This window comes from Parus major, chromosome 2, assembly GCF_001522545.3.
Source record: "Parus major isolate Abel chromosome 2, Parus_major1.1, whole genome shotgun sequence".
Classification (NCBI taxonomy): Eukaryota; Metazoa; Chordata; class Aves; order Passeriformes; family Paridae; genus Parus; species Parus major.
In genome coordinates, this window is record NC_031769.1 from 128,070,329 (window position 1) to 128,126,719 (window position 56,391).

The following is a 56,391-nucleotide window of genomic DNA, read 5'->3' on the forward strand; positions in this document are numbered from 1 at the left end:
AGAGAGAAAGTGCTGGTACCTGTCTGTCAAGAACTTGTGGCTTTTCAGTTTGCATATTTCTTGCTAACACTGTTTATCCAGGTAGCACAGATGGGGCGTATCATTTGGCAAGCTTACCCCTAAGCTTTTTACAACAAGAATGATAACAGGTGCAAGATAAGGAATACGGACAAAACCAGGAGTTCATTACAAATACATTTGCATCCAAAGCAGCAGTAGAAGGACTTGGAGTTACTTTATCTTAAAAGCATACACTTAGTGAATTCCATTGAAATATTCACTGTATTTGCATTTGATACTGTATGTGTGTCACACCAGACAACAACATGGAACCAAACTGTGTTTGTGTGGGCTTACAATTCTGTGAAAGGGTGGCCAAGTAAGTCATCTCTTCTCAAGGCAGTATGGAAGTTTTATGATGGGTGCTGAAAAACTGGGGACAAAATTCTGAGGAGAGTACATTGTCCCCCATGAGATTTTTGAAGGAACTTGTTAGATTAAGAAGCAAAGGCTTCTTAAGTCTGAAAGTGTTTTGATTCCAAAGTAGAAGCAGAGCAGTTACAATGCACTAAACACTTGAAAACTTGGCCCCAAGTTCTGCACTCATGTGTTTGTGTGTTCAAAGAATGTGGAACAGCTGTGGAGAGTTTCCTGATCAGAAACAGTCAGTAACCTCGAGGAAGGAGAGGGAATAAGTTGATTAGCTGAAGCTATTTCTTATTCTGAACTACTCTCTGTAGAAGTCCAATTTTAATCTGCTATCTGAAAAGACATGAGACTAACCTAACAAAAGATAGCTATCAAAAAGTTGCATGACACTGTTTCACTCACAAGTCTTCATGAAGTCTGAATCAGAAGTAATTGGAAGTCAGTAATATCTGGCCTTTACTTGATGGTGTATGTAAAGTGTGTTGATAGATCCACCCGCTTCATGGGAGTATACCTGAATCCCAGGTAAAACCCCAGGAGGCTTGGGAACATCAAATGAGCAGCCATTCCTACTGAGTGCAATGACATAGGCCCATGGTTGGCAAAGGGGCCAGTGGATAAGGAGGAATTGCTGCTTCCTTTCCCTCTACAGGACAGTCACTCCAGCCCAGTCCCACAACACAAAGCCAAGGAAGCTTGCAGTGGTTCTTGCTCTCTGTACATCATTGAGACCTTTGTGTCCCACTGCTTTTAGCATACTACCTTGTACAACCTGATTTGTGCTTGAAACTGGGAACTGAAAGAGCCAAATAATAACAAGAAATAAACAAAGGTTTACCAGCAATTTGTCTATAGAGAAACATACCAAAAATAAAAAATGCAGCAGTAAACAAAGATAAAACCCTTTCACTGCAATGTCCTTTGGGACAGCTCTTAATTTACTTTGTAATCAAAGACTGAGATGCTTAAAGCATGAAAAAATGGAAAAATGCATTTTAAAGTGACCCAGAATTTATTAGCACACACATTAACGTATTATTCTTTGGTCACGACTGAAGTGACTGCCATTAAACTAATTTTCTCATTGTAGTCCTTAAACAAAGGTTTTTGGTTGAATACTTTGAGTAGTTCAGGTAAAAATAACTGCATATGCCTGTGCACTGTGGCCTGGAACTTGACAGGAAATGCTATTGTTAGTACACGTGGATTTTTCCTTAACTCTGATATTGGAATTAATCCAGGATTATTCAGAAGAGAAAAATGAGAGTGAGGGAGAATATATCCTTGGCAACATGAGTGTAGACCTGTCAGATCACTCTTCGTATTTCTGCTCTTGTTGCTAGAGATGAGGGATCCCAGCGACTGTCCCCCATATCCCAATTGATATCCCAACCTCCAGTCACCGGATGCTCTGTGGGAGATCTCTCTCTTCCCTGCTCTGTTCTCCTCTGCATGAAGACTTTTGTGGTACAAGCACATGACTACATGTAGACTTCCTAAACTTCAGCCTCTGGCCAACGGGGCGGCTGAGGGGTTCTTTTTCTCATTTCTCTGTTGACAAATTGTATCTGGATGTTCTTATAATGAGGGTGGGCTATAATTGATCAGTATTTCCTTGACACAGAACTTGGGGTTTTTTTTTTCCAGAAATGCCAGAGTATTTATATTAGAGTAATAACTGAACTATCTCTGCCTAAACCAGCCATTGCTGTCACTAGCATTGCTGCCCAAGGATTTCAGAGTTTTGTTTGAGGAGTCAGTGGGACAAAATCAGTAAGTCAGAGAGGTGGCCACCTTTCAGTTTCTGAGAGAAATGCTGAAAAAAGTGATGAAATGTGCTTCTCAACACAGTGAGATAATGGGAAAAAAAATTGTGGATGACGCTTACAAAGCTTCAATTTTCATATACGATGCTAAGAACATGTATATGTTAGACAAGTATATGTTAGACATGTATATGTTAATGCTAGAACATTAAGCCAAATTGTTAGTCCCATTGTGCTGGCAGCACAAAAAGCTAAATTACTAGAATCTATGTAGTCTTGAGGAAGCTTTTCAATAATTACACATGAAACTTGAAATATTTGTTTAAAGAAAAAAGAAGTACTTTAATATGAACTATGGTACAGAACAATAAGAAACAAATGTCAGTACACTGAGAACAAGGTCAAGATTAATATTTTATGTAAACAACTGGTTTATTCTTTCCTTACTATGAGTTTAAATCAGTTTAGCACCCTTTTTGTTCCGAGACTAAAAAAAAGTTAATATTTTATAAGATTTATTTATTATACCCTTGAGGTTTAGAGTATGTTTATGTAACCCTTCTGCCAGAAATTGGCAGCAGCTGAAAGAGCTGGATTCGTTTATCTAGGGGTTCTCCCTGAAAACTTAAACAACAGCAGTTTCAGCCTCCACCCAAAGCTAAATGACCTTCTTTGGGTGCCCTGACAAACAATAAATCCTGCTCAAGGCATAGCAAGGATTTAAAACAAGGTTCAGAGTTTCAAGACAGAGAATTCTAGACATGAGAAAAGGGGAAGAAGAAAGGCTCAGAGTAAACCCACAAGGGCCACTAATCAATAAAATAAATACTGTTTAAGTGTGATCCCTAACCTACTTCTCCTCCTCATCTCTGTGACACAAAATAAAGGCTTGATCTGATTTCCAAATAGATGCCTTGTCCCTTGAAAATCACTGCCCAGTCAAAACTCTCCTCATATTTACTGCATGGCTTCACTTTGCAGCTAAGCTAATGAACATATGTATTACTGCCCACAACCCAGGAGAAACCCACCCCCTCCCCAGCCCACAGCCCCTTGCTCAACTGACCACACAGTGAACTAATTCAAGATACCAAGCTGGCAGAAAAGGAACTCAAGAAAAACAAAAGTGAACAGTGGATGGGTCTTTGCTGGTTTAAGTCCCTGTACTATAAAATGAAGGTCAAAGTTGGCACCAGGAAGAGGATAGCATGGCTGGGGATAGAAAGAGCCAGAACGCTGTTGTGCCTCCTCTAGCAAGAGCTAGATTGGGCTAGTTACTAATAGGTTGGGCTGGGGTAATTTTAAGATGAAACTGCTTTTAAGCACAGTGGCATTTTTATTTGCATCTGCTGTATTATCCTTATATAGGCCAAATTTTGAGGAAGCACAGCTGTTCTGTCCATGACCACATGGCTAACAGAGCCATTGTGTCTCTAGAGAAAATCCAGCCAGACTGTACAGTGAGGGACCCCTCTGCCAGTTAAAAGGAGGAAATAGGGCTTCTGCTGCAAACCTTAAACACATTTTGCCAAGATTGGAACCCTGGGGCTAGTTTTGCTGCTTGGGCAAAAGTGCTCTGCCTTTCTCCCTTACACCGTGCACCAGCCTCAGCTTTTTCCCAGTCACATAGCCACTCCTATGCCACACTGCCCAAACAGGGAGGCTTTGACAATTCAGCTTCCTTCAGTTTTTTGGGTACCGGCTATGAAAACTTAATCACAGAATCAATTAGGTTGGAAAAGACCTCTGAGATCATTGAGCCCAATCTGACCAAACACCACATCAACTAGATCGAGGTACTAAGTGCTATATCCAGTCTTTCCTTAAATATCTCCATGGACCACCATCCACCACTTCTCTGGGCATCCCATTCCTATGTCTAATCACCCTTTCTGTGAAGAAATTCTTCCTAATCTCCAACCTAAACTTCCTCTGTCACAGCTTATGCCAATTTTCTCTTGTACTGCCACTTGTTACCTGCGAGGCCAACCCCCACCTGGCTACAGCCTCCTCTCAGGCACTTGCATAGAGCATTAACGTCCCCCAAGCTTCATTTTCTCCAGGCTAAACACCTTCAGTTCCCTCAGCTGCTCCTCACAGGACTTGTGCTCCAGACCTTTCACCAGCTTCATTGCTTTTCTCTGTACCTGCTCCAGCATCTCAATGTCTTTCTTGCAGTGAGGAGCCCAGAACCAGACATAGGATTTGAGGTGTGGCCTCACCAACACTGAGTGCTCCCATTGCCCTGGTCCTGCTGGCCACACTATTGCTGATACAGGCCAGGATGCCGCTGGCTTTCTTTGCCATACCCAGACACACGCTGGCTCATGTTCAGCCAGCTGCCGACCAGCACCCCGAAGTTCTTTTCCGCGGGGCTGCTTTCCATCCCCTGTGCCGGAGGAGCGGAGGGACTGGCCTCAGGAGGCGCTGGAGGCGCGGGCGGCCTGTGCCGGCCGCCATTCACAGCGCACAAAGGGCCGCGCGCGCCCCACAGCGTGGCGGCCGCGGGCGCCCCCTGCCGGCGGCCCGTGCGCGGGGCGGGGCCATGGCCATGGCGGGCAGCATGGCGCGGGCAGTGCAGCGGCGGCGCTGCGGGATCGGCCACTGCCTGCCGCGGCCGCCGGCGCTCGGCGGGAGGGCGGCGGCGGCGGGCTGGAGCGGCCCGGGGGCCGGAGGAGCAGTGCAGTACTGCGCCGAGCTGGTGCGGTGAGTGCCCGCCGCGGGGGGCTGCAGGTGCGGGGCTGCGCGCTCCGTAAAGCGGGGCGGTGAGTCCGGCCCGGGAAAGCTCGGCAGCGCTTCCCACCCGACGGGAACGCTGACGAGTTCCCGGAAAGGATGACTGGGATTGCCCGGGCCGCCCTCGGGCTCTCCTGGCCCCGAAAATAGCCCGTGTGGCCGTCGGCGGTGAACAGGCAGGACCACGCCGTGTCGGGAGCGTGGAAACCAGGCGCGTATTTAGGCCGCGCGGATGATTTTACCTGCACAGAAAATCACTGATGAGGTTGTGTCGGAAGGGACGTTTGGAGGTATCCAGTCCCACCCCCCTCCCAGGCACGGTCACCTAGGGCAGGTTACACAGGAACGTGTCCAGGTGGGTGTTGAATGTGTCCAGAGAGGGACGCTCCACCACCTTCCTGGGCAGCCTCCCACGGGCAATACCCCCCCCTCCTCCCTCCCCTTCATGGCTGCACTTCTTCAGAAATATTGAACGTTTCTGTTTCCTTGTATTGGTGTTTTGGAGAGCGAAATCACCGAAGTGGATGTTTACAAACATCGGCTGTTTTCAGATCTTGGCTACTGAGAAATAGCCATGCTTCTGAGTGCTCCTTGGAGAAACAGGCCAAAGCAGAGGACATCTGACAGCTGGAGCAGCTCAGTACTTTCTCTGTCCTAAACACAAGAGGAGGGCTGTATGTCCAAAATATCCTTTTATTGTTTGTCTAACCCAAAATGCTCCAAGAGGAGCAGGAGTGTAGTCAGACACTTCCAGGTCAGGCCGCTTTTCCTTCTTGGATTCTGGGCTGTAAACAATGTGTAGGGCCCCTTGGCTGCTTTGTAATTCCCAGGAATTCAGTTCTTTGTAAAGGAAGATGTTAAATATCTTAGTAAAGACCTAGGTAATTTCCTTTTGGATACTGTTGTTCCAGATGATTGTCAAAAGCTGGGAGAAGGGTTCCATTCGTGTATAGAAAGAGTGGAATAGGATTATCTTCTCCAAACTGGTGCTTGTAAAAGACAGAAAGGTGTGCGTGGTCTGCAGTAATGCGAGGTAGGAGAACAAAGGGAAAGAAATGGGACAGTCTTAAATGTTCAGCACCAAGAAGCTGTACAGACTGACCAGAATGCACAGCCACGGTGCATTTTTCATGATTTTCAGAATACAGCTTTCTTTTCTTAGTTTTTCTACCCAGGATTTGTTTCCCTGATACTCAGGAGACCAGAGGCTGTGTGTACAGACAATGTAGAGGTAAAGTTAACATCTGCAGGCGAAATGTTTCCAGTAACAAGCAACTGTGAACAGAATAGTTAGGTTCCAATGAGATGATTGAATTAAAACTTGTTTTTAATATGTATTTTTGTTAAATGATAAGAGGACTAATGAGAAGCACACCAGCATTCAAAACAGTAAAATGAAAGGTAGTTAGGCTTTTGGCATCATTTAATTGAAACTGCTGTTCCCTGGAGCACAAATATTGCATGGGAATAATAATAATTATAAAAAATAAGTGGAAGGAATTATTATTCAAACAGAAATAAAACACTTGGGACTATGCAAGTGTCAGCAACTCTGTTCTGAATTTGAGTCTCCAACACGTTAGGAAGTACAACTGAGTTATGCCTTAATAATGTATATTTGTTTTTGCAGTGTGGAAGATGCACTTTCTCTTGAGTCTTCCTTTTTCTGTTAAACATCTAAATTCACTTCAAGCTATTTGACTAGAAATATGTTTCCCTTATAGGTATGTTTTGTGTCTACAATGTCTGCTCTCAAAGACAAGCTTGTGGATTGATAGCTTTATTATAAATTCATTATATGGAAAGTCCAGTTATGACCATTACTATTTTTTCTTCTGTGGGTTCATATGGAAGCTCATACTTATTTGAAAACTATGAAAACACTCAATACCTGGCTTAAGGTCATTCCCTCCTTTCTTAATTCCTTACATTGATACTTGAATAGGGTTAGGGTGGAATGTGGTCTATAGCAATATCAATTTTATTTTACTGAGGCTTAATGGATTTGCTCTACTAAACTTTTAAGTTTGGAATAATTGAAAAAAAACAACCGACCAAAAGTCCATAATGTCAACACCATTACCACAGGGAAGACAATTTTTTTTATTGTGTTGCTGTGTACTTTGTGTAACGTATTTCTTTGTTTACTTTCTGAAAGTAGAGGTGGTTCTGTGTTGTGTGAACAACACAGACTGGAACTGGGGAAATGTGGCTGTAAACCATGCAGCTTTGTCTAGAGTGGGCAATCCTGGGTATTTCTACAACTAATCTTGAAAAAAGTATTAGGTTTTGAGCTGATAACACTTTTCAGAAAATGTCTTAACTGAGGGAGGGTTAATGCATCTCTTCTGTAATATGGTGTCCTCTAAAGCCTACTACAACTTAAAAATGTAATTTTTTTTTTTGTTGATAATTCTAGATTTGCATCAAGCTCTAAAAGAGTTTGACAACAGTTACGGAAGCTAAGCATTTGCTAGTTTTCAGCTGCTGTGTATTGTAGGGTTAAGCATCTCTGTTAAACTTCACTTCATTTTTGTTTGATGCTAAAAGTAGCAACCTTAATAACCCTTGGGTTTAGTTTGGCTTTCTATTTTAAGATCATATTCAAAAGAAATAGGACTACGTGCAAGAACACTTAGTGAAAATGAGTACAAGTGTTTTTCCTTCACAACCTGCTTCTCCACTCCTGCAGGCCAAACTTGGGAGCTTGTCTAGTTCTGAGGAAGAATCAGGTTTCAGGCTTATCAGAAAGTACACAAAAATAATGTTCAAAACAAGCAGTTTAGCTTTTCAGAAGTGGTCAGGTGTTTTTGTTAGCTGGAGTGATTTTGTAGTTTATAATTCTGAGCGCTGTGTCTATAATTTTGTGGCACACCCACGTGGCCAAATGAAGGCACATCACTCCGGCTTGGCAACGACTTACCTGCAGCAAAACTGCCAACTCCCGGAGGTTTTATGCTTTGAATTTACTTGCCAGTAAACAAAGACTTGATGGTTAAGCAAGCACTCTTCTGCCAAGCTCCAAATCACAGTCTTTTAAAGAATTGTGGTTTCATATTTGGAACAGAAATCTGCAAGTTGGACAATCTGGATTCTATTTGCAGTTTTGCCACAGCCTGCCTTCATGCCTTTAGACAGATATCTTGAGATGTGGATTTCAGAGGTGCACTGAGAGTTCAAACAGCCTGTCCTCTCTCTTGGAGTTGGTCTTATTTTAAAACAAGCCTAAAAGCTGCTATGTTTGCAAGTAAACATAGTTATAGCTCAGTTTTGAGCTATAACTTACTGCTACTCTTTCAGGAGTTTAGTGCTAAGGAATAGCACATCCAGTTGTCTTAGAGCTATAAATAACAAGTGTGCTTTTTGTTTCTTCTGTAGGAAGCGTGACTATGAAGGGTTTCTGTGTTCTCTGCTGTTGCCTGCGGAATCTCGAACCTCTGCTTTCGCCTTGAGAGCCTTCAATGTGGAACTGGCTCAGGCAGGTATTAAAATACATTTGTGAACTCTGGAAATTTAAAATAACAATTTCAATATTCTGAATTACACTTGTAAGTACTCCTTCTGTAGTAGGTGGTGTTTTGCCAAGATTAACTTTTATACTGTCAAGGGCAATGAATAAATAGTGCCGTACAACCCTCCAGTTTTGAATGGCCAATGGAAAGTACCCAGCCTGCCCTATTATTTTGTTTATGTGTATAATTTTTACAACTTTTTTGTTTATGCATTTTCAAACTGAATTGTAACAAACAGTCAGTGGATCTTGATTCTGTTATGTGATTGCATCCAAATCCTGGCTTTGTGTGCAGTTAATGGGTAAAGTGCACCTAAATCCTAACTGTAGAAGGGCAGTCAAAAAATGGGATGTTGTCATCAGGACCAAGTCTTGGCAGGAGCGAGGTGATGTAAAGGCTGGAGGAGGGAAGATTGTTGTTAGAGAGCTGTGGGAGAGGAGTGGCTCTAGTCTCTCTCCCCTTTGCTATGTGGCCAGAAACTGCCAGTGCAACCAGGAAAGTTGGCAGTGCTTTCCAGAAAGGAGTGATCCAGGAAATGAGTTGACCAGGCAAAACCTCCAACCAGCTTTCATGGGCTGTGCTTAGACCAATCTGTGGTGTGCCCTCCCTCGCTCCTCTAACTGCTATTTCCTTCAGGGAAGAAAGCTAAGGTGAGGGTTGCTCAGAAATTAATCTCTGTGGGTTTTAAAATCAGGTTTTGGTGAAGATGTCGCATTTACTCTATGTAGTGTTCCTAAACTTTATAAGGAATCAATGTCAATTCTGAACTGAGGTCTTTCCCTGCTGAGTTTGAGTATGTCCTGTGTCTGTCTTTTCAACATAGATAGACCAAGTATCTTAAAGACACTGATTTTCACTCCAGATGTATCCTTTCCAGATTAAAGACTCCATAACTCAGAAGACTACAGGTCTGATGCGGATGCAGTTCTGGAGGGATGCTGTGGAGGACATATACGGCGATAACCCACCACATCAGCCCGTTGCTACAGAGCTGTGGAGGGTAAAATACATCTTTCTTGTCCTAAAATTTGCTTTATTATTACTGTGGGAAGTAATGTCAGTGTTTTGTGTGTGTGCTGTGCTGCATCCGTTCTAAACAACAGCACTGTTGCCAGCACAAATCCAGAACACAGCCCCATAAACGTGGTGTGAAGAAGATTAACTCTATCCCAGCCAAAACCAGTACAGTATTCAGATAAAAGTCATTCAGATTCTGGGATACCAATTGCAATCCTTTCCAATAGCTAAGACTGCCAGTCATACTCCTTTCTCACAAAACAGCAAATTGGTTTTGAAGTGGAAGAAGAATGGTTTTTGATGAGATTTCACCTCATGTATGATTCCTGTAAAGGAAGACCAATATAATACAATCCGAAAAGAACTGCTTGCAAAATAAGATGATGAAACATATTTATTCAGAAAGTATTTTAAAGGAGCTCTGATAGCTCTAAGCACTGCAGAACATTGCAGTTAGTTCACTGGAGTGAACAAACAATTCAATGTGACTTGGTGACTTTTGCAGTCAGTAAGGGATTTTATTTACATATTTCCGCAAATACTCCAAGAGTGACCCATTTGATGCCCCATGACTTCACAAGTGTCCAAGAATGTCACTGCAATTCACAGAAAAAGGATTTGGAAAGACACCTGAACTCACAAGTATTGCAGAGCTGTTAATAGAATTAACATGTCTTTGCACAGCGTATTCTATGTATACTCCTTTGTTGCTGTTGAGTTTATATGAGGACAATGTGATTTTCCAGAATAAATTTAATTTGTGATATTTAAGCATGTTCCTGAAGTTTTCTATATCCAAGAATACCTGCATTTGGGTTCCAAATTTTTATGCACTAGTAAAGTAGATAAATAGCCTTTAATATTATTTCTAGAATTATCAATAGCTCAGTTCTTGGTGGCTTTAATATAAACTTACACAGCAACTCTATGATGTGTGATCTTACTTTTCTGTCTGTTTTGAACATATGAAAAGTGAGGTCTAATTCTCTGTTCATTTCTGTGGAAGAAGCCAATTTTTCAAACTTTGGAGAAATAAGAATTCGTGTTTGAATGAAGGTAACTCAAAATGGATAATATGGGTAATTTAGCATTGTTGAGCTGAGTTTGGTCCTTTAAGTTAGTGTTTCAAGGATTTAATTTACAAAATGATACTTGAGGTGAACAAGTGAGAGTCAAAACTGACATTTGTAGTCACATAACTTAAAATTTGCCTTTTCATATACCAAGTGTCTTAAGCAGAATTTATTGAATCAACAAGATCTGGTCTTGTCAAACTTTGAAAAAATATTTACTAATATGATGGATGTAAAGAAGTTGAAAGTGAGCTATAAGGACTAAATTGTGAGAAAACTGCTCTGTAAATTTTGTTTATAGATGTTTTAACGTGTGATTGTAGCCTTTCTGACAACATGTTCTGAAAAATTCAAAATGTGAAATTAAGAAGATTGAAGGTAAGTCAATAGAATGAAGTTGCACAGGAAGGAAGTCAAATAAAAGACAAGAACCAAAAGCAGAATGCCTGAGTATGAGATGCTGTGAGATATGCTTTTAAACAAACACATAATATTAATTGTATTGCTTTGTTACCATGCTGTCTATACAGTACGTATTAGTATGTTGTGCTGACATTTTCTTGAGGATTTACAGAGTAAATATTTTTATTGCTGGACTCTGGAGGAAACTGTTCTTTTTGGAAAGTGAACATAGTTATCTGCAAATATTTTGTGAGAACATATGACTCCAAGAATAAATTAATTTCAAAGACATTTTTAAAGAAATGCTTTTAGTTAGCTGGCTTGATGTCTGGTATTTCTTTTACTGTGTGCAGCAACTTGCAGTAAATGCCAGCTGAGAATTTTTTGTATTTGAAGAAGATTCTCATTTTGCACTGACATGCCACTTTGACTTAATCCAGTGAATATATTTCTTGTTTTAAATAGGTAAATGTATTTCAGCCTTCAGAATGCACTACTACCATCACTTCGTATACGTTAACATGGAGGTTTTATTTGATAATTTTCAGGCTGTCAAGAGGCATAACTTGACTAAAATGTGGTTCATGAAGATCATAGATGAAAGAGTAAGTACTTAATCTTAAGAGTATCATTCTGGCTTTAGTCATATTTCCTTATTTTTATATGTTTGTGTGTAAAACAAAGGCTTATATGATTTTCCAGACACTAGCAGTTCTCTTTTAAAATGATACTGCTAGATTTTTTTAATGCTTCCTTGATGCTATTCTCCATAGTTTGTGTTTTCTGCCAGAATGCCTAATAGAATCCTTTGTTTATTTTTGTCTTAAATTGGTATAGTTTGTGAGTTCACATGGATATAAAATCTCAAAAATTAAATTACCTATCTGTACACTTCTGCCACACTTTCAAGCTACTCGTTATCATGACTGGAGTTTTCTCTAAGCAGTGGTGTAAACTGGAGTATTCAGATCACATGGAGTTTAAAATAGCCACCTTTTTTCCTGGGAAAAAAACAAGATTAAAAGTATCACTGGTACAGTAATGTTGCTACAAACACTGACACAAGGACAAGAATGAAAAGCAGAGTGCAGGAATCTCCTAAGCTAATTTTGCAGTTAAAGTAAGTGTCTGGTGAAGCTATAAATTGAGCAAATTGATGGTCAGTTACTTGCAGAGGGTCATTGCTATGAAAGACTTCAGACTTTCTTAATGTTAAGACTGCTTTTTAGTCTTAAGAGTGGTATGTTTCAACCACAGAAACTGCTAGGACAGGAGGAATGCTGGAGGATGTTATAGTTTGGGGTATATTTTATTATTTTGCGTGTGTTATTCATTAGTGCCAATAAGTTGTTCAGGGGGCTGGAACACCTCTCTTGTGAAGACAGGCTGAGAGATTTGAGGCTGTTGATTCTGGAGAAGAGAAGGCTCTGGGGAGACCTTAGAGCACCTTCTAGTATCTAGAAGGAGCTTACAAGAGCTGGAGAGGGACTTTTGATAAGGGCATGTAGTGATAGGACAAGGGAGAATGGCTTTGAGGTGAAGAAGGGTAGGTTTAGATTAGATCTGAGAAAGAAATTGCTTACTGTGGGGGTGGTGAGGCACTGGAACAGAGAGGTTATAGGCTCTCTGTGAGCTGTTCAGAGGTTGGGTGGACCTCTGAGCAACCTGGACTGGTACAAGGTTTCCATGTCTGTGGCAGGGAACTTGGAGCTAGATGATCTTTAAAGCCCCTTCCAACCCAAACCACTCTATGATTCTATGAATCTATGGTTTTTTACATGACTTTAACACTTGTGTGCATTTAGTAGACTTATTTTATGCTTTTAAAAAATACATTCCTATTTATCTAAATTTCTTTTTCAGATGCAAATTAAATATTAAAATTGACAACCCTATACTGTAGGAATACCATATGATGTTTTGTTTTGGCTGTTTCTTTTTTTATGGAGAATTCTGATTTCATATTATTGCAGAAAGTTGTATTTGCTCCTATAAGCAGACTTACTTGGCTGCAGTTGAGTATAGTTATTTGTTCAGCTTGCTATAAGCTTTAATGACTGCTTCTATCTGAGTTTATACGCTCTCTGTCTCAATTTTGTCCTTTTTTCTGTTTTTGGTAGTGCATTGGGTTGACATGACTGTAGTAATAAGCCTGTACAAACAGCATTTATGTTTGTGTTCTGCTGAAGCTCCGTGTTTATATTCCAGGAGAAGAATTTGGATGATAGGGCGTACCGTAACATCCAGGAGCTCGAAACATACGCTGAGAACACTCAGAGTGCTCTCTTGTACCTCACCTTGGAAACTCTGGGTAGGTGTTTTCCCCTTTCTAGGTTTTGCTGATAACTCATTAGTGCAAGTTCAATATTTACTGGTATTTCAAAAAGTTTTTCTTTCCCACTGGAGTTTGATTTCAGTAAAAGTTGTCCTAGGTAGAATTTCAGATATCTTTTGAGTGCTGAACCATAAAGGTGGAATTGTACTGCAGCTGTCCTAGAATTCTGTGCATTCCTTGGAAGCTCCTCAGTGCAGAGCTCATTGAAGTGCAGTTTCCTACTGTTGTTCATTGCTTTGTTTTCTCTGTTCTTGCTCCTCTTAAAGAATGTGGTAAATTCAGCTCTTCACTGTATTTCAATTGTCCTGCTTGTCAGAATACAAAGTGCTGTAGGTATCCTGTATACTGTTCTGTATTGCAGTGATGGACACTGATTATCTTGAAACAGCCAGCTTACCAGCCTATAAACTTCCTTTGGTGATGATGTAAATTTGTGTCTGAATCCTCTCCTCTTCCTAGAAGTAGGATAACTATCAGTAAATGAGGAGGTTGAAAAAAATGCAACAAAGATGATCCCTGTGATCAAGAGCTACTGTCTGTGTCGTGTCTAATGTAAGAACCACAGATTGGGAAAGAACTGTTGAGTTGTAGTGAGGAAAAGGGTAATTTTCATTAAGGCGTCTGTTGCATTATGGAAGTATTCCAAATACGAGCTCGGATGTGAAGAATAGGTGACAATTATTATTATTATTATTATTACTATTACTATGTTATTATTATTATTGAGTATAATAGTAGCAATATTTTCCTCCTTCTTATCAGACTAATCTGATGAAAGGCAAATACTGATGTTAAAAGAGTTTAAAAAAAATAGAAAAAAGAGAAGTAAAAAGAGCAAGATGGTGAGTACATTCTTTGGAAGAATTGAGGAACTTATTTCTTAACATCTGATGTTTGCTTCCTCTGTAGGAAATCAGTGAAATGTGGCAAGTGTCTTTCTGAATCTCTTAGTGAAGAAATGTAGGAATATGATAAATGCCAGTATCTTCCATTCTGAGAAATCCTGACTAAATTCAATCATGCTTGAATCACTCATTCCTCATACAAATTAGATAAGACTCTTTGAAAATCTGTGTGGAGACTCTGAATATTCTGAGTGTTCTATTGTCGTGTTTAACTCCTTTAAAACACTCTAATTTAACAGAATGTCTAAGCAGAAGTCTCCTTCACTGCATATTAAATAGTTAACTTCTGTGGTTTTTTTTTTTTTCCTGCAAATGGAGAAACTAATCAAATACATCCACTTTCTTGGTGTTGGTCATCAGCAGTGTTTTCTAGATGGGGTGGACATGTTTTCATTCAGGTCATGTTTTTTGTGCTTTTTAGACTTTCCCTGACTAGTCTCCAGTTAGTGTGTATCTCTCCCAGTACTAGTGCTGTTTTATTCTTGATGATTTCAGGTTATTTCTTTTGTCAAGCTCATTTTGACTGGTAATCATGTCGTCCAAAGTCCTAGTATTTCCTCTCAACTCCTGTCATTAAAAAATACTGATGTTTGTGCTCTCTGACTAATTACCTAAGTAGTTAGTAAATAATTCCTCCAAGCCACACTTTGGTTTCTGCTGCCATTGCCAAAATCAGTCCCCATAGTCTGGGTATAGTCACTCTTTCACAGAGGATTCCGAGACCCACTGAAGAGCCAGACAGTGGGTCTGCAGTGAATGTGGTACCCCCAGGGTTATTTCCAGATGGCAGTTAGGCTCATTGATCTGTAATTGCTGTATCCTCATTTCTTTCTTTGTAGGATGCTGCTTCTGTTAGAGGTTTTATAAATTTTAATTTAAATTTTAATTTTATCCCAGCTCAGCTTTATAATCAGTCTAAGGCAAGCTTGTATAGTCTTACTGTGAAGAGCAATGCTGCTCTGCCCCAGTCATCTCCCTCTTCGAGTTCTCACTGTTGTGTGTCTGTGCAGTAACTAACATCAGTTTTCCATTGTTTTGGTGATCTGATTCAGTTTGCCTCATCTCTCCTGACAGCACAAGGGAGGGAGCAGAAATACAGTTTTGGGGGCTGAAGCATAGGATCATTCTCTTTGACTTCACTACACTGATGAATCAGCTGCAGCTAATCATGAAACCAAACTGTAAGCATTAATGCTTGTCAGGAATCTCACACTTGAATTACTTTTTCTGGCAGGAAAAACAGTTCCTGAAATACTGTTATCCTGGGAGAGGATATGCCAATGAAAATGAGTTTGTGTACCAGTGTGTTATATCTGAATAGATGCTGCTCTGCCAAGTATACCCTTTGCAGATACTGCAACAAGAGGCATCTTGCTCCTGGTGTGGAAATGAATGAATTGTCCTCCTGTTTTGCACCTCTGAGATGAGATCTCAAGGCAGTTTATGCACATGGATAGTTCTATAATGGACCAATGCAAAGGATGACTGTGATACTCATCATTTTGCTCCTCAAAAGGCTTGATTGCATGTTTCTAAACATGCTGTTTCTGCAATTTTAGGTGTGAGGGACATCCATGCTGACCATGCAGCCAGTCACATTGGGAAAGCACAAGGCATAGTTACCTGTTTAAGAGCAACTCCGTATCACTGTACAAGACAAAAGGTCTTTCTTCCCATGGACGTTTGTATGTTGGTAAGAGAAGCAAATAGTCTAGAATTGAACAGTATAGTTTTTCTGTGTTTCTCAAGGCTAGATATGAGATCATAATTTATTATGCCAAAAATAAATGGTGTGTTTTTTCTTTATTTTTACTCATTCTGCTGTGGCCTAATAATATGCCATTGTCACGGTTTTATATCTTTTGGGAAGTGAGAGGACTGGTCTTCAAGAAACTCTAGATTTCTCTTTGGGGTTTGTTTGTTTATTGTTTGTTGTTATTAAGTGTATTGGTATTTTAGGTTTCAGGAATTTTTCCAATTATAAAAATGCATATGCAGAGTGGGGCCTGGGGTTTTTGGGGTTGGGTCTGGGGTTTTTTTTTCATTTTTTTTTGCCTTTTCCTATCACCTTAAAGGAAGCACTGTGAGAAATTTTACTTTTGAACAATCTTCTTGTGCTGCTCTTTATTACCTTTTCATAATGTGCTGGTGGTTTGTGGGTTTTATTCTGTTCCATATTTGACAGTTATAGGCCTGTATTCAGTACGTTTCTGTAGGAGATAGTATAGTCCTCCAATTTAAACTGTACATCAAATTTGAATTGGAATTTAGCAGATCTTGCAGTTTAGGTAAAATGGGATTAAAGCTCAGAATTCTTCATTAATGTTCCATGAATTAATCTGTAGGCTGCTCAGCTGTTAGTCCTTCATTTCCAGTCTTTATTTTTAAATGTTAATGCAGTTCTTTTTCAGCTTAACCAAAATTTATGCAGTTAATGGTGATGCCTAAGGTGGTTGTGTTAGTATTTTCTGAATATAATTTTAATACAATTAAAAGTTTGGATTGGAAGTTTAGTAATGTAGGAAGGTGCAAAAAATGTAGATATTAATATCGGTTAGGGTTACAAGCCTGCAGAAAAGAATTGCACTCTGCTTTCAGCCCTTCTGGGACTGCATATTATGGGAGGCCTTCCAAGTTTTAAGCTTTTCAAACATAGCCTGAAAATTCAGTCATTCCTTGCCACGGAAGGTGTTCTGCAGTGAAACTGTAAAAACAGCTTGTATCCCTTCTGTACAGAGAGTCTTGTAAGCATTTCGGCTGCTGGCAAGAACTGTGGAGTTCTCCTGAGTCTGTACCTCCTGTGAAGCATTCCTGCCCACCTTCATACAGCTCTCACATGCCTGAGTGTTGAGAGGAGTGGGCAGCTGGTGCAGTTCTGCATATGCTGTATTCTGTCTTAACATTGGTCACTATAGTCAAAGAATAAGTTTGGAGTTAGCTTTTTGGAGTTTGGAAGGGTTCTTTTCTGGTGGTTCTGGCTTTGGTCGGTTGGTTGGTTTTTGGAGATGGCTTTGATGTTTTATGGGTTGGGGGTTGGTTGGTTTGTTTTTTTGCAAGCCTGGGATGTGCACACCAATGCCAAGATTCAAAAGCCAGCATGGCTTCTGTAGTAGCTGTTAACTGGCTTTCTTCTGCTTGATTCTTGGATTATGGTTTGAAAAATTAGGTATCTAAACTGATCTAAATCCCCCAAACTTTAAAATATGATTTTATTATTTTACTGACCACAAAATTTTAGGAAACAAACTTGTGCAGAGAGTCTATACCAATTGTTCTCTTTGTTCTCTTGATTTTTTTTCCCCAGGTGACTGGCCAAAAGAAAGGGAATGAAAAAATGAGAGAGCAGAGGCAGAACATTTAGGCTGTTTTAGTTTTACTCCTTAGCCTCATTGCTGGGACAGGTTTTTGAGGAGCAAAAATGGTTACTTGATATTTATAGAGGGTTTTTTCTCATTTTTGATTTTGGTTTTCCTCCCTGTGTGTAGCATGGAGTTTCACAAGAAGATTTCATAAGAGGCAAGCAGGAGAAAAATGTGAGAGATGTAATTTATGACATCGCCAGCCAGGCTCATATTCATCTAGAACATGTGAGATTCCTTTTATTTATCTAAATAAATATAACTGATGCTAGTTTTCACAAAGTGTTTGTTGTTAGAAGACTTAAAGCTGCCTACTTACTTAATTTCAAATATTTTACCTTCCATTATTTTGAGAATTTATATTTAAAAAATCCCACCACACAAAAGATTCAAAGATTACAACTACTGTATATTATCTTTGTGCACAGCAGGGAGGGTACTCATGGCCAGGTCCAATTTCATATATAAAAATGCTGCTTAAAAGAAGTATTACTGGTAGAGAAACTTTAAGAAGACTTTTATAAGTGCAGCTATGTGCCAGCATGGGATGAGCACTGCACCATAGAAAACACATCTGCTTACGGTATTTCACAGCACAGTTGAATGGCTACCAGGAAAACAGAGCATGTTGCCTTTAACTGCTGGTTAGTTTGTGTGGGAGGGGGGATTCATTCCCTGGCATGACCAGCCATGCCCAAAGCTATGTTGAGAAAGGTGCTTTCTGTTTATTTCTTTTCTGGCATGCAGCCAAGTCAATTAGGAAAGTCTGGCTGGAACAGTGGATGATGGGCCCTAAAGACCTGCAGAGTCCTATTTTTCCTTTGATGCTTTTATTTTTTCTAGCTACATTCTGAGATGCTTGCTAGTGCACAGTTCAAAAGCAGAAGAATGTTTTATTGGCAATGCTTTGTCAGCCTCTAGCTGGAAAACAAAGTGCTGCAAAGAGTTTCTTACATCTACGAGTGCACGTTCACTGAGAGTATTGCAAAGTCTGGAAAGATACCACTTCAGAGTAAAGAAATGCCAGATTTATCTCTGCATTTGCACCATTAATATAACCCTCAATTACAGCATTACCTGTGATCACAGTATCTTATGCAATCGAAATAGGAGAGCCCTTAATTTTTTTTCTGAAATGGGGCATCCCTGGTTTGTTCAATCAGTGCTTACTGAGCTGATTAACGTTTTTATTTTTTTATGTTAATTATGTGTGCATGTTATAACAGCCCTTCAGTGCCTAAAGGGACCCTACAAGAAAGCCAGAGAGGGACTTTTTACAAGGGCATTAAGGACAAGGGGAAATGGCTTTAAGCTAAAAGAGAGCAGGTTCAGATTATATATTAGAAATTCTTTGCTGTGAGGGAGGGTGGCGAGACACAGGTTTCCCAGAGAAGCTGTGGATGCCCCATCTCTGGATGTGTCCAAGGACATGTTGGGTGGGGCCTTGAGCAACCTGGTGTAGTGGGAAGTGTCCCAGCCCATGGCAGGAGGGTTGGAACCAGATGATCCCTCCCAACCCAAACCATTCTATGATTCTGTGTACCCTTTGGCTTTATTTTTCCTACCCTAATTATAATTTGCATTTAAGGCATTCCTGTTCACGTTGTTTAACCTGATGTTTCAGTTTTTGTGGTCACATGCGCAGGAAAACTGTTTATTCCATTTAGAAGCAGGGAACAGAGACAAGTACAACATCAAAACTCAGTTTTCTTTGTTCAAGCTGAAATATTTTGACTTTTTCTTTTTTTTCTTCTTTTTTTTTTTTTTAATTCACCACCCTTCAACCCATAGTGTACAGTCTATAAAACCCATTGTCTTTAGTTGCAGTTTAGGCTTAGAAAAATGGCAAGTGCATGGCCTGAAATGCTTCATTTCAGGGATGGGAGGCATGGAAAATGAGTAGTGTGTATTTATGGTCCACATACTTAAAATTTGGTTGTTGGTATTGTGTGGAAACTTCGGGACAGAAGCAGGAAGAGAATTTGGTTCTTCAAAACCTTTCAGGTAATTTGATAATTCATAGTGCATTGGCCCCCTGGTTCCCAACATGAGCCACCAACTCCTGAAGAGAACAGGCCTTCTTTCTTCCTGCTTCGTTCCTAGAGCCCTGCCCATGTTATTCACTGGGAGGGTCCTGTGGAAAATATGCAATGTGATCATGTAATTGGAGACTAAAGAGAAAAGTATGAATACAAAGAAATCAGATTAGGGCAGCATTAGCATTTTATTCAACTGAATGTTGATCCTGGCACTCCTCCCATTTTCTCCCTGCTTTTTGTGTTTTTTAATAGATGGGTTATATCATCTTAATTAAAATTTTAAAAAAAAAATAATCTCTGAATACTTCCTTCTAGTCTCCCATCATCAGTGAATAGTTGACAGTGCAGGAACCCTAGAGTGTTCAAACCACTTGAACTGGCCATAACTGGCAGCAGTAACAGAGTATTGGTCTCCTTCATAATCAGATGATCTTTGTTAATGCAAGGACAAGGATACTCTCTGCCTAATGGATAAAATGGGCTTTTGTTGGCAGCATTTGCTGGGTATTTAGGACTTTAGGTGAATGTAATGGGCTGGTGCCTTAAAGTGCATCTATTCTGCTGTATAAAATCACCATTTTGTTTTGCCTGAGGGTCTTTACAGCCACTTATCCTTTGTTTTAGTTGGGATTACTGGGTAGGGTAAAGTTCAAACCTGCAGAAAGGTTTTAGCTATCTCAGCATTTGTTACACAAACCATGTGTTTTAGAGGATGAGGGTAACAATTACCACTCCCATTTCACAGCCAGAATACACATAAATCTGAAATGCTGAATGGAGTCTCAGCCATGTTATGCAAAACATATTGTAGTCATGTGTCCTTTAGTCTTGGGAGGAAAGTTCCTGGATTATGGTCAGGTCTTCCTGACACTGCAACTGCTGACCAGCAGGTGGCAAAATACAATGAAGATTGCAGTTTTCTCTTTTAGGAATGGTATGTTCTATCAGCATAAAAGCATATAACAAAATGTTCTGTCAGTCCCCCAAAGTGTTCCCTTGAAAGCTTACAAATACGTTCACACATTCTCCCTCTTTCTCTTCAGCACCTCTTCCCTGATTCCTTTTGTGGAAAAGGGTCTCCCTTCTGGCTTTTTGCATTTGTCTCAGTTGTGCTATATCATTATGAGACTCAGCTTACCAAGGGAGATAAAATGCTTTCTGAATGATATATGACACATTCTGGGTTGAGAAGGTCAAACACGACTACTTCAGTTTTTTGTCTTGCAATTAATAATGGAAGGGCAGAGGATTAGATCAGGGAAGAATAATTTTCTATTTTAAAAATAGATACACACAAACAGACACAGTTGTTATTATATCTCAAAAGTTTAAAATAATTTGTCTTCTGAAAAGATATATAATTTTTTCCTCCTAAAGTTTCAGGCTCATTTTCTCGGTTGTCTGGAAAGGTCCATGAAAAACTAAACTTAACAAACTCACACATTGCTACTAGTATTTATAGTGAGTTAGTTTGTTTCAGCCTGTAAAAAAGACAAAACGAGGAGGGATTTTGTTTTTAAAGGCATTACAGGAAGACTTGTTCAGCTCTTTTAGATGTACTGACTTGAATATGAGTTTAAATTGCAGATTTGATGCAGCCATGCTTTAGATTTTTAGATGTAGATACTGTGGAACTGAGATCATTTTGATGTCTCAGAAATGTAACCAGAGCATTTACAGCTGGACTCCTGGGACTGATGGCAACATTGAACCAAAAGATGCACACAGAAAAATGCATTTCTGGTCTTCCATTATTTCTGTCTATTGGAAAAAAAAAATAAAAAAAATTAAACCGTATTTACTAAACCAGATACAGCTTGGGACTTTGTTGGAACAAGGCATGCTAATTTACCTTGGTTAATAGTATATAATCTTGAGGTCTGTCAAATCATGGAAGTATTTTAGTAAGCCTCTCCTAGTATTACATACTTTTGTGTAACTGCTTTTGTACACAGCTTTTGTGGAATGAAACATTCCTTACAGTTTCAAGATGTCTAAAAGGGATAACACTGGTAATACAGTTTGTTGCCTCTAAGCATTATATATAGTACTTGATGTTTAATTGGAAATGTTAAATTCTTCTGATAAGTACTTTTTTTTGTGTTTTGTTTTTCCCTCCCACCCCATTTACTTTTAGGCTAGATCTTTAAGTAAGAAAGTTCCCGTGAAGGCGTATCCTGCTTTTTTCTGTACGGTGGGTGTGATATATGCACTCTTTAAATGATGGACTTATTACTGTGCTGATACATTTGTGAAGAGTATCAGATTAAGCATGGTTAACTACTACTTCACATGTCTATTTTGGGAGGATGTAATACCTAAACTAATAGAAATCATAATGTGTGCCTGACTGTAGAACCTTAACAGTTTGATCAAGACTTCTAACTCTTCTATTTTAACTACATCATTCTACACAAGATGTCTCTTTATTCATAGACTGCTGTTCTGATGCAAGAGCCCCAAATCCTGTCTATTTTCATAATTTGGTGTTTGGTCTACTAAAAGATAATGCATCTCTTCTCAAAACTTGACTTTTTTATATGCTTGGAATGTGATGATTACCATTTAATAGCACAGGCAAACTGTCAAGCCTTTTTTGCAGTTTTGCCTTTGGTTTCTTATATTACTTTTTAAACTTAATGCCTAATTACAGGTGTGCACCATACATATTAAGCTTTTTTCTTCTTTTCTAGGTTGCTTTAGATGATTACTTATATAACATGCGAAAAGTGGACTTCAATGTATTTCATCCAAGCTTGCAAAAGAAGAGTACATTATTACCATTGTATTTGTATATTAGATCTTGGAAAAAAACATATTAAAGTTTGTTTGGTTATTTTAATATGGATTCAGAGTGCTGAGTTTTTTCTTCAATGTCTTAACTTGCTAGAATTGTGAAGTGTCTGACTTCACACTTCTGCAAAATGCAGTTCCAGGGAAACAGCAGATGCACATGAAATGTAGCTGTCAGCTTGCTGGCAGTAGCTAAGTTTCTTCTTGGGATATTAGGCCGATATCTCTTTTTCACTTGTCTGCCAAGTCATATGTCTTTGTCTGAGATTGCTTTTCTTGTCTTTCCTGTAATAACAGCAGTATGAGCAGAATTCTTGGACAAACACTGTACTAATGGATACTTCTGACAGTTCTGATTCTTTGCTGAGAAAAGGAAAAAGAAAGAAGACTTCTTTGTTTGTGCCCAAAAGCAGTTACAGTAAATGTCCTATAAATCAGCTAAGTAGTTCTATATAGTGCAAGGAGCAGGCTTCCTGCAAGTAGTGATGATGCTTCAAAGTTGGAAGAATGAGCATGTGTATTTGAATGCAAGAAAACTGTCAGGAAAAGCTTTAGCAGAAATTATTTAACTGTGTGTTGAAATTGAGCATTGAAGTGACTATAGGCAGTGGGAGGATAGCTCTGCAATCAAGTAAGAGAGCCTGTACTTTACTATGTATGGATTAACATGGATAAAACAAAATACATTTTTCATCTCTGGTGTTTTCACTCTGCTCTTGGTTTGGCTGTATCTTCTTCCTGGCCTCATCTCTGTAGTTGTCCACAGCTGTTATTGCACTGTGTGTTCGACTGCCCTTTTGTTCAGTATTCAGCATGTCTCTCAGGACACACTCCTACGTGGCTTCCCTGAATTCCTTTCCTTTGGTCCTGTGAAAACATATTCCTGAACATTTCAGGTAATTTTAGTCTTCTCCCTCTCTCTCTAAAGATACTGGTCTGTGGTTTTTTTGTGGGAAATTACTAGTAGCTTTGTACTCAGCATCTCTTAGGATCAAGGTTAGTATTTCTCTTTGATTTGTTATATGGTAAAATAATGCTTCCTAACATTCAGCTTGATTCAATTGTACAAATCCAGTAGTTTGTTCTGCCCTCATTCTTCTTCTTGTTAATAGCTGCTTTTCCTAGAGATTTCTTTTTTTGCTTAAATCAGGGCTAATCACCCCAGATGCTTGGCTGTATAACAATATCCTGTATTTTTGTGTAAAATGCTACATAATGAATTTCTGCGAACAAGATTTGTGGCTTTTTTTATCACAAACTGTCAGCATGGTAGAAATCTTAGGAACCCAACATTAAGTTCTTCATTTGGTGATTTTGCTTTACATTTTCGAAGTTGGTTTGTGATACAGATCTTGGTTAATCTGCAGTTTTTATTACTAAGACATTTCTCTTCAGATTTGTTCAGCTCAGGATCCTGCTTTCTGTATTACTAAAGGTGGAATAATCAAGGTGATACAAACCAAGGAGAATCAGTATGTACTGGATTGGGAGCATACTGACTGTTTTCTTAATGTGAAATTTTTACAGGCTCTGTCTACTTTCCAGATCAGCTGCAGTATCGTATCACTGGTGTTTCTGAACGTGGCAAAGAAGTCTAGTGAAAAGAAAATGTTTAATTCCTATGCAGGCACTGCAGCTCTTTATGCCAAATGAAGAGCAAAGGCTTAGGCTCTGTTGCTGCTACCAGGCCAGCTGCACATTTGCTCTGTTTATTTTGTCATCTGGAGCAAGCATTACAAAAGCCTCTTTCTGCACTTGGTCATGTTTTATTCCAAATGTGCTGAGTCAGGACAGTTGAGGCAGACCTGTCCTCTCAAAAGGAATCACTCTCCTATAAGGTCTTCTCCCAGGCAACTAGTGACAAGAAGATAAGAGGACACAGCCTCAAGCTATGCCAGGGGAGGTTTAGGCTGGACATCATGAGGAATTTCTTTGGGAAGGGGTTGTTAAACATTGGAACAGGCTGCCCAGGGAAGTGGTAGCATCACCATACCTGGAGGTGTTCAAGAAATGACTGGATGTGGCACTTAGTGCTATGGTTTAGTTTGTAAGGTGGAGATCGGTTAAAGGTTTGACTTGGTCTCAGGTCTTTTCCGACCTAAATGATTCTGTGCTTCTGTAATACTTCCTTTCTCTTCATGGCAGGTAGACAGCAGCCTCCTCTGCCTTGACCATCTTCTAGCTCTTCAACCTAGCAATTTCCCAAATTTTCCTTGTAGCAGTGTTCTCTGAAGGGTGGGTCCTTGAACCTTCTCCAGTCCATGCAAAGCTGTAGCTAGGCTCGTTCTTGACCCTTTCCCCAGCTGTAGCCTAGGATGGCAGCTTCTTTCCTATAGGGAACTGGGTAACCTTACAACACTGCAAGTATTTGTATGCACAATTCTAACACTGAATTTTGAAAGAATTTGAGAAAAGCAAGTATTTTGTCTATTTTGTCCAGGATGAACTTCAGGTTTAAAGTCATCATTGCTGAAAATCAGTCCTTTTCTGGTTCCTATTAAATAAAAATATGCAAACAGCAAACTAAAACAACTCCACCCCAATCCATCATAAAAACTGTTAAGACATTAAGAACCAACATTACTAGGGGGTCGTCAGTGGGCTATTTTGACATGTAGAAAGCCCTTTTACATTAAAAATTAGGAAGAGAAACCAGTCTCCTAAAATTTAGTTCACTAAAAGCAAGAGGAACAGTCTATACCAGCTGTGGAAACAATTCATAGTCCATTACAGGTTGAATTATTTCGCAAGCTAAATATCCCTCCCATAATTGTTTGAATTGGCATTGGTTAACAACCAACTGAATTTGTAACTGTACAAGTATCAAGAAAATGTCCCACTTTAGTATTACAAAATTGAAATCAGACTTACTCTGAACTCAGGGTAATCCAAAAATACTCCCCATGTGTAAATTTTCTTTGCTTTCTCATCACATACTTGTGATTCTCGGTCCACCTGAGAATATCTTTCATGAGCCATAGGGTGTAGCTGCAAATATGCAGTGACACAAATGTCTTTAAGTCAGAATTTCTATTTATTTGGAATACAGTATCTGTGAAGTATCCCATACCTGGAATAGGTATATCTCTGCAATAACAGAGAGAAATGTTACCATTTTTTCACTAGGAAATGCTTGACTTTTACTTTCTGGCAAAAGTCACAGCTCCATAAAAATGAGCAACTTGGATATAAAAAAAAAGCACTAGGGAAAAATGTTGTGTTTCCTTTACAGCACTGTACAGTAGAACTCCCAAGTAATTTAGGTTACGAAAAGTATCTTGCATTGCAAACCTTAGGACATAATTATTCTATTTCACGTGTGACTCTGGGTCCACACTCGAAGAATGGACTTTTTACCTTACACTGTTTATTACTGGAAAGCTACTAATAGAAGAAATTAAAGCCAAGATTTTCATTTTTCAATTAGGTACTGTTTGAAAACCAAACTAGAAGAAATCAAACCAAATCAAGAAACTAGCAACTGCTGAAAAACATGAGTTTGGCCAGCGTAACTAGAGGGGCAGCAGCATTATGCAAGAAACCATGCTGATTTGGGAGAGACACAGCAGAAGTAACAATGGATTCAAGAAAGCTAAAACCTAATAATAATAATAATAATAATAATAATAATAATAATAATAATAATAATGATAGTGTAACTGTTCTTGAGAAGAAAAAAGGAGCTAAAGGTCCAGTTTGACTTTCACTTGCTATTTGAACCTGCATCTTCAGAAGTTTGAGCTCTTTGGCAAGCCAATATTTCACTATCCTTGCTTAGGTGTAACTGTTTAGGAGATGCAATATTCTTATTTCCAGAAGGAGACTTAGCCACAAGGATCACTCTCTCACTTTTTGACCTGTTTTCAGTTGTCTTTGACATTTTAATGCTCAGGAATATACTGATGCAAACTGAACTTTCCTGAGAAAAGAAGGAAGAACACAGGAATCTGAACCACTTATATAGAGCTAAGAAGGAAACTCTGACTTGTTGGGGCAAGTTTACTCTGTAGTTAGTACTCCTGACTCAGCTAACAGCAGGTAATGAACCACTTCTACACCAAGAAGTAGCTCGCAGGAGAAAAAAAATGCAAAAAAATTACAAATTACAGCTTTCACAGTTAAAGCTCCTATCCCACACTGTTTTCTTATGGACAACTTGAGCTCAATAGCCTTTGAAAGAGTTACTGTGGCAAAGCCTTTCATAAAAACTTAGTGTTTCATGAAAAAACAAAAATCCCCTCATTTCAAAATTAGTTTTGTGACCAGCCTCCGAAAGCCCATCTATAACACGTGATGAGGAAAAATCAGAGGTACTTAATGCACAGTCTTAAACAGTAAGACCAGCAACCCTCAGAGTACCCGGCCTACTGAGTGAACAACACAGAAAAACGACCTAGACCACCTTCACCTACACCAGTGAAATCCCCAGACCAGACAGTATTGCTGTATACCAGAAGTTTCTGGCAGTACTGAACATTTATAGCTTCATGCTCTCAATTCCAGACCATATTCACCCCTAATTATAGATGGGGTTTATAGTGGATTTTCACCCACAAACTTCCTTAGTTTGGCTAAAAATGAATTCATCAACAATGATTCTAATTATTGACAGGTATTGGAACAGTGTTCCTCCAATCCAAGGAACACCTCTCTCTGCTGAAAAGAAAAAGGAACCTTTTCAGTGAGTAAATCTGCAGATTGGGAATATATGACACACAAATGCTGAAGTTAAAGTCTTTCTCTTGAGCATCTATAACATTTCTACTCTCAATACTCTGATCAATCAGAGACATTCTCAGTAACACACAGTGCAGTCAGTGAGGACACAGATTTGGACAATAAACATTAACAGTGGGTGTCAGATACCAGTAGAGGCCAGTATACACCAGTTGAAATCCTCAATAGGTCTGGTAGATCATGGGCTAGAAGGGAGTGGAAGCAGACTGACCCAATGCAAATACTTATCTGCTATACTTCTAAGCATTTAAAAGGTCAGTTATTAATACACTCGTGTCTTCAAGTGGGAATGTTAACAGTTCTCAACTTGTTACATTAAACATTTGCTACAGGTTGCAGTGAAATAAAAGGCATGTATACCTTCCATCAAAAGTGAGTTTTCATAACTGAGATCTAATGACCATAGGGAAAAATTTGTAGTAAAATCCTTATCTGAAAACTTAGATTTTTCATCAAATTCTCTGCAATTTAGCAAAATTTCATGGTGACAGTCTTGGTTCATAAAATTTGCTTATCTGCCAATTCATTCAAGGAAAACAGTCCTAGCACTCCATTCTAAATTCTACAGGTACTACCAGTAAAAGTAAGTATAACTTGTACTACTGTCACTCATCCAGAAAATGTCAAATGTCACTTACCCTTATCTCTGATCTTTGCAAGACTTTCTTTGAATTATTTCCTGATTAATTATGGCAGATTTTTAGAATTCTTCCACAGTAGGGAATTGTGTATTAGATCTGTTTCATGGCACCTCATCTTCTGTTCCTGGAAGCATATAAAAACTGGAGTAAAATGTTTGTGCTAAATGTGCTGTTTAGTGCACTTTTACTAGCCTTCAATCTAATAAGCCTTTCATCCTATTTTTCCAAAAAGTGCTAAGAAGTGTCAGTGATAGCGAGAGAAAAACTACAAAACCAGGGCTCCAGTTTCGCACACTATGTCCCCCATAAACCACCTCCATCCCAAAGCTTTTTGGTTCCTACATAGCCATTTTTTGGCTTAGCTGTTGCCAGTGAGCTAGAAGGTCCACAAGCCTTGCTTACTTTACATCTTAGTCCAAGTCTCTGTTAATAAGTACAAGTTAAGAAGGTCAAATTCTTAACACACTTAATTTGCTGCAGCACCCACCTTGATCAAAGCTTTGGTTTCCAAAAGGAATTCTTCTGTGCATACCATTTCTTTCACCTTCAAGATGCTACAGCTGTGCTTTATATTTAATTCATGTACTCATTCTTTTTTAAACATTTTGGTGTGTGGCAGCATCCCATTTCCATCACTGGTCAAAGTGAAACCAAAAATGATCAGAGAATTAACTACCTGCTGAGATCATCTTACTCATGCACACCCAGGAACAGGTCTGGCCTCCACAGTAAATGCAGTCTCCAGACAGGTCTCTGGTGTCTAAGCTGGACACTGCTGATGGAGACTTGCACTGCTCTGTGGTGCTGCCTTCTTACAGGGGTTTGTTATAAAAATGCACTTTGCCTCATAAGCACTAAGGCTGAGTTGAAGTTCTGACCTCTTTGTTTGGCAAGTTGAAGTGGAATTCTTGTACAAAGTGTCCAGGAGGATCCATAAAGCAGGATCTACAGATTTCAGTCTGCTGATGGCTCTGATTCCCACAACCTTTCCTCCAGCGAAGCCTTCCATTAGTGCCAGAAGTGTTCCTACAACAGAGCTAACAGAAAAATACCATTTTCATTCACTGATTTAGCAAATTTTCTTCAGTTCCACATAACTGTCTCCACTGATACCCCCAAAACAACATGCTTTTAATGACGAGATGCTGATTTGCAAAAGACTCATTTTAAGACATTAAATAATAAATAAGATAACACAGACCTTGGGCTGATTTCAAGCTTAGTGAATTGTTTTCAATTCTCATTTAAAAATCATCTGAAATTCACCAGGACTAAATTACTACTTTTCAGGTTAAATGAAGGTGTCACATCAAGTTAAATAGGTCTTCTTTTCACAAAGACCAAGCACAAGATACAAGACATGTCCCACCTATGAACCTAGTCTTGTTTATGGGTGCCTACAGGAGCAAGGGCATTGATCTCATCCAGGAAAATAATTGAAGGTCGCATCTGGTAGGCCTACAAAGAAAACTCAGGAATACTGACATCAGGAAAACAGCACTATTTAAAAGAGAAAATACATGAATAACATTATGGTTACAAGAGTACTGGATCTGGTTTGTTTGGGGGTTCTTTGAGGGGGATGGTGGTGCTTTGAAAAATTTTCTTGTTTGCATTATTAACATTAGTAATATAAATAATAAATTAGTAAACAATGATACAATTAATAATTTAAATTATATTTACATTAAAAATATTTAATTAATAATAAATATTATTAATATTTCTCCATACATCCCAAGATTTCCAGCCACCCAAAACCCCACTGGAAAAGGAAACACTGACAGTCCCATTTCAATGGAAGAACCTGACAAAACATGAAAAAGAATTTCTTCTTGACCACAGAAAATAAGTTACAACTCGGACAGAACATGTGGCACATTTCAATCTTACCTGCTCAAGTAATAAACAAAACTGTCATTCATATTCAGGTTGGGTGGTGGGAAAGAAGGGTTTCTGGAGGTTTTATTCTGGTTTCTTATTCTTGTAGTTTTGTTAACTTTCTTCATTCCTTTTAAGTTTTAAGCCTGTTTTGCTCTTCCCCTAATCCATATCTCACAGCAAGAAATAAATAAGTTTTCTAGTGCTTTAAAAGCACTACACCTACCTATTCACTCAGGCATTTGACACCATTTCTCATAAAAAAAGCTTACTCCCCCATCACCCTGGCTACATTCATTAGCAAGTGCACAAGCTACCAGTGTCTTTCCAGTCCCTGCTGTACCATAGAATAGGAAATCTCTGCAATTAAAAAAAAAAAATCCATAAGAAAAGAATCATAATGGAAAAGGACCTATCATAACCCCCATTTCTAAAACACACAGCTCTGCTCTCCTCAGCAAAACACTTCATGGATAAGACAGCAGTAACAGCTGAAGTGTGAGAAAGTCAAAAGGTTTCTTACACAATTCAACAAGGCAGCAAATGAAATTAATAAAGAGGATAATGTGTATGTACAAAACATTGAGAAAAGATAGTAACATCCCAGAAGGACACATCCAAAAGCTCTGACAAATCAGCAGGGATTGTTACAACACAGTGGAGCCAAACTAATTTCCAGTGCAGAATCTGAGACCAGGATAACTTAGAAATCCCCCATTTTGCATATTCATTCTTGTTTTCACAAAAGAGAAGATTTGAGAGTAAAGCATTTAGTTTCCCCTTTAAAAGCTTTAAATGACTGGGTTTGGTTTCCCTTTTTGGATGATAAAGAAGGAGTAATCTAAAGCTGGGAAGGTATTATGTATTTCTGCATTTCCATCAGTTAGAAAAGCCAAGATGCTGCTGCTTCAAAATGAATTTCATTCAATAAAGAAGCAAAAGAGAAAGATTTTCTTTTCATTGTTTGTAAGACTTTTTAAAGTTGCTGAAAGCAAAGCATTTAAAGTCCCATTTTATTATACCAGGACTGAATTTTGCTGGTCAAGAATATATAATGTTAACAATTAAATCTCTAATAATTTCATTTTGTAACACAGAAGTCAGCTGTGTAAGAAGTGGACAGATGCTTATTTTAGCCCAAGCACAACAAATACTGCAAGGTTCTAGTTGCAAGTTCTATCAATTGTAAAACTAATGCTTGAGCATCTGAAAAAAACCCAGAGTTTGCAGGAGAAACAAGTGGACTTCCATGAAGCAAACTACAGCTGAATACCAGTAGGTAATTCATTGTATGTGGAACTCTAAAGGAAAAAATCTCCAACTCTAGCTTTTAAAGGCAAGACATATTTAAAGGATAATCTCACCTCACAGTAAATCTCTGAACCTACATATATGCTGCTTTCTATCAATTTTTTAAATATTAATTTGAAATTTTATGAAAATTACTTTTTACTATTCAATAAAAAACCCCATTCAAGAACCCCATTCAACTGCTGAAAACTTTGGAGCATTTTTTATGTTAAAGAAAGCTGCAACCTTAATAAGGTTCCATCAGAAATTTGATGTCAGCACAAAGGAAAGATTCACAGCAATTTTTAAAATTGCTTGAGAGAAACCTGTAAGCCAAGGGAGTTGTAGACAGCCCATTACTGGAAGTTTTCATAAATAGTGCAAATGTCTCACTGACATGATGAAGTAAAAATCCTTACTGAAACAACTGTTTGCATTGGCTTGACACCAAAAAGATTTGTTTCAATCTTCATGTGATCCCTGTGAAGATTTAAAGTGAAAATGCAAGCCCTGAAACAGCTGTATATAAACACTGTCCATTCAAAAATCATAAGGCAATTCAGGAAGCACAGTGTAAGACATGTATTGCAGCATATCACTGCTATTTCATATTTTCTGGGGAAGATACTTCCTCCACCCTTAAAGCACAGCTCTGACATAATTGGCAGTAAGATTGTAATTAGAGAGCAAAAATAAACATCACTTTAGACTACAATATGCTTTGGAAGAAGTTCTTTTCAGCTAAATTAAAATTACAAATAAATAATCACTCCATGTGAAATAGTAAAATATATTAGTGTCAGCTTCTTCCAGTAGAACATGCCATGATCTCCCATCCTTTGCCTTCTATGCATCTTCTCTAACAGCCAGTTTTTGCAAGACTGCTTCTTCAGTACTAAGATACAAAGTTGACATGTAAGAGCAAAGTAGATAAATACAAAAAAACCCATTGAAACGGGCACACATGACCAGTATGACATTTCGATATAGTGAATACAAAGCAAGAATCAGTGGCATTTAGCCAAGTTTTTCAACACTACTTAAAAATTAGGTCAAATGTTTACTTTTTTTAAGAGAGACTTAGGAACAAGTGTTTGAGGATTTGCAAACAGACTGTTTTCAGTTTTATTTTCCCCTCTTGCTGAATAGAGTAAAAAAATATCCCATTCAGTATGAAAAAAACAATTTTGATGATACAGGAAGGTAACATAAAAAAAATACGGCAGGCTTTCATAGCGCTAATGTTGCTCTACATGATAACATTAAGTCATTTTTAGTTCCTAGCTTTCCTCAGACAACAAATTACTTATTGTTCTCTTAACCAGACTTAAAGTCTTAGGCTGATTTTCCATTACATCGTAGAAAAAGTATCTCACTGCTGTTAATCACACCTTGCAAACCTTTCAGAAAACAATGTCACTTCATTATGAGAATTCATGTGCTTCATTATGAGAATTAAAACACAGACACACAGGCAAAAACACTAGAACTGCTTCACTTTGCCTGTATCCATCCACTTTCTCCTGCATCTTGACTAATTATAAAATTATTTCTTGCATGAAAGAAAATTTAATTAACCATGAAGCTGCTTCTGATGCCAAGAAAATTGATTTAGAGGACAAGTTAAATCTACAGAAGTTTACAACACAAATGGATCTTTTTCGTTCACAAGAACCAGCCTAGCCATACATAAAAGATCCTCTGGTGTGAAGATCTCTCTGCAACTGGCAATCACAAAATGAAGGCGCTTGTGGCCAATTTAAATATTGCCTGTGCCCGAATTCTTTACATATGAAGCACCTGCCAAATATACACTGCTCAACACACTCAGATTTGTGGCTTAAACAGCCACAAGCAAGCACCTGCTTTCAAAAAACTCGTGTTAAACAGCTTGGCCCACACCTTATATAAATCAGGACATTAGGAATAATTACATGACAACTCAGGCTGACACACTGGATAGATTTGAGGGAGAGGTGGAAGATCAGACTGTCATGCTGTAGGGTGCTCAGTCCTCCACGTCCCGTTCCCTTTCCTGTGTCTCTCACAGCAGGAGAAACACAGCTCAGTGATGTGGCTTTTGCCTATCTGTGTCTGTGTCTGAGCTGGGATAGAAAATTCAGTTGAAAATCAGAAAGTTCAGCAGGTTCATGATTACTACTGGAAAGCTCCACTACCTATTTTTAATACCCAGAAAAGCCAACCACATTATTGCTCAATAATGTGAAATTTGAAAAATGAAACTGTCATATTACATGTAAATGAAATTTTCTTAGAAAAAGAAAAAAAAACCAAAAAACCAAAGCAGCCCATCGGGCCGTTTTCCAGCATAGACTGTGGCATCAGAGCAACGCCACAGAAGTTAATGGTGCTGTACCCTCTCACCCTTCCTTGCTCCACAGCTCTTCACAACCTCCCCAGCCAGCCTTCCCCTCTGTCAGCATCCATCAACGGCTGGAAAACGTAAAGGATCAGGTGAGCGGCCGGCTAGATTTGGAAAATACTGCTCTGGATGACTCGATATGTACACACAAAAAATTATGACACAGGAGGTGGAAGGGGCTCCTTGATCTGACAGTGCTTCTGGTGGGAGCCTTTCTAGCTAACCTGCCACAGTTTCTCCAGGCTGAACAGCAACTCTTCTGGCTGAAGCATGTTACTAATTCTCTTCCATGTGCTGTGTAGAGAGAAATGGTTAAAAACGTACCCATTATGAATTACCTCTGGGCGAGCACACTTAGAGCGACGGGCGCGAGCACAAACCCGCGATCGTACACAAAGAATAGAAATATTCTGTGTCTTTAAAAAACCTCACGAGGCAGGTCTCGTGCCTGGAGTATCCCTCTTCCACGAGGTGCCACTCGTGGGCCGGGATCGGCCGAGCCGCCCCCTGCCCTCCCTCCGTCCCCGCTCAGGGCGGCTCTCTGGGCGGCTCGGGGCTGAGGCGCTATTCCTTCCCGCCCAAGATGGCGGCGGCCCCGCCCCGCCGGGCGGTGTCCCGGAGCCCGTCCCCCGGCGCGGGGTGTATGACCGCGGCCGTGCGGCGAGCAGGGCAGGCGGCGGCCGGAGCGGGGTGTACCGGGTGAGTAGTACCGTGCGGCCGCGTTCTGGACTGCCGCGGCTCGGATTGGCTCGCCCCGGCTTAGGTCGGGGAGTGAGAGGGAAACTTTCCTCGCGGAGCCCTTCTCCAGCGGGACTCCAGCCGCTCTCCCGCGGCCATGTTGGGAACCGGGGGCTGCCTGGGAGAGGGGGGAAAGGAGCTCCCCGGCGGGAGGCGGCGCTGGGCTCCGCTGGGCTCCGCTGTCCCACCATGGGGCTGGGGCAGCGCCGCGTCCCTCCGGCAGGGAGGGAGGCGGCAGGGCGGGAAGGACCTGGGAAAGGAAGCGGCGCTGGCGGGCGCTGGCTTGTCCCAGGGCACTGAGGGAGTTGGGGGGTCTCGGAAACGAGTTCGTCTTCGGGAAAGAGGAGAAACAACAACGGTGGCGGCTCCGCGGCGTTACGTAAGTGCCCGAAACTCCTCGACTCGTGACTCCAGCGAGGCGCCGTGAGGCGGCGGGACGGGCGGGCGGAGGGCGCTTCCTGCCCTGGCGGGGCCGCGCTCCCCCCGACCCTTCGCCTGCCCGGTGAAACTCCGTGTCGTTCTCGGAGCGAGTCGCCTGAAAAGTGTTGACGCTGTGGTGAAAAAACAGCGGAACCGCGAGTCGTGCGGCTGCGAGCATAAGGTGCTATTTTTTTTTTTGTCTGTGAAATTTGCCTATTTTGAGGGGAATGTAACTGGTCTGCCAGAGATACGTATGGCTTACAAGCTGTGTTCTGAAAGTAGCTCGAGAAAGGACAGCCGCATGTTTTACCTCTCGCCTCATTCGAAATACTTACGTTCATAGGCACCGATGTTTATAAATGGCAAAACTGCTCATCACGGCAAGAAAGCGATGGGTGAGTCTGCTGTGCAGCACGTCCTGGCATCGGCTTTGTCCCTACTAAGGGAAATAGCTGTAACTCGAGTTTTGACGTGAAGCGTCTGTACAATGGTTGTTGATAACCAAAAGGACCTTTTAAATCCTTAACCAGAGATCAAGGATTGTCTTTTGGCTGAACTGATGCAAATGATTCCAGAAACATCATTAAGTTCTAATTCAGGCTGTCGTCAGGCTGTGCTAAGGGTTACTGAAAGGATTGATGCTTGTTTGAGAAACATTATATCTGAAGCTTCCCTGTGCCTAACAGCTTAAGGTCAGATGAGGTTAATACAGTTGGCAAAGTGGCTCTAAAACCAGACCCACAACACAGGAATCTGCTTCAGAACTGAGACTGCAAATTCCTCTTTCTCTCCTGAAATAAGGAGAACTTAAGTATTCAGATCTCCAGTTCTGATACTCTTAAATTGAATTATTTTAGGGATGCCTGTCTGAAAGAAGGCAAGTATTTAAAGACAGCAGTGTAAGCGGTGCTGAGATCCTGCAGATTAATTGCTTTGTGTGCAGTCATCAGCATGCAGAATGGAATCGGTTCTTTAGCTCAGAAGGCAGTGCTCTGGCTTTTAGCCTCTAATCTAAATACTGTTGACAAATCCCAGTGGGTAAAAGGAATCCCGGCGTTGTTAAATGTCTTTTGTATCAGCTCAGTTTCTTAAATAATACTTTCCCAAGAATTTTAGTGCCACCAGTTTTGTTGAAAACAACAGCGAAAGTGAAGTGTTGTGTGCCTGAGTCCCAAATTCTTGCTTTTGAATGCAAATTGGCTGTGTGTAGTTTGGTGTGTCTGAGTTTTGCTCTGCATAGGAGCCCACATAGAGGAAGTGTCTTAAGTGTTAAATGAATACTGGTATGTAGAAACTTCTGGCTGAAGAAGCTGGTTCAGTTTCATACGTTGTGTTCTGTAGAAAGTGAGTAGTATCTTTTTACCTAGATGCAAGTTTTCATTAGGTGCAGCAATGAAATAATTTTTCAGCTAGAGCTTTGTTCTGTTTCCATTAAATGAAAGGCTGAGCTTTAACCGTAGTAATTAGGCATGTGCCCAGAGTGAGAGAAAGATCTATCCACAGTATCCTAAAGCCCTTTAGTTTACAAAAGTTATCATCGGCAAAATGTTTGCTGTATTCAAAGAGTAAGGTGGCTTTTAAGTTTCATCGTTGTGGTTAGTGGATGCAGGGTAGTTTCAGAGCAGTAAAGAGATGGAACTGCAATTTCAGGTGAGGCATGATACGACATTGCATTGCCAAAAACCCCATGAGAGCAATTATAGCAAAGTACAAACATTGGTTTCATACACTTACAGTGTTTTTAGTGGCTGGTCCTCACCAAAGAGGGCTAGAGGTGTTTAAGTGAGAGCTTAGAGTCAAGGCATGGCACATAGATAAGGCAGAATTGAACTTTTTTAGTACTTGCAGACCTGGTTTTCTGAAAATGTATGTTAGATAAAATTGGAAGTGGTGTCCTAGCAAACAAGTGGCATGTAGTTTTTGTTCTTAAAGTGCACTTATTAATGGGTGATGTCAAATAAAGAAATCCCAGTATTAACAACTGATACAATTCATAGATGATGGAAGGAAAGGAATTTAAATCTTGAATTTCTGTTAGGAAATTAAACCTTATTCTGTACAGACTCAAACTGTAAAGGTATGTTTGTGCCTTATTTCAAGCTCTATTAATGTTCAAGCTTACTTTTCCTTTTAATTTTGGTATTTTTTTTAAGTCATAGATCATGCTTATATATGTATGTTTTACTACTTCCATGAATTAATTCAATATTTGGATGAAAGTGTGATAATGTGGAGATTGTTCCAAAAGAGAATAAGTACAGACAAATACAGATTTCTGAAACAGAAACACGTATTTAAAATTTTCACCCTAATATGGCAAGTGCCAAGTTTTCTTTTGTAGGATAACTTTTGTCTTCATGATTCATTGGAAGACTTGTTTTTATAGTTGAGAGGAGTGAAAAACTTCTCTATAGGTAGGTGTGGTAGAATATGTTTACTAAAGATTATTTTATTGTTGTAGTGAACTGTAAGATATGATGATGTTAGGAAGTAGAGTCCTGCTAATTCAGTGCTGCTAGAGTAGTCTGGCTGAAATAAATTAGTCTGTGTACATGAGAAGTGGCTTGATTGAGAGTTGTAGGACAAAGATTCTCTTTTTATGAAAATAAATATTATTGTGCAGAAGTGTTACTGGACAGAAGAATACTGCATATTTTTCAACCTGTGACTTTAATGCTACACAGTCAAAAAATGCACACACGTTGACTTCAGTTGTGTAAATAGGTAAGAGTACTGCTTCTTTGGACATAATCATGTTTTAATTTTTTTTGTTAATTTGGTTAAGTTTTTTTAGCTTATTAGTGATTGTAAATAATTTAAGTATTTTAAAAATCAAGTGGGAGTGACTTTCTATTTTTTCTTTGCATTATTTTGTTTTACAGTAAAACAGTGTTAAGCGTATTGTTTGTGTAATGTAGCAGGATTTTGGCATTTGTCAGACTGTAAAAGAAATAAAAAAACTGGTTGAAAGTTAAGGATTTCAAATACAGGAATGTTCTTGCTCCATCACCCCGTCCTCCAACCCCCAGTGTAATGGGGCTTGTAAGAATGTGTGTGAATGTAGTAAGATGACATACAAGCAGTTAGTTACTCTGTTGAGAGGCAATCTCTTGAGAGATTGTACTGATTCAAACAGACACAGGGGGCTGCTAAATGTGATTTTTGTATCAGCAGCTTTAGCTTTCTTTAAATGTTTCTTGTGCCTCCAGCATATCTAGAGGTAACTGTTTTGCTTTTAAGTACTTAGTATGCCTTCTGAAAAAGGAAAGCTTGCAGCATGTTCTTTGACATCTGCATTTCTAAAGTGTACACTTAATTTGCTAACCAAATTAACAGTCTGCCATACAGCCGTTCAGGTTGTCAGCATCTTCCTTGTGCAGGTTAACTTCAGTACAAAACTCTGTACAGTTTTCCAGTTGTCCTCTAGATAGTCTGTACTCCAGTTGCTTTCCATATAACTAAAATAAACCAAACATATCTGACAAGCAGTGAAAGGGAAAAGGGCCAGTGTATGCCTTTCCCAGGAAGGCCACCACCTACAGTAAGCTGCTGTGATTAAGGGGTTCTTTCAGGAAATAACTCCTTGTTTTTACCCTTCTTCTGCTTTAAATTTCTCCTGCCTTAGCTGTCATGAGTTGGTAATGTAAAACTTCTGAGAGTGATTTTCAGAGTACTTTTGTTCTGAAAGCTGTGTGTGACAGTGATTAATTCCCCCTCCATCCCTCTCTCTGGTCTAGATTAACAGCATGGAGGCAAGTGAACAGCCCTTTTAACATACAGGTTGTGTTTGAAAAGCTGGTTACATTGAAGATTGACAAATTTTATTTATGGTGTCACTGTTAAAGCTTTCCTTTTGGCTTTTATTAATAGCTGTCAGATATTGGTTTTCTAGACCTTCACAATTCATCCATGTGTCACCAGGTTGCAGTGTTTGACGTAAGAAAGGTCTTATATCCCTTGCTCAGAAAGAGAATTCAACCCTTGGCATATTGGCTTATGTGTTTTTAAATAATGCTGGATAAATATATTTTAATTATTGCTGGGGATCAGCAGTGACAGGTCCATGATTGCAGCCCTTCAGTGTTGTCAAGCTTCCTGAAAATCACATGTAGTTTGATTCCAAGCCCTAAGCTGTGTTTCGGCTGCCTGCGCCCCTGGGATCTCCTGATGCCAGCCCTGCGTATGGTTTGTGGGGTGAGAGCCATTTTTGGTACCTATTTTGGTAACTTCTTTCAGTGGTTTTAAATAGTAGGAAAAGGATTCCCTGCAACCAGTCATACTTGTCCTTAGTCAGTTCTTGCTGGTGAACTGTGGTAGAAGTTCCTTAGAGTCTTTTTAAATTAAGGAGTGAAGAATTTGAAAGAGTTCAGTATGTCTGTGTATTCAGTTTTTCCTACTGTAATACTGAAAATGTGCTCCAGCAGTGTTTTGTCTGATCCTGTTAGGTGGTGATCAGCTGCCTGGCCTCCTGAAAGTATTTCTACAGTGTGATATATTATTAGGGTTACCTCTTGAAGTAGAAATTAGCTTAGGTGGGTCAGGAGCAAGAAAGTTGCGGTGATTGCACCTGCTCAGAGAAGGGAAGATTGAGTGTTGTTACTTGGCTTGTCTTGTTCAGTTTTGTGCAAATGCTGAAAATTACTGAGCTAGTAAAAGAAATCTGTTGTTCAGCTTCTTCTCCTGTAACAGGATTCAAAGAACACATGCAGGTGAAAAAGACTGATATCATAAAAATGAAATAGCAATGATGTGATATTGCTGTGCTTGTAAATTGTGAGACTCCATGGGAAAACTTTGCTCTTTTAAAACATGGCTTGCTAGAAGTGAAAGTCCTTTTGTGTTCTAGTACTTTGTCGAAAATTGATGGCTCTTGCCAGGCTCTGACTACTTGGTAACTGTCTCTAGTTTGGTTATGCTGTGAATTATTACCTGTCCTCTGGTCCTTGTTAGACTGGTAGTGAAGTCAGTAACTTCTCTGATAATGGTAATAAAAGTGAACTGAAGAAAACTTAAAACAGAAAGGGGTTTTTGTTTTTTTATATTTACCACTGTCTTGTTTAAGTACCTGTGCATAATAAAAATACATGAGCCAGTGAACAGGCTGGGGTGTCATAGGTTTGTGTTTGTGGAAAAAAAAAAAAAGAAAAACAAATCCTGTGAACTTGATGAAGCTCTTTGGAACATATAGCTAGTCCGGTAGCTCTCAATTACTAAAACAAGGAGCTGCCCTGAGATCCAGGAGGTGCTGTTTTTAATGTGTACTTGTGTCTTACAGGTGCATAGAGATCATTCTGTAAATGTTCTGTTCTTGTCAGTTAAAGTTACTGCAAGAAGCATGCTGACAAACACAATTTATTTCAGTCACTGGGAACCAAATCCTGTCATTCACATTGAGGTGGTCTGGGTAGCCATTAACAAGTTGCCTCCATGAGTGCTGTAATAATCCATAAAAATAAGAAACCACACAGTCAATCTAGTTTTGGAAAATTGCTTGCAAGATGGATTTGGCAATAGTTTTTGTGGAACAGCTGCATCTGTGTTTTTCTATACTAATGATGCTGTGTCCCCTCCTCAAAAGAATTTAAATAGGTCTTTTCTAAAATTTAAAGTGTTGGTGCAGTGGGTTCTCTTTGTTATGCTGGGTTGACAAAATTGAAGCAGGATCTAGCTTGCTCAGAAATTTGTCAGGCCCTTTTGACTGATTTCCCCCCCTCGCCCATGTCTCTCATCCAATGTCTATTTAATGTTAAGTGTGTGTATATATGTCAAATAATTTGCTAGTATAGATGTGTGGCCCAGTGCTGCCGAAGTGGGCTACCACCAGTTAAGCTGTTCCTTAAAAAGCAGTGTATCAGATGGGAGGGGCACACCCACGCCTATCCAGGCCTGGAAGGGAGGGGTAAGTCCCTGCTGCCAAACTGGAGAGTAACATTTGCTGGAGAGACTCTCCAAACAGCAAAACAGTTGGAGTAGGGAAACATTAAATTGTAAACAGAGAAATACATCCCAGTATTTGGTATTGCTGCCCAGTCAAGTGATCTTTTAGGCACCAACCCAGCCGATGGAGTTTGTGTCTCCTGAAGCTCCTTGAGCTGGAGCAGGATTCCAGGCTGCTGTCCTCTGCCCGTGGCTCTTCAGGTACATTTTGAAGGTGTTGATCTGTTGTCTGTGTTTCTTCTGATGTCTTTTATCTACTCAGAATTATGGAAAACTTCAAAAGGACCTTGAGCTGTTTTGGACTTCAGATTTGTGGAAATTCATTTTGAAACCATATTCTGGTATATGTCCCCAGTACTTTGGTTAAGATGAAAGATGCAGTTTAAGTTTTAGTTTAGTTAAGATTTTAGTTAATCTAAACCACCAATAGTGCTCCTAAATTCATAAAAATAGCAAGTCAAAGTACTAAGGTGTTTTCCCATGAAAACAAAAATTTCATCTGAATACTGGGCTTTTTTAGTCAGTTGTCTGTTAATTAATTTTAAAGGGGCACACTTGTGTTATGTAGTCTATGAATACATAATTTTTAGATATACAAAATACCAGCCTTTTTACTTATCCCTGTTTTAGTGTGCTGACAGCTGCAAGTATTTGCTGTGCCTGTAGTTGCCTTTATCTTGCTTTCTATGCTTTGAGAGACGAGTTTGTCACAGTTGAACACTATTCATGATGGATCAGGCCTGCCTGTTATCTCTGCAGAATTCAAGCTTTCAGGGTTTTTGGCTATGTGCTATGGTTTGGAGGTTTTTTTGTGTATGTTTTGTTTGGTTGCTTTTTTAATAATTCCTTTAATTCTAGCCATTCCACATGCTCATGCTGGCAACTTCTTCTTTCACATCCTGAACAGTGTTACGAATTTCCACATCTAAATGTGGCAGCACCTCAGCTCCAGAAATGCTGCTCAAAGTCATGTAAGCCTGTGCAGGTGCATGGAAAATGCTCAGCTTATCAAGAGATGGGTAAGGACACAGAGAAGTTAGTTTAGATAGTTGCTGTGTTTGCTCCAACCCCTGACTGTCAGGTGGGGGATGGAGGATTATGTGTTTATTCTCAGCAGCAGCTCAGTCTCTATCATGCCAGAAGACAAAAACAATACCGGCTACCATGGTTTATTGTAAATAGAAGCCTCACAGTGGTAATAAGCAGCTGACTTCATTAAGAAGTTGGACCTCTTACAAGAATGTTCCTCCTGGACTTCTGCAGTGAGGTATCTTCTTCCCTAAGAGGTGTTCAGGGATGACTTCCATTGCAGCAGGGACAGAAAGGAAATGCAACCCTTTCCAGTTGGTCTGGGAGTGCACTGAGGCCTCCTGGTCATGTACTTCCCTGTGGTACAAACTCTTTAGTACTGCTTGTGTTTCCATCTTTCATGTTTTCTGTTAGTGCCAAGCAGGAGAAGATAGTGGGAGCAGCTTTGAACCCAGCAGTTCTGGGTTTCTCTCTTTCATGGGTACCACGTGTTTCTTGCTTGGAGCAGGGGTGCTGCCATTCCTCCACGTGGCCTTATGGCCAAGGTGGTTCCTCTCATCCTTCATGCAGGGCAGGTTTAAAACAGGCCAGACATGTCTGATGGGACAGCCCTCTTCCTCATGCCTTTATTTGCTTTGTGTCTTCTCTGTGATTACTTGGCATTATAACTCTCCTGCACCCTTTCTGTTTAATAAGCAGGTTAAGTTGGCGTTCTATTTCCAGCTGAGGTTTATGGTGTTAAATACCAGACCTTGTGAGCAGCTGATGTGCAGAACTTAGATGGTTTTGCCTGCATACAGCAGCTCAGGGAGTGTGGTAATTGTTCAGCAGAGTAGCCTGGATAGTAAAACAGCATTGCTCTGCTCTTGCTGTGCTAATACATATGCTGCTTTGCAAAATAAATTGTCTTTTGCTAAAAATAGCTTTCTGTGCCCAAATGAACTTCTGAGTGGATTAGTGAATATAAGGTCATACATCTTGAAAGATCTACCTAGAAATGATCTCCTGAAGATAGAACACCACCATAATTCCTAACTCAGGAATTCCTAGATCATTTGGATAATGCAACTTTGAAAATCAATGCACTTGTTGTGCAGGTTTATTAATAAAGTGAGGTATTTTGTTGTTGTTATACATTTAGAATTATTTACATTATACAAGCAATTATTACACAACTGGTTAACTAAAGTAAAAGAGCAGACCTTGCTTGTAAGATAGAAATTAGATTTTACAAAAATTAACTGTAATTTAGAGAAAGAATTACTCAATTGTAAGATGTCAGCCAGTTAAAACAAAAATTTCTACACTATACTTTCAAGAAGAATTTTAGTGAGATTTGACTTGTGACAGTCGTGTGCAGCAGTTAAAAACAAAAGAGTTCATTATAGTTTATATGAACTATCATTACAGTAATTACAGGTTTATGATGACATCCAACCAGACAAATGCATGGATTTGTTTTCATGACTTTTATGATGTAGTTGGACATGACTATCTGCTGGACTCAGAAATAATCTGAAGGCTTCTAAAGTTTTGTCAAGGCAGAGTATTCACAGGCTGCACAGTATGAATTAATGTGGTTGCTGTTAACATATTTCTGGCATGGTTTCTGTGGTTGATGCCACAGCATTGGCCAACAGGTTAAGACAAATGAAGGGTTAAGACTGCTGGGTCATACTGGATATACCAGTAAGGGGGTGAGTTAATCTGTGTTTCCCCACCCTGAAGCCAGTGCTTCACAGGCTTGCATAATGCAGGAAGATGTCTTCATGGGGGGAAGAAAAAAAAAAAAGCATTTATGTAGAAAATCCTAAAAATCATGGGAATCATAAAATGAGACTTGGGAGAGGTCCACAGTTAAACCCTCTTTCCTGACAGTGTGCTACTGATTGCTGCTTACACTGTTTCTTCATAGTGTTCCGATGAAAATGTTGCAAGCATCTTTGCATCTGTAATCTGAAGCAGCCTTGGTGTTGCCATCATCTTTTCTAGTGTTTTTATCTTGCAGCTTTTTTTGACTTTATTAAATGCCAATATTTATTAATGGTGTGGGAAATGGTTTAAAGATTGAACAGCTTGCATTGCCATAAGGAAAAGGTTGTTTGGGCTTTTTTTCTGTCTGTAAATCAAGTCAAAGTTTCTGTCCCACTATCAGTACCTTTCTGGACATTGCAGTCATTAACTAGGTTAGTCAAAAGTGATTATCTGGATAAAGACTATGCTGAAGGTCAGGGAGATCTTATTGACTCATTTCCTGCTATCATCTCTACCTTGATAAAATCTCTAATATCTCTGCTCTTTTTTCTTACCAGTATTGTGATGAAGCTTTTGGTTGTGCTTGATACATCTTTGATATATTATCAGAGTTATTCTCTATATCTATATCCTTACCCCTGGTTATGATAGTGATAGCAAGACAGTTTGTTAAATACAGCAGTTTGGGGAATACTTTTTTGAAGAGAATCATTAAGAGAACTGCTTTTTAGAAGGCTGTATTTCTCTTTAAGTGACAGTTGTTGTCTTATGTTTTAAATAGCATCCAGCTAGCTCTAGCACAGGACAAGTATTTAGTTGTTGCTGTTGTGTCAGCTTTTAGTAGTGATAAAGACATTTATAAAACACTTGTCATACCCATATCTCCTATCAACATAATATTTTTGTGGGTGAATTTTTTTTTTGTTTCACTTAACTTTATGCTCAAATTGGTCTTTTTACTATTTAATAAAAAGGAACTGGTGAATAATGCACATATATAACCAACACTGAAAAAGCTATCAGTTAATTGTTATAGACGTATTTAAGTAACTGTAGAGAACTGAATGACATACTAATAGATTAAAAAATGGGTTGATGGATATTTAGCACTTAATTTTCCTCAGTATTTTATTTTACATGCTGAATTATAGAAATGATGTTTAATTAAATGCCTCTTTCTATGTTGTGTTTAATCCAGCTGTTATTTGCACTACCTGTCGAGGACTATAAAGGTGGCTTGTGCATGAATGCTTGGATTCTGATTACAGCTGGTGATACCTAAGTTTATAAAAAATGTAATTTTTCCAACCAGGACAAGCATTGGTATCATCCTTCTGGATGTACTGAAGGATGCAGGGTAGGAGGTGTAACTAGTGAGGCTGAAGTAAAATTTAAAACATGCTGATTTGTCTTCTCACTTGTATCAGATCTGCTGTGCATATTTTTAGTTCAGCAATTTTCCACACTAAAGCTGTTTTCAGCATGTTAAATGGGTAAGTTTCCTTAAACAGGTCGCACTTCAGGAATTTACGCTTGTGTTTTACTTGGCAGTAGTGCAGAATGTCAAATGTTGCTCTTAAGAGCAATATATATAATATCAATAGAGGTCAGCATACTGTATTACAGTACTGAGATGCCTTTATAGCTGGAAGTTTGTCCACAAAAAGTAGTGATATTACTGTTTCGGACAGAGTTTTAAGTGAGTGATTTATGAGGGTTCTGGGTAACTTAATTGTTGGTGTTTATGCAACAGTAACTCAAATTAACCTGTCCCTTGCATAGGCAAAGTGCAAGAGGAAAACCCTATGAGTCTGATGTGATAATACTATATGCATCAATTATTTGAAAGCTGTTACTAAAAATCTCTCACACAGAACTAAATGACCGATTCTACCTGATTAACACTTTTTAGGAAGAGTGTGATATTTGCCTTGGTGGATCCAAATAATGAATCATCTTACAAATCAGTCAATTAATGCACATTACATATCTGGTTGCAGATAGTTCTTGTCTATCTTTGGTTTAAAATTTACTTGTTTCTGTCTTGCAAAAATTTTTTTTGATCTTCTGTACCTTTCATATACGTTTAATTTGTGTGATTTAAGTATAATGAAGCAAAATAAATTTCTGTTTGAAATTTCTGCTTTATTCAGAACCTTCAAGTTGTGGAGCCAAACATGATAAAACCTTTAACTTTTGCCTGCTTAAGTGACTTTAAACTTTTATGAAGCTTTAGGTAAGAAGGAGAGTTGGATAATTTGAATGTATGTGGTGTGGCATAGTTGCTGATATTGTACGTGCAGGTGTGAGAACAAGGGCTCTCTATGACAACTGGGTAATTATTTAGACATATATTGGGTGGCAAGGTATAACGTGCTTGGATTTAGATCTGCTGTTTCTGCCTTTTCTGTCTTTATTCCATTTTGTACTCCTCCATTTCTGACTCTTTTCTATTCCCTACATTTGATTCAGTGCACTCATATCTATATCTCACTTATTCCATTCTGATGGTGTGGTTAGTGACACTTTTTTTTCTTGGACTTGTGTTGCTGACACAAGTATCTGGCTTTGAAAAATCCAGGATCCTGCTGCAGCTTTAGGACTGGCTGGGCCTCTTTGCAATTAGTTCTGAGCTCTCGTGCTTTTTGCAGCAGCTTAAATGTGCTTTTTTTTGTTCTCTAAAGCTGTCACCTTAACTATGAATATTCATAAAATGGATAAGCTGCTTCTGTCGTGATACTGTGGCTCTGAGAAATACAGACTGCCTGGTTTGTATTAATGCAGTGGGTTAAACGTGCTTGTTAGCAGCCTAATAGTTCATCTATCATCATCTTTGCAATTAGCTGACAATTATAACCAGTAATATTTTTCTTCCTTGAAGGAGTGTTGAAGAAAAATAATGCTAAAAATTAGAAGCTTATTAATTAACATTTGTTAGCAGGGACTGTACACTGGACTTGATTTGTTCTTGCCCAAGCCAGAAGTAATGGAACACTGCCAGTTCTGCTGTCTTGCTGAAGAAACTTGGGAATTTGGGTTGTCTCTCTCCTGCACACCCTTTGTGCCTGTCCTACAGCCTGAAGGGAGTGCTGGTTGTGATGGTAGTATGCACTGAGCTGGGGTGAGGAAATGTTTTTGTGCTGAGCTGTATGCAGCCTGCATCACTGTGCCATAACAGCTTTTTGTAATCTCATTTCTTCCCTCCAGCACCTTTGTTATTTGTGGTTCTGCTTATGGTGTTAATGCTAATTCCTACAGTGCTAATGTAGTAGCAGAAAAGTTTTCTGTCAGTACTGAATTGGGTGTAACTATGTCAGTCAGGGTTGCATTCTTTTTAGTTGACTCCTTATGTCTGTCCTCAGCTGCAGCAATTCTGTGTTGGCCACTATCACAATTTAGTCTGGCCACTATCACAAGCACAGCTAGCATATAAAAGAAACATTTTATTTTTAAATAAGGCCTGTAGAAGTGCTGAGTCCTGGGAGATCATTGGTTTGGTCTCCAGAATACAGTGGCAAAAAGAAAAAATTGTGTAAAGTGACTTGTCAGTGCACAACAACCCTAATAGAATTGTTTTCCTGCTGCAATAGTTTGGAATGTTAATAACTGTACTAAGTACATGACTTCCTCAACATGGATTATGTTTTAGGTAAGTGGGTAACTTGTTAGGTCTTTAAAAATTTCAGTGTGTTTGATCACATTCAAGATAGTTGTTCTCACCAACAGGATACAAATGTAAAACTGGACTGAAATAGGGTAGCAAGAAGATCTTGATATCTTGATAACAATTGTTATTTCTCTAGAGGCTTCATGTGACTAAAAGTGGAAACAATTTAAGTGTCAAAGACAGTTAATTCTTTATAATGTAGAAGAGTTGGGGCTTTCTGTGTCATTAAATATTTTGTCACCTTTAAAGAGCATATTATGCCATGGAAATGAAAGCCTTTGCCCAGCATTTTCATCGTGGAAGGTACTTACTAGGAGCGTGTGTATGAGAGGGACAAACTGAAGGTATTGCAACATTTTGAGAGTTGAGATTTATTTATTTAGAAAGGCTTATGAAGTAGCTCTTTGTAGCTCCTTTTTTTACAAAGTGATCTGTTTGTGTTCCTTTGGTTTGTTTTGAGTTTTGTTGGCTTTTTGGTTTTTTTTGTTTTGACTAGCAGCTAGTATTGTGCTGCTGTCTGGACGCAGCAAATGAATCTGATGTCTGTGAGGACCATCAGTCCATCACAAATGGAGTCCCCCTTGCATGAGGGCTTTTGGACTTTTGGGAGTTTGTGTGCTAGAAGTGTGCAATTATTCACATATGATGAATTCTGAATAATAGATTTGAGGTTTGTGATTTCACAGCATCCATAAACTGAGACTATATACAAGATACTCTCCCCTTAAGTGAGGCTGTCTGACCTTTAATTTTGAAGCCTGTAGTTCTGGTTTATCCCTTCAGTTGGTTGGGGAAGGATTTGGGCACATTTTCAGCAATTTGCCATCCATCAGGAATTGCTTTGTTTGATCAGGTCTTGAGATTATGCATCTTCAGGACAGTAATCCAGTATCTGCTTCTCATAGTGGCCAACAGTAGAAGCTTCAGAATAAAGTTTAGCTGGAAGAGGGAAGGATATTGTTACCCTGTTTCAGGGTATAATGATCTGCTATCTCTTACAATAGACTTGAATATGCTTTAAAACAAGATTGTCATTTTTAAAGACTGGTAATTGATAACTTTGCTTTTGGACTGTGACATCTTGGAGTTAAAAATTCATTGGTGTGTCCAGACAATATTGTAATTTAAATCTCCTTGGTCAGTGTGCTCATGAGAGGAAGAGGTGTACTTCTTGTAACTTTAGCTCCTGTCATTTGGGGATGTCTTCTCTTGTATTTATGGTTTATTTTGTCATGTTTCATGATTATTTGTAATCAGGATGTGTTTTGGGTAGTTTCCCACCCATTTCTGGACTTAATTCCTTTCTCAGAAAAGGCTAGTGAAGATAGATGAGCATTAGTGTGCATAGGATTTCAGACGGATTTTTAATTTTTAGTTCTTTAAAAACTCATGAGAAAAATATGAGTGCTTATTCTAATAATAAGACCATATTATTATTAAATAATAATTAATATTATTTAATAATAATTATTAAATATGATTAAAATAATAATCTGTTAGTGTGGGAAAATACAATTAATGCCTTGGAAAGGTGGAAATGGCAGCAGCAATCTCTGGCATGTACAGCCTTGAGGCCATCATGTGGGATTGTTATCCATTACAGAAAAAAGTTTAAGTCTAGAAGAGATGTATTTTATATTGTCTTTCTTAATAGTCCTTAACTTTCCCACTATTCTTGCTTAAGGTCCAGTTAGTGATTATTTTCACAACAAACTCAAAATACAGTCTTCAGCACGAGTTCTGGAGTTGTGTGTCTTGGTTTCAAGTCATGATGATTATTAAATGATCCTGGTTAGAGCTGTTTTCTCTTAAATTGTCCTAGGGAACAGTTAATTAAAGCCTTTAGCTTTTTCTCCCCTTGTTTTCTTCTCCCAGTGACTTGTATTTTGAAAGCTTTTGCAGTGGCCTTGAACTGAGTTTGCAGTTTATTTGCAGGGAGTGAAGTGGCCAAGTTGGAGCTGTGGAGCAGCAACGGCTTCCTACAGGTGGCTTCACACCAAGAGCTTGCTTCACTGTGACCCATCAGTATGTTTGTATTTGTGGGGGTGGTGTGGGAGTAGTGTTCCCCCTTGTGGGCTCCCAAAAGCATCTAACTTGCTGTAACTTGTAGATAATTTAAATAAAAATGTAAGTTCATAAGTGGTACATATTGATTTGTACTGGCAGAAAAGTGTATTTTCTTGGCTGTCCCCTTTGCATTCTGATGACTGATGTCCTCTCCCACTTCGTGGAGAACATGGGATTACTAAATAACTTTAGACTGATCCTGTGACCGAGGCCGTGCTTTTTAAGTTTGAAGGGCTATTGGTTCAGTTTTGGTGCTTGCAAAGGCTGTATATTTCTCATATGTTGTTTAAATGAGAATGGTTATTTGGCAGTTAATGGCAATTAACTGTCTTCCAGCTCCTGGGCTTCAGCAGTCAGGCACCTGAATTCAATTTTGGAGCCTAGGACATCAGCAAGTACACATAAAAAAGCTCCTAATTTCTTTTCCATTCCCTTCTTCCTACTTTTTACTTAGCAGTTTGTATTTTGTCTTCACCTTCTGCAGATCAAAATTGTTTTGGATTTGGTGGCTTTGTAATTCTCCTAACTATAAAACCAGTTAATGCAATACTTATGTATTGTAACTAATGCTATGAGGCTTGTAAAGAAAATACAAAAGCAGTGCTGAGAAATAACTTTTAGAGGTTCTTCTGTGTCACACTTTGATACAAGATAATGTCTGCAGAGCTTAAAAAAGGTAGTTATATCTGTGCAAGCTTACTTGTCAAACTACTTTAGTGTGAAACTAATTACACTTTCAAAGCAGTAACTTACAATAATAATACTTAACATTGGGCATGTGGATATGTGTAATCACAGGTAACATACTTATTTAGATGAGGCCTGATGAGGTGTTTCATCTCTATTTTGCAAGGAAGCATCTGTGCTTTGATTCATAGGAGGAAGATTGCCTGGGCCAGGTCACAGCAAAGTGATGGAGATTTGATGAGCAGCATCAAGTCTGAGCCTTGTCCAGCCCAGCTTCCTCCTGGTTGTAGGCTGATGCTGTATTGATGGGAGACGGTGCAGATTAAAGAAAATGCAGGTGATGTAGAGGACTTCCCAATCTGGGATCATGTTGTGAAGCACAGGTAGAAGGCACTGGAGTATTTGGTGCTCTTCTCTTCTTTGCTGTTCAAAGCTGTAGCTGTAGCAAAGGGTGTTGTGCATCAGCCCTCTGCAAGGCATGGGGCAACGTCTTCTACATGCTGAGAAAAAGTCTGTCCGTAGTACTTGCCTCTGCCAGATGTCTCACTGCTCCATCAAGCACACCAGTTCAGGTTGATGGCTATACTCAAAGGGATTTGAAGGGAGCAGATCTGGATTGTACTGGAAAGATTTGCCTTTGCCAGACTTCTGCCTGGGAAACCTTAGGGCAAAAGAGGCTAAAGAGTGGTTTTGCTAAGGTATGAATCACTATAGTGACTTCTTAATTTTAGTTCCCTGTTGGATGCCTTGGCTATCTCACACAAGAAAAAAATCTTATTTGCTATTTGGGGAACAACAAGATGGGCTTTAATCTGGAATTGGAGCACACAGTTCATTAGCACTTCCTGAAATATAAAGTAGTCTTTTTTAAACTTTGAGCTGGTGCAGGTCACTTAGTATTTCTCAGGAGCAATTGTGAGCTTTGTGGTTTGTCCTCTGTGTGGGTCTGCCAGTGCAGCTCGCCTGAATGCGATGGATGCAGATGTGGTTCACGTAGGTGAGGAGGGAGGGACTGTGGAACTCCTGTAAAATGAAGGCAGCAGCAAGCAGGTGATGAGCCACCACCCATGACTCACTCCTTGTTCCTGGCTCAAGAGTTGAAAAAAGTGCCATGAAAGCAGATGTAGTGGGGGGTGTGCAAGCTGTGGCCTGTACAAAATATTTCCAGAAGGTAGATTCATGGTTTTGGCCCATGACTTGAGGTTTACATACTGGGAAAAAAAGAGCAGTAGTGAGCTAGCTTGGGGTGTGTGGTTTCCTATGTGAACAGCAATTATATAATTTGTTTGTTGTGTAAAAACTAATGTGGGTCTCCAGGCTGCTCAGTTAAGTTGGTTTTTTTTAGCATTAGAATTTGAAATGATGGGTGATGCATCCTGCTTCTGTCTGAAGTAGGTGCAGGAGGATATACAGAGAAATAGGAGCATTAAACCAGTCTGCAGTAGCCTTACTAGAGAGGAACTAGTTTGTTGCCAGAGGCTCTCAAATGTGGTGCTGTAGGTGCTGTCTGTGTGATAAAGATAGCTGTCAGCTGCATAGAACATTTTTGCTTTTGGAAAAAAGACTAATCGGTTGCTAAAAATTCTTAGGTGTTAATACTTATTTAAATCTAGCCCAAGTCAGTGCCTCTCAGCCAGCAGGTCCTGTTAGATATTTTAAGAAATGCGGGGTTGGTACCTTCCTTGGGGAAGGCTGCTTGCTGTTGAATCAATCCTGTTCTAATAACAAACTTTTTTTTTCTAATTTTAGGATACTTGTGAAAGATGGTGGATCGCTTGGCAAACAGTGAGGCAAATACTAGAAGAATAAGTATAGTGGAAAACTGCTTTGGAGCAGCTGGTCAACCCCTGACTATTCCTGGCCGTGTTCTGATTGGAGAGGGAGTCCTAACAAAACTGTGTAGGAAGAAGCCCAAAGCAAGGCAGTTCTTCCTGTTCAATGACATTCTTGTTTATGGTAACATTGTCATCCAGAAGAAGAAATACAATAAGCAGCACATAATCCCACTGGAAAACGTCACTATTGATTCCATCCAGGATGAGGGAGACTTACGGAATGGGTGGCTTATCAAGACGCCAACAAAGTCTTTTGCGGTTTATGCTGCCACTGCTACAGAGAAGTCGGAGTGGATGAACCACATAAATAAGTGTGTTTCTGATTTGCTTTCCAAAAGTGGGAAGACCCCTAGCAATGAACACGCAGCTGTGTGGGTACCGGACTCGGAAGCCACTGTGTGCATGCGCTGTCAGAAAGCCAAGTTTACGCCCGTCAACCGTCGTCACCACTGCCGCAAGTGCGGCTTTGTTGTGTGCGGGCCCTGCTCGGAAAAGAGGTTTCTGCTCCCAAGCCAGTCTTCCAAGCCAGTGAGAATCTGCGACTTCTGCTATGATCTTCTTTCTACTGGGGAGATGACTGCTTGTCAGTCCTCTAGGTCAGACTCCTACAGCCAGTCACCTAAGTCATCTCTAAATGATGTGTCTGATGATGATGATGATGAAGACAGTAGCGATTAAGGACCAAATGTTCTTTCCATGTGCTGCAAGTTGTATTTCAAACCATATGGAGCTGCTTTTGGGGAAGTCCGTAGTGAGGTTCCTCAGAGAAATCCTGTTCTAGCCATGAAATATGCCTGAATATATTCAACTGCAATGTGCCTCAATCTATGAATTCTCTAGACAATAGTTGTTTTTTTCTCCTCTGCAGGGATAGACTGGTGCAAATGTTATCAGAATATTTTCCAACTTCATTTACTTGAGTTGTGTCTAAGTCTTGTGGAAGATTGGAGAATGAAATGTACTTTCTTAATTTAACAACCCATACTTTCTAATGTTTCACATTGGTATGTTATATGCGGGGTTTCTTTCAGATTTGGGGAGGAAGACTGTAAGTGTGCATGGGATGATGATGTTTTTGTTAATCCTGTAGACTATCTTATTTTTCTAGCCATGGTATATAATTACAAGGTCATCCAGTTTGCAAACCTAAATGTCACAAAACATGGGAACTCTCGTTTTGCAGTTAGTTATGATTTCCTATGCCAAGCAGTGCCTTGTACCAATTGTGCTGATTCAGGAAGAAACAAACATATTTTTTGTCTGTACTTGCCTAAATGCTGGTGTCTGAGAGATTGTTGGTGCTATTGAAAATAACTGCTGTGTTCAAAGTGGAGCTTTGACAAGGTCATAGCTGCACCCCATGGTGGATGATGGAGACCCAAATGGCATGTCCTCACCTATGCAGGCAGACTGAAGACTTCAGATTCCCACAGGCTTCAGCAGCTTTCTCCTTGCAGAAGTTGTACTGTGGGTTTGGATCTTGAGATGAGAAGCTTAGGGAAATTCTTCTTGGGGATTTATATAGTTTCTTTTCAGAACAGTTTCTAAGTTTCAAATTTGGCAAATGCATACTGAAATTTTACTTGGGTGACACAGCATTTGGGTGTGCTAGCCTACACATTTTTGGAAGTAATTCCCAAAAATGTCACAAATTCTTTTTCTTAAAACACTGGTGAGAGTCTTGGTTTTTTTCTTCCCCCAGGAGTTTTATTGGCTCATTTAAAAATAACATCACATTTTGAACAAGAAGCCTGCAAGTATCCTTATAAAACGGGCTTTCCTTTTTACACAGCTGACCTCAGGATAAACGTAAGATGCAAGTTATTTCATTTTAAATGTATACCCAGGACCAAGAAAAATGTATTTAAGGACTATCATGAAATTGTCAGTGCAGAAAATGTCACTATCATAGTGTTAATTTTAATTTCTTGAATACAGAAGTGTCATGTTCCCATATAAATGCAAAAATTACATTTGCAAAGACATGTTAAACCCTCAAATACATGTTTCCGTATTTTTATAATGATAACCTCAATTTTGAAGCAGAAAAACCTCTTTGAAATAGCTGTATGAATATAGTAGCAACTGACTTTATACAAAAAATGTTAAACTTTTGTATCTCTAAATGACAATTTCTGCACTGTTTGCCTTGGTTGGCAATAATTGGGTTAAATATTTATTGAATAAACAATCAATGCTGCATGTTGCACTAGTCTCCCATTCTGTATGCTGAAAGTGTCAGTCATATTTTTTTGTAAAGATTAGCAGAGTACTTCAGAGCTGTATCCCTCCATGAGATTTCTGGTAGCTGAAGATGCACTTAGCATCTATAGAGAGGCACTCTACATTCATACTTTGCAAGACATTGCTTCAGGTGAAAATTGCATCAATATTTTTAGCTTAGACAATTTCTAAAAATAAGGCTTTCTTTAGAAGCACTGAGGAGTATTTGTTCTATTTGGAAATAAATACACAAAGGGAAAAACTCTTTGATGCAAACTTGGGACCAGGAAGATTCTGTAAAATTGTCAGATTGTATATATTGAAAGACTAGTGGAAATAGTTGTATGTACTTTTTCCTTGAAAGATGGAGTGGTGACTCTGCAGCAGGGAAAATGGGCTGTTCTGAGAAGGCACTTTGAGTTAATAGTGTAATAATCTTGGAATTTCTGTTTCAGGAGTTGAGACTTGCTAGCTTCAGTTTTTCTCTAGAATCGAAGTATAAACCTCCCTTGTACTTACCTTCCAATGACTAACAATAGTTTTCTTCCTTATCCAGTTGTTTCCTCATTCTTAAGCTGTCAAATTTTAACTTGTCTTATTAAAGAGTCCATCTCCTTGTGTACTTTCCCCTTGGTTTCCATAGGTTTTGCTTTTCAGCACCTTTTGGTGGTGGGAAAAGGGTTTTTGAGAGTTAGATCACATCCTGTATTTTGAGAATGTACTTGTACCTACTTCATATATCTTTTTTATCTGTGAAGGAAACTTGCACTGTGCTGCACTGACCCCTGAAGCTGTAACCAAACCAATGTGTGCGTGTGGAATTTTTCATCTGAAAATGGACTGAACATTGACTTCTCTTGTAGTTAAAACTTTCTGAAAGGGCTCGTTTCATACTTTGTAATCTTGTTCTGTCAAATTACTTTATTTACAAATACATGGTATAGCTTCAAGCCTGTGTTTAATTTTCTTTAACTGTGGGCCTTCAGAGGTGAGAGAAAACATGGCAGCTGGTTTTTATATTGACAAGTAGTTTAGCAGCAGGTTTATTCACTGTCAGGAGATACAAATAAACTGGGAGCATAAACGTGCAGAAGGAGTTTTAAGACTAATTTTGAAATAAGTGTGGTTATGGATTTAGAAGCCAGTTATGCACTTAAGGAATGTTTTAAAAGAAGTATGACCAAGCACAATGCAAAGTTTATGTTTTGTTGGACTGGTGTTAGTTGCTGGAACTGACAGTTCCAGTCACTGGAAGTGGCTGGAGAGCCCTGTATTTGGAGTAGCCCAGCTCTAACTTGTGTTCTTGGACCTGTCAGACCACCCCTGGGGACAAGACTTCTTGGAGTATCAAACAGGAGAGGAACTTGGTACTTTCCCCAAAACTTCTGCACTCTTCTGGTCATAAAATAGTGGTTATGTATGGGAAGTCTTTGTATTTTCTGTACATTATGGTAGATTTAACTTTTTTTTCTTTTTTTTCTTTTCTTTCTCTAAGTTCAATCAAAAACAACAGCATGCATGCCTTGTAAGGTTTTGCAGTCAGTTTCTGCTTTGTTAAAGATTCTGTACTAGAAAAATAAGTGCATGCTTGCTTTAGCTGAATTCACATTTTGCACACTCTTTACCATAGTTCATTTGCTGGAAATATTAAAGGAAAGGGAGGAGTCTTTCTTTTGAAGATTTGAATTGAACATGACTAAGTTCAATTTTTGCACCTAAACTGCCATTAAGATAAATTCAGCTGTTCTCCTTTCAGATTTAATGCAGTTCAATTTGCTATAGTTGTAATCTGAGGGTCAAGCACTGCTACTCAGTTGAAACAAAGTTTAACAAAGTGGGCAAGTGGATTAGGGAGTACTGAATTTGCAGTGGGGTTTTTAAGGTCCTGTCTCTAACAGGCAGATTATGAAAATCACATTCAGAAACCTTGTATTTATTGTGAGGTTTTCCCCCCTGGGGGATACGCTGTAGCTAATCTCTTAATGCAAATGAAACGGTGCTTGTCGTAGTTGCTGGTTAATGTTTGTGTGGAAGCAGATTATGGATTGTATTGTGATTTTTGTATTTTCCTGTAAGGCCTGAACTGAGAGAACCATGCCTGGTTCTGTTAGCAGATACAGTCAGAAAAGAGTATTGATGTCCCCCCCCTTTCGCCTCCAATAGCAAATTATTGTAGTAAATATTAGAAAGTCTTTTGGCTCTCTATTGCCTTTCATTTGATGAAATCTGAGCTGCTTGTTTGTGCCTGCAGCCGGTCTCTTGCCAGAGCTGGCTCCCATGACTCATTGGCTCTCCCAGCGCTCTCGCTGGGAAGAATCTCTGCTCTGTTCCCTTGCTGTGATGGGGTTGGGAGCTGCTCGGGAGCGCAGCACAGTGACCATGAGTCTGCTGTACTGCACGGACCTGAACATTCTCTGAAACTGATTCACCAGTAAGAAATTTGAACCTTAGTCTTCCAAATAGAGGTTAATTGCTATGTAAATTTTTAATTGTCTGTGAAATACTACATGTGCCCAGAGTAAAAGTCAAAATGCTTCAACTGCACTTTGGACACCTTTAGAATAAGAACTAACAGAGTGAATCAGTTGAGTTGACAGTGAAATAATATGTTAAGGAGCAGAAGGCATTTCGTGGTCACTTAGTGCATCCAACTGATCATATCTAAGTGAACAAATCTGTCCATTAAGATGAAGTTTTACATTTATAAAACTCGCAGTTACTTGTACCTAGTATTT

At 39.4% G+C, this 56,391-nt stretch overlaps 2 protein-coding genes and 1 long non-coding RNA gene across 14 annotated transcripts; 2 read left to right on the forward strand and 1 right to left on the reverse strand.

The window, feature by feature from the left end:
- The first annotated feature begins 4,750 nt into the window (after positions 1–4,750).
- NDUFAF6 (NADH:ubiquinone oxidoreductase complex assembly factor 6) lies at positions 4,751–22,421 on the forward strand. 5 transcript variants are annotated; one of them, XM_015618194.2, is made up of 10 exons: positions 4,950–6,162; positions 6,562–6,655; positions 8,310–8,413; positions 9,321–9,443; positions 11,484–11,540; positions 13,144–13,246; positions 15,735–15,868; positions 17,661–17,762; positions 21,711–21,767; positions 22,267–22,421. In XM_015618194.2, exons 3-10 carry the CDS (start codon positions 8,393–8,395, stop codon positions 22,393–22,395), a joined length of 726 nt encoding a protein of 241 aa, XP_015473680.1. In that variant the 5' UTR covers positions 4,950–6,162; positions 6,562–6,655; positions 8,310–8,392; the 3' UTR covers positions 22,396–22,421. The 5 variants fall into 5 exon arrangements, with proteins under 5 accessions (XP_018861215.1, XP_015473679.1, XP_033368238.1 ...); XM_019005670.1 differs by lacking the exons at positions 4,950–6,162; positions 6,562–6,655 and adding an exon at positions 4,751–4,901 and having other exon boundaries at positions 8,310–8,409; XM_015618193.1 differs by lacking the exons at positions 4,950–6,162; positions 6,562–6,655 and adding an exon at positions 4,804–4,901.
- Positions 20,464–33,843, reverse strand: LOC107200132. 4 transcript variants are annotated; one of them, XR_004496182.1, is made up of 6 exons: positions 29,114–30,561; positions 28,623–28,781; positions 28,232–28,379; positions 27,742–27,868; positions 25,238–25,354; positions 20,464–21,334 (listed from the first exon to the last, which is right to left on the reverse strand). It is a non-coding gene; the product is annotated as an uncharacterized LOC107200132 (long non-coding RNA). The 4 variants fall into 4 exon arrangements; XR_004496184.1 differs by lacking the exon at positions 20,464–21,334 and adding an exon at positions 22,511–22,729; XR_004496183.1 differs by lacking the exons at positions 20,464–21,334; positions 29,114–30,561 and adding exons at positions 22,863–24,860; positions 33,623–33,843.
- Positions 33,844–33,909: 66 nt separating this feature from the next.
- On the forward strand, positions 33,910–54,606 carry PLEKHF2 (pleckstrin homology and FYVE domain containing 2). Of its 5 annotated transcripts, none has more exons than XM_015618196.3 (2): positions 33,910–33,997; positions 51,348–54,606. In XM_015618196.3, exon 2 carries the CDS (start codon positions 51,362–51,364, stop codon positions 52,109–52,111), a length of 750 nt encoding a protein of 249 aa, XP_015473682.1. In that variant the 5' UTR covers positions 33,910–33,997; positions 51,348–51,361; the 3' UTR covers positions 52,112–54,606. The 5 variants fall into 5 exon arrangements, with proteins under 5 accessions (XP_015473682.1, XP_033368239.1, XP_033368240.1 ...); XM_033512348.1 differs by lacking the exon at positions 33,910–33,997 and adding an exon at positions 34,212–34,415; XM_033512349.1 differs by lacking the exon at positions 33,910–33,997 and adding an exon at positions 34,465–34,637.
- Positions 54,607–56,391: the final 1,785 nt, after the last annotated feature.

What these genes read in the sequence shown, in the direction of transcription:
- NDUFAF6 (XM_019005670.1), top strand. Translation starts at nt 4,759, where the DNA reads ATGGCGCGGGCAGTGCAGCGGCGGCGCTGCGGGATCGGCCACTGCCTG. An exon ending in TACTGCGCCGAGCTGGTGCG is followed by an intron (nt 4,902 to 8,309) that starts GTGAGTGCCCGC and finishes TTTCTTCTGTAG; the next exon opens with GAAGCGTGACTATGAAGGGT. An exon ending in ATCCTGCTTTTTTCTGTACG is followed by an intron (nt 21,768 to 22,266) that starts GTGGGTGTGATA and finishes CTTCTTTTCTAG; the next exon opens with GTTGCTTTAGATGATTACTT.
- PLEKHF2 (XM_015618196.3), top strand. Translation starts at nt 51,362, where the DNA reads ATGGTGGATCGCTTGGCAAACAGTGAGGCAAATACTAGAAGAATAAGT.